Source organism: Anas acuta, chromosome 7 (assembly GCF_963932015.1).
Source record: "Anas acuta chromosome 7, bAnaAcu1.1, whole genome shotgun sequence".
In the NCBI taxonomy this organism is placed as follows: Eukaryota; Metazoa; Chordata; class Aves; order Anseriformes; family Anatidae; genus Anas; species Anas acuta.
Genome location: NC_088985.1, coordinates 20415246 through 20487334, shown reverse-complemented (window position 1 = coordinate 20487334; position 72089 = coordinate 20415246). Strand labels below are relative to the sequence as shown.

General features: G+C 43.3%; 1 long non-coding RNA gene across 1 annotated transcript; it reads left to right on the top strand.

Annotated features, from left to right (window-relative positions):
* The first annotated feature begins 25013 nt into the window (after nt 1-25013).
* Nucleotides 25014-34462, top strand: LOC137859686 (uncharacterized). Its single transcript, XR_011098470.1, has 2 exons — nt 25014-25286; nt 33257-34462. It is a non-coding gene; the product is annotated as an uncharacterized lncRNA (long non-coding RNA).
* Nucleotides 34463-72089: the final 37627 nt, after the last annotated feature.

Sequence of the window (72089 nt, the reverse complement as noted above, 5' to 3'; positions counted from 1 at the left end):
GCTGTCCTTCGGGGCAAGAATGTGCTTGGAGGTTGGCTGCCATGCAGAGGTTGTGCTGGGATCCCTGGAGCTGTGCAAAGGGATGGATCCTGCTCTGTGAACATGGCAAGTAGTCAAAGGAGGGGGAAACTTTTTTCATGAAGAAGCCATGGTGTGTTTTTTATTGCTCCACAACAACAATGACCAATTGAAAGAAAAGCAGTCTTTTGTTAGTAAGAAAATGAGATGCATTTGCCCATTTAAACACATATGAGATTAGACAAATGTGCATTCCATTAAGAAAAGTTTTCTTTGAGGAAAATACCTCGTGTTAGCAGAGAAAAAAATAGCTCAAGGAAGTAACTTCTAGTATTACACTGTGTCGCCCGAGTATTCTAGGTGACGGAGTGCCAAAAGCTAGATTTCATTCATTAGAAACCATGCACAGTTCGACTGAAGTCTCTGAATGAGCAAGGATCTGGCTTTTGAGTCTTATGGAAAATTCAGCATGGGATGTCAAAAATATTTATGTTCTAAAGTGATATAAATAAAGACAAATTTGGGATTGCTAAAGCAGTGTGTGAAAAGATTCAAATTATTTCATTTTGCCTTTTTAATTTATATATTTTTAAATAAAAGGACTTTCAAAAAGAAAAATTAATCTTTCCCTGAAGTGGTATCATTTTAAAAAGATGTTTCCATACTTTTGAAATGTTTCATTTTGGAGTTTCTACCTTAAACAAAATGCTAAAATCATCTTCTAGATATTTTCCATGTTGAAGGAAATACATTTCTTAGCTAACAATTCTTTCATTAAAGAATATGAAGCATACTCTGAAAGTGTACTTGATGAAAGATGGGCTTATTTCACTGCACACTGGAAAACAGTCAGTTCTGGCAAGGGCAGTGTGAAGGTTTTCAAGGGCTCAGGAATTCACAACGATTAGACACTTAAGCTAAGATGCTTCCCAAAAGGGATTTGGAGTATGGCGCTCTCAGCTATGTTTGGTCATAAATATTACTCCGATTTTAATACCATGTGTGGTAAGCAATCTTAGACTTCGGTGAAACTCAGAAAGACTGTCTTGTGTGCCTAAAAGAGATCTTTACTGCCAAATACGATGTCTTAAAAATGTATTTGAGAATAGCTCTAGCTTGGATTTAGCTGAGTGTATTGGGATACAGCTTGCCCAACAAAATAAAGATGTATTCCATCAGGAGATTTGAGACTGGTCCGTTTTTTGTTTGCATGTGTACATTTCTTTGGGTGGAAAAGTAATATATATAGCAAAGGTGAAAAAACAGAAAAACAGAAGTTGCCAGAACAAATCTTTCAGCTAAATTCGTTTTGGTGAATGATATCCAAACTCAGTATTTTTTGTTTATATATATATATATATATATTTTTTTTTTTTTAAAGCTATACACACACATACATATATTGCTTTCAGATACAAAGTGCTCTTTGTTAGGAAACTTTCTGATTTAACCCTGATCTTAGACAGAGGTCTTTTATCTACACAGTACCCAGTAATGGAATAATCCAATTAAAAGCATTTCAGATACAGGTAATTTTAGGAAAAGCACAGAGCTATTCCAGGGCAGGACTCCTATCTCACCATTTAATTATATTTTCTTTCTCTACAGAAATACAGCTATCTGCAAGTGTAATGAAGTGCTTGCTGTGAGGAAGGGACGCTCACTGGTTCATTAGCAAAGCAAATGATTTGCCTTTGGCATTGGTTAACCCTAAGGGCCATATGCCACTCTCAAGTACAGCGACAGGAAAAAAAAAAAAAAACAGGAGGCAGTCTGGATTTACAGTGCTTGGAGTGCGAGAAAACTTTGGTCCTTACCCTTCAGTGGGAAAGTAAATACAATATTGCTGCTTTCCATCCATCATGTCAGGTAGCTAGATGGCCTGACTAGATTACAGAGGCCACACTAACAGTTATGTATATTAGATCAAATTGAAAAATGCCCATTAAAATGGGATTCCTGGAATTTAGCTGGAAAACAAAATATTTCTTCTCCAAACTCATTATACTTACAGAAAAAAAAAATAAAATGGGGTGAGTAAATGAGAAAGCCTTAAGGGACCCTCCTATCTGTTTTAAGATTGAAACCATATAAATATAGTTGGGTGTTTGATTTCTTTCATGGATTTGTCACAATTGTTTGGATATTTCTGTCTTAATTTTGGGAAAACTTGTAAATGTTAAACCTTTCAAAACTACACATTTTTATCATCTTCTCATGTAGAGTATATACAGAACATAATGTTTATCCCAGATCTGGAAGATGGAATAGATCTTCCAGTGCTGGCTTCTTGGTGGGAGAGACATTCTTGTCCTGATAATTTGTTGATTTTTCATTCAAAATGCTCCACACATGGCCCCGATTTTGACACTGCTCAGGAACAGCTGAGCACTTGCCTGCTTTTCAGCCAGCTCACTTTCCTTGGCTGAGGACTGGAGGCCCAAAATTTCGGGGATGCACCACTCACAACAGCCGACCCCTCTCCTTCACACCAGGGCAAATGGGCTGCCAAATTGCAGACGGAAGACAAGGGGATGAAACAGGCCTTGGACAGACCTGCAGGCCCTTGGCTCACTTGCACCAAGTGTGACTCAGAAGAGCAAGGGGCACCAATCACCAAGTTTGGCAGTGGCTTTCAGGACTTTTCAGAGCACCACACAGGGTGTGCAGCAGTCATAGCTTCTCAAACTGGATCAGGATTTTTGCTTGTTTCCTCAAAAGTTTCCAACATCCATGTTTTAAATTCTTGAGAGGCATCCCACCATCAGTCTCCCAGTTCTCACCTGAGGCTTCCTAAATTCTCAAGTTTTCCTTCCCTCTGTTCAAGCTTCATATCCATCTACATATCTGTTTGCACAGCAGCCCCCCAAAATGCAGAGGATTTCACCAAACTGAATTTATCTAGAAGTCAGGCCAAACAAAAGGGATTGCTAAGTCCATGCAGGGCTTTCTGTACCAAATCAGGGAAGTATGAATCTTTCTGCTCTATTTCTGCAATGTTAGGTTTATATTTCAGTATCGCTCTGCATGTGAAACCAGCATGGAAACATCTCACTGTGAACACAGGCAAGGAAAAGTTGGTTGTCAGCAGAGAGTGGAAAGGAGCCAAGGAGGTGAAGATACGTGGTGGTGGAAAGAACACCAAGTCATTTTTAGTCATTGGTTTTGAAGGTCAGAAGTCACTTCTAGGTCATCTGGGCACTGTAAAAAAGAACACCAGTACGCGGTTGGCACTGAAAATCTCACCCTCTTTTTTGAAGTTTTCTACTAATATATTTTTCTTGATTTAGGCTTCCCCTCTGTATGCTCTTGCATATATCCCCTTGTGTAAGGTTTCCCTTTCATTCCCATGTGCATTTTCCCTGTCTTCATTCTTGTCCACATACACACAGCAGGTGGGCAGAGATTTATCATCCAGTGTGATTTTTAAAGGTACACAGGGAAGAATTCCAATATTATTAAGCTTTCTCACATTAAACAGTCTAATTTATTGCTAATATGTTACGGTTTTCTCTTGGACTCACAGTCCTTTTGCATGTTGTGTTTGAATCCCTTTACTGCCAGCGCAGTAAAACTTTGACTACATCTAAAAGCATTCCTAATAAATAATCTAGAACTCCACTTATTTCCTATTAAAAAGGTCTCTGTTTGTAAAATTCTTTTCTTCTTTAATGGATTTTTTCTTGCATTCAGCATTTCCATCATTTGTAACTGGATCCAGTGCAAAACCTTGAGGAATAAATTTTAATCCCACTGTATAAGCTGAGAGCAATTTAAGTGTCATCTGAAGGGCTACTCCAGATTTGCACAAGTGTAACTCTGAGCAAGGCCCATTGAAAAAGCAAACTGAAGATCTGAATTTGCAAAATAATGCTTCACAAGAACTACAAAGCTGCAAACAGACAATTCAGGTGCAGTTTGCAATGCAGTTAAAGACAGTGTTTCCTAAGGGCATGCCAGTGACTTAATCAAGGATCTAAAACAGCCCAAATACTGAGATATATTTGGGTGGTCAAATATACTTGCTTCTCCAGCCCATTCCTAGAGGTTTCCAGCTTCTTGTGCAAGAGGAAAGCAGGAGCTGTGGGTCCTTGCCACCTTGCAGCACCCACAAGGGCAGGTGGAGCCCTGAAGAAGCTCCCATACAACAGAGCCAGATATCTCAGCTGTGCTGAGTTTTAGTTCCTCATCCCCTCCAGACCCCAGGGGCTGAATTACTGGGAAGTGAAAAACAGAAAGGTCCCTCCTCACTCATTCCTCTTGTGTCCTTATTTTCCTTTGGGACAAAGCCCTCGATAAGTGTGCAGATGTATGTACAGCCACCTAGGAGCAGAAATGCAGGAAAACCCACCTCCCTTCCCCACAGCTGCCTGACCCTGCCCTCTGAGCCCCCCTCGGTTGGATCCACTGGTTCTGCATCTGTCACCAGGTGGTTTCTGCAGTCAGTACAAACATCTCAGAGGCAGTACAAACATTTCAAAGTTTTGCTTTGTCTTGTGCCAAAATACTCATTTTCTGCATTCAGGAAAGCAAATGAAGAATAACGAAGAAGAGCTACCTGAAGAATAGATACTTGTACCAGCAACATCATACTACAGGAATGCAAACATGCTTTAATCCCCAAATCATACAGGTCTTCTTTCTGCTGTTGTTGCCACCCTGTTTGAAAGAGGATATCTAAACCCTGTTGTTTGCAATTTCCCCAAATTCTAACAATTCTGAAAACTTTCATTTAAAATTTTAAATTATTGTAGCAAGAGCACATGCCCTCCCAGTGAAAATCCTAGGCTTTGGGCAAATCCAGAGTTTCTTAAAATTACATCTCACAAAGATTCAAAAGCAATATACTTGAAATCAGTACAAATGTACATGTATGTGTGGGGAGAGGAGGGTGAGCAAGTGTCTGAAGTGATTGACAAAGGAAGATTGCATCCAGATGATTAACTTCACCAAACAGCCAAGATTGGATCCAAACTCCCAAGAGTTTGACTTCATGATTTTTCTAACTTAACTTATTTGGAGGTAATGTAAGAGACATATCTGTAGTTACAGATAGCTCGATAATAAAGCAAATTTCAGAAGATTGCTGAAGTGTGTTATTAATGATGGCCTGTTCCCTACCTCTACAAATGGCTCTGCAGACAAGTCTCATGAAGGAGGAGGAGCACGGCAGTGTGGCGGTACCTGTCACCAGCCTTTGTAAGCAATACAAAGAAGAGAAATTAAAGCAGTTTGTTACAGTCCAAGCTCTCAGAGGAAAGACTTCTCACAGACACTGTCTGTTTACCATCCTTAAGCAGTGCACAGCAGTCTCTGGTGCATGCAGTCCCGCTGTCTGCAGGCGCTCAGGAGATATGTGGCAGACCTTCAGAACCTCGCAGCATCTTATGGAACAGCACTGCAAACTGCAGCGTGCACAGCTGCCAGTATCTCCTCTTCTGGTACCTTTTACATTCATATTTTCAAGCCTTTCTGCGGCAATGCAAGGTCTATAAAATACCTCAGGGGAAGAAAAAGCTAGTTGAATTCCCTGTAGAACCACATTATTTTGGGACCTTGGACTTTACACAGTTTCAGTGACTGCAGGATCAGGCGATAGACCCTCTGCAGGTGGGTCAGTACGGTGTGGTGGCCTCTCTTGGTTCTGGTATTGAAGAATGACTGTCCAGTTGCTTGTGGCTCAGTGTGTCCCTGCAGAGGCTCTCAGGGCATGTGCTAACCTCACCCTCCCGAGCTATGAAGCCCCAAAACATCACCTCCCCTTCAGAGCATATGTGGCAGGAGACAGGCATGCTTTAGGTATTATTGGCCACATGAGACATCTGTGTATTTCCAGTTCTACCCCACATCTATGCATCCCTCTTTTTTGCTTACTAGACTGAATAGGAATATTTATGGCTCCTGGAGATTATTGTTGGCTTTCTCTCTTGCCATCTATCTATGTGGGGTGAATAAATCCCAGGTCTTGTCTCAAAGGAAAGGATATCTGTTCATCATTTTACAGTGAATGCAAATCTTCTTCCTTTTAAAGTCTCTCTTAACCACATATTCTCCAGCTTTGGCTAGCTCAGGGCCACGAGCCCAGTGCACATTTGGATAATGTTAATCTCTGTGGATCTTCTGTGCAAGCCATTTCCTTATGCATGTTCAGCAATAGAGACACTAGTGATGAGTTGGTGATTGCATTAGCAAACACTGTATTTTCAAGCTCCTATGGGGCTAAGAAGACTCTGATAGACCAGGAGAAAAACAGGTCCAAATAAGCATCTCCTAGGCCATTATCCTGGCTCACAAGCAGTTGGGTCTATGTTCTTTCCTTTCATTTGCTTGGACCATGACAGCTTTTAGGACTGTTGTTAAGGTGAGATCCCTCAGACAACTAGGCTCAAAGTACGATCACAACTACAGTTACAGGTGCTGGCCCAAGCCACAGCTCCAGCAGCACCAGCGTTACTGCCAGATAACAGGTACAAGGTTTTCCTGGCAGCCAAGAAGAGAACAGGATTTAACAGAAAGCAAGATACAGATAATTGCTTTTCTCTGCCAGATATCACCATCCACCCTGATCTGCAGCCAGCGCAGCTTCTGAGGCTGCTTCTTAAATAGCTCCTCCAAACCAACCTCCCGCTGCCAGTCTTTTGTGCTGAGTCTGACTCGTTTGGAAAGAAATAACTTGGAGGGGAGCCTGCTGAGTAGCTTTGCAGGCGGACCTGAGTGCTGGCACCCTGCAAGGTGGCGGCAAGCAGAAGCCTCTGCTGTGTCCCAGCTGCCTGCAGTGCATACATCTGTCTGCAGCATGCACAGCTGTCTGCTGGGAGCACAGCTGTCTGCAGGAGCACAGCTGTCCACAGGGCATGCAGCTCTCCACATGGCACACAGCTGTCTGCGTGGTGCGCAGCCTGCAGGTTGTCCTGATGCGCACATGGCACGCAGCCCTCGGCATGGCGCACCGCTTTTGCAGGGCACACATCTGGTACAGACTGAACATCTGGCACGGGTTGTACAGCCGTCTCATCCAAGCTTGGGGTGCACATCTGGATCAGGGCACACAGCTGTCTGCAGCTGCAGAATCCCAGTAACCTCATTCCTCCCTAAGCAGATTCACCTTAATGCAGTTTAATTGAGCCTATCCAAATTCACGCCTTCCTTTAGATGGGGTCGACTTTTTGGGGGTTCCCAGTAGCTGAGCCACCAGGCACACAGCCCTGGAGCCGGGCAAGGTGTGTGGAATGTGCTTGCTGAGGGATGCCAGACATTTCAGCTGGCATCAGCCACTGCATAGCCCATAGTTGCAGACTGCCAAAACCTTGGCAGAAGCCTCAGTTACCTTCCCATGACATCATGCAGGTCAAAAACTTGAAAGGACAGACCCTGAGAACAGGAACTGGATGTGATAAACTAATGTGACATGTGTCAGCAAGGCTTTAGATAAAGCTGGTCCTGCCCTGGGCAGGAGAAAAGATTAGATGATCTGTCAAAGTCCCTCTCAGCACTGCGAGAAAGAAAAGAAATCCTCACACGAAGTACAGAATGTAACTTGTTATATATGGCTATGAACAAAATGTTTAATAATACTGAATAATTAATGATACCACTGCCAGTTGGCTCAGTGACTCACTGGAGATGGGTGAGATGCCAAATCCTTTTCCACCCTCCCTGCTTTCCCACCTTCCCCGCACGTGTGACAGTAATTCGCAGTGCAATGGAGGCTGCCTGGCCGGTGAGAGCACGACAGCCTTTATGGGGTCTGGTTTGAGTTTTCTCAGGACCAAAGCATCCCAGTATGGATAGTCATCTGATGAAGAGAGCAGCTGCACTCTGCATTCGGGCGAGCAGTAATCCCGTGGCACAGCACACCTTCTGCAGGCTTGTTAACTTCAGACCTCTGCTCTCCACATAATGAACTGCTCTTTATAGACTGGCAGCTGGGTTACCTGCTCCGTAGGTGGCAGCACCTCCCAGGTGTGCAGGGGACCCAAGGCAGGAAAGCTGGAAAGGTGCTGCAACTCAGAGCAGGCAGGAGAGCAGGGCCAGGGAGCAGGGAGGGAGGATGGGACAGGCAGCAGGGGTCCAGGCTGATGGGGAAGATGGGTCCCAGGAGATGGCGATGCAGGACATGATGCTGGTGCCTGTTCCAGCTGGTGGCACACCAGGTTGGGACCAAATGTCATCAACAGGATTTAATCCCTTCCAGTTGCTAAATCCACTTGCAGAGGAAATAGGAAGCACTGCTCTGCCCTAGGCATACAGAAAACCATCTCCTGCTTTCTGTGTTGCGTTGGCAGTCGTGCGCCAAATCCCCCCCAGTGTGGGCTTGCAGAGGGGCCAAGCTGTGGGAATGACAAAGAGGGGACAGGAACAGTGGCTGCAGCTGGGCATGTGGCAGGGCTGGTCTGCGATGGAAGCTGCTAAACCTAGGGCCCAGCAAAGGCAGGAGTTCAGGAGAAGGGTGTTGTTCTGCTCCTGAAACTGCTGAGTAAACAGACTTTCTGCTGGATCAGGGAAGCACAGTTTGTCCAAAGTATCCCAGGCTTAGATTTAATGGTTTGCATCCATTGCCTACTTCATTTACATATTGCAGCAATTGACTCAGATCCAGGTGAAATTCAAAACTGCAGGCCAGTATTATTTTGTTCCTCGGGGTTTCCTTGGCAATCACATGACATTTAATAAAATAGCTGGAGGTGAAATAATCCTATCATAATCCTAGAATAGTCCCAGCAGCTCCATAATGCCGGAATGCAGATCTATTCCAGGGGATATTTCCTTTGCAGTAGGCAAGGCACTGGTACCTAGAGGGTGGAGGAGACGTGATGAAAAGGGCTTGGCATTTGATGTGAAGGCTTAGAGAGTGTTCAGCTCTGCTGTGGCTGAGCTCATTCTTGATTGAGGACAAGAGGGTAAAAGCAGCCAAGAAAAGATTTGTTTTTGAAAGTGATGGTTTCCAGCCCTCCTTACAGGTGCCACAAGTGTCCGGGTCTATCCTTCCTGTCCCTAGCGTAGCGTCTGAATTTCAAGTGAGCACTTGTTCTCTTAAAAGTTTGAAGATTTCCAGCATCACCTCCTGAGTGACTTTCAGCTGCTGTTTAGTGCTGGTGGAGCAGAGACAAGCTTCTTAAGGAGTTGTGCTGTGATGCATTAGAGGAACAAAATTCCCCTCAAAATGGTCAAGTTGACCAAATCCTTCCTGGAAGTGTAAATATATCTCACTTTCTCCCTTGCCTCACACTGCTGGTGGAGTAAGGAACTTATTGAATGCCCCCTGCACTGTGCAATGTTAGATAAGACAACAGCAGGAGGGTCTTTTCCTTTTGCCCCCATCGTGGGCAAGCCCACACCACCAGATAGAGCCATCCCACAGTGATCTGTTATTGTCCCTGCCAGAGATTATTAGGAGTATTCAGATCTGTGTTAGTACATGCAAACATTAATGAGAGACACCTGAAAACACTGAACCTCTGTCCTATGGGGACTGTGGGTATTCTAGCTTCTGCTTTAATCTTGAGACAAAAATGAAAGAAAGAAAAAAAAGAACAAAGTGGAAAGACAAGTCACAAGAATTAACATTTTTGTTGGATGGGAAGTCTCCAGAGATGTCATCTGAAACCTCACATATGTTAATTTTCTACAGATAAGGAAATGCTGAATGCTTTGATGTGACAAAGCCTCTAGTAGAAGTAAGATTTGGTGTTTTAAAGGGGTGATGTGAAAATGGGGTAGGAGCACAGTTCTGGTGCTCAGCTCCACTTTGCTGCTACCAGAGGCACGTGTACTGTACCCCCAGTATTTGTTTAAACACACTAAGCCCAGTTTTAAAGTAGATTTATTTTCTGAATTTGTTACATTTGGAATGCCTGATCTTGAACACATTCTTTCCCATTTCTAGTGAAAATACATTTATGCTTATTAGCTCTTGTACCAGCACTGCTCTTTGGCTCTTCCTCCTTTGCAGTTTCTGCCCACCAGCATCCAGTGCTTGTGGAGGGAACAACCACCCTGCCTTTTCACCTCTGTGTTGTTAACCTATGCAAACCAAGCAGCCTACTTTAGCTCTCTCTCACAGTAGACTCTCCAAGTTCCTAAGCATCTTTGTAGCTTATATGGAAATAGCATTTCTCATTTCTCTCTCCTCAAGCATCCGCTTTCCTCTTTCAGTATTGTAGTGGTGACCAAGACATCCCATATCTGAGAGCTGCAGGGCTGCATGGGTTCTTGGTGATGGGCTGTCCTCTCAAGGTGTAATTCTTGAGCCCAATGCCTATGCAAACAAATCTGTGTGAGGTGTTTTTGTCCCATTTCACTTGTTCTAGTCCTTAAGATCATCTGCTTCTTCCTGCATATCCTATAATTGCACGAAAACTGACACTTTCCTGTGTATGCATTCAATTAAATCTGTTTCATAAGAAGTTTTTAATGGGGTATGTTTCTTATTGTTTTGTTTGTTGACTCAGTTTTCATAATTGTTCTTTTTTTTTTTTTTTTTTTTTTTTTTTAGCTCTTTTTTGTTTTGACAGTATCCTGCCACTGTTCTGGATTAGTCTTTTGGGGTTGATGTCTGCTCTTGGAAAAGCTGTGTATATCTGATGTAATACCACACAAACACAAAACGTGTCTTCAGGTTAGAGCTGGAATAACAGACAGCATCACTGAAATGGTTCTCAGTGTACTGAGTCTGGAATCTGGCCTAGTGATTCCACTGAGATAACCTCTTTGAGCAAAAGAAGCAGGACCTTACCCAAAATGTAGATAGCGTTGCACAATAATTTGTTGAAGGCAATGTTGAAGGGGATGTTCCTTCTTCAGTTTAAAGCCAGTGTGAGGCTGCTAGCAAGTTAGACTGAAGATCTGGGATCCTGTTTCTGTCCTAGTCCCTCTGACCAACCATGCAATGGACTAGCCATCAATTTTTCCATGAGTTATTTAAAACCTTCCGAGGACTGGGGCCATGAGTTCAGCTTTTCAACAGATCTGCAGAAATAGCCTCTTGCCTGGTAGGATCTGCAAGAATGGGAATAACCTGCGGGTTCAGGTTATGGGGAAGGGCAGCTAAAAGGGCCGTGTGCTCTTCCCACCAGATTTCCAGCTCTCTGCTGATGCTGCAGGTCTTGTGATACGGAGGAAGCCAAGAGCTGCACGGGCTCCCCATGGCTGCATCCAGCCTCGAGATAGATGTAGTCGCTTCTGAAAAAATCTCACTGAGTGTTTGGATGTATTTTTAGGCTCTAAGTATTTCTGGCACTTCAGTCCCTTTTCATTTCATCAGCATTTGCAACTGTAAGAGGGAAACAATTTCATTTCTCTGCCAGGGTGGTTGCTAGGATTAGTGCATTCGTGAGCGCAAAGGGCTGAGATATCGTAGCAGGAAAAGTAATAGAAGTCCCTGAGACGTGCATCTCTGTGCAGCGAGCATGGGAATTTGCCAGCATTGTGGCAGGGCTGATTGTTTGAATTAAGCCTCAACATATTTTCAGGAAGAAAACTGTAAACAGAGAATACAAATGTAACCATTGTTATTTGCAACTCAGCTTTCAAGACTCTTGCCAGATTATAAATCTTGACTGCATGTACCTCTGCCGTTTCTCAGGTCTGAATCAAAAATATTTACCAGGGAAATAATGTTTGTAGCAATGATCTCAGAGCAGTGCAACTCATTAGCTGGTAATATGCCTGCAGGCAGTACGAAAGATTCGATCCATCTGGAATTAAATAGCAAGGGATAGCTGGAAGCTGTATTCAATACCGATGGTGGGAAAAGCCTTAAAACTCCTTGATTGCAACACATGAAAGCTGTGAGCCATCAATAACCAAAAAAATATGATGTGCCAACTATAGCAAAAGTAATGGCAGGGTAATGCCATTATTTGAGGTCATTCCACCTTCATCTTGTCAAAAAGGGATAGTGGAAGGGCATGACACAAACCAGATCTCTAGCCTATCCCTCCCTTGTCAGTAGGACCTAATTGGCATTAAATGCTGAATGTGTCTGGCTTTAATATAACTCCTCTGCTCAATTACTTCATCCACTCAAGCAATGGAAAGCTGCCCATTTCAAGTTTATAGGGGATAGCTTGCCTAAGTGCTTCAGACATCAGAGGCCCAAATGACCTAATTGATATTTTATTAATAAATTCTCCAAACACTTCTAACTTGTGCCAAACAGGGGAGGCAAAAGCATGTCGGATTAGAAGGGAAGGGGCTCTCTTCTACTTAATACATCTCTTTGAAGCTGCTTAGAAGTGAGGGCAAATGCTGGAAACCTGCTTCCATCCCTGTCAGCAGGGTCATTGGGAAATACACAAAGCACAATAGGGGAAGGAAGGGTGAATATTTTATGCTGCACCTCTGATTGGTGAGCCCATTTTAGGGCAAGTAGGTAGCTGAGCTCCACTGCCTGTTTGCTCTATGGTTTCTCCACTAGCAGAGGAGAGAAGGAAAGGTGGCATCACCTTGTAGAAAATTAAGCATTTGAGGTACACCTCAAGTTCATAGCAACTTATATTGAGAAGCAGAGGCCAAATGCCAAGAGGAGGGATTTCCTTTTGGATTCAAATTTGATGGTCAGCTCTGGCAACATGCATGATGAAACCATTACTGTAGTATGACCACTACTGGCTGTTGTCCCCCACTCTGTCTGGGAACTCCTTTATCACATAAGGCTCGCCAAGCAGGACATCTGTCTCCAGTGGGTCTGGGTGTGGTAGGACGGGACTGTCACACCATGGAGCTGCCATTGTGCCTTGCCTACCTGGTTAATACAAATAGGGATGGAACAGGGTTTGACCCCATTAGTTGCCAGGTGTTGCTGCAGCTCCTGAAATGGTGGGGCACTGACCCCAGCCAAAAGTCTGCAGTCTGCATTAATAAATGAAACATTTTAGCAGCTCTGACAGATTGATAGGCTCATAAAAAGCAAGATGGAAAGGGACCTCAAAGCACCATCTAGTTCAGTGTTTCTCTGGTCTGCAAGGCATCAGGAGACTGTTTGTGAAAGCAATGCAAAAAGCCTGTTGTAAAACTGTACCCACCCACCCCATATGCTCTCGCGTGTGCCAAAACCTAGTGGGGGAAACTAAACACAGCAAATGAGTGCTCAGCGCTCAGCTTCATTTTCAGCCAGTTATAAATGAAAAACACAGTGGAAAGCTACACGGGAGGACCTGTAGATTCCTCTCAGATGGCTTGTGTAACCTTTCATTGAAAAATATCCAGAGGCATTCATCCATTCTCTCCTCGTGCTTGCCAGAGATGTGAGCTCTAACCATTCATGACAGAAGTCTGTCCAACCTGTTTTTTTCTGGTGTTGCCTTCTTATTTTTTATACCTGTCTCCACATTTTTCATGTAGTGTTATTTGACCTATTAGATGTGTAAATGGAGCCCTCAGTTACTGCAATTTTTCATGGTCTTTCATCTTGACCCTTGTGCACTGTCAGGCAGTTCTCTGTTGCTGAAGCACTAGCAAGTTCATGCTCATTTGTAAGCCTGATAAGAGTATCTTCCCGGATCAACCAAAACCTCTGTCGAGCTGTGTGTGCATCTGCAGCAAGCAAGTCCAGGAACAAGAGGGAAAAGGAAACTAAGGAAGCTGTAGGCAGGAGAGGTTAAACAAACTCCATCCTTCTGCAGCAATACTAATAGCATACTATTGCTTTTTGGAACCTAGTGAGATAAACTTACTGACTTCTTGTTGCGATGTATGTTTTTATATTCTACCTTTTATATTGCACATATGAGTTCTGGTCCAATGTCAGGTGCAGACAACAGACAGGGTCCCCAGTCTTTAAGGAATTTAAGCACGAGTATGAACGGCCATTTCCCTGGAACAATTCTCCACCAAGGGTGTAAGGAAAAGCAAGAACATGTAAATGTTTCAGCTGTTGGCCATAGCTCACCTGAAAAAAGCCCAAATCTGGAATAATTTTTAAATTAGATTAGACAAGGCTTGCTTGATTTTAAAAAGGACATGTAAAGACATATAGTAGCAGTATCTGATAATATCTGCCATAAAGACAGTACTATTATTATGTGTTATTCTCTGAAATGATTTTTTTTTCATCTCTCTCTGGTATGCAGAACCACCAGCCATGGGGTACCACATGGTGATGACAACCTGCAGGCAAGGTCTCCTGCCAGTGCTAGAGCATTTCTTGAATGGTATCTGAGGTAAGTTAAATTAAGCATGCATTGCAGTAGCCTGATTTTGGAATTCTGATTCGAGTGAGGAATGTACACATGCTAAGAAAGGAATACAAATGTTATCTGTCTTTTGGGTTTTCCGAGTCACGTTTTTAAAATTATGACATATTAAATTGTACTTTATTTCACTTGATTTTACTTCCAGTACTACATAAATAACACAATGTATGTATCACAGAGTGCATAAATTGTCCATGTGTGCATAGCCAGCTGTCAGCTGTCTTTGGAGGGATTTTTCGGATTGCATGGAAACAGTGCCTGTGATGCCGAGGCGGGAGTAGACACAGCTGGTTGAGTGTTAGCACTAATAAACCTTCCCAGAACCTCTGCATAGTGCAGTGATGTAGTGATAACCAGCTGGGATCCTGCAGAGTCAGCCCTGTACTGGAGCTAATAAGTGCTGGTGGGCTCTGGCCAGCCCTGTGCAGAGCCACCTGGCAGGCAGTGTACCCTGATCCCAAGAGAAGCCCCAAGCATATACATTTTATCCTTCTGCTATGCAGGTATCCAAGCCTCCTTCCTTTTTCAGTAACTAATTTGCTGAGCAAATTTCCAGGTGAGTGGTGAGATCTAAAACGGTTGTTTCTAAACAAATCTGGGCTGGTAAAATATTCAGAAGAAGGACACTAAAGTATAAAGTATCGCTGCTTTGGTCTGGTTTTGTGTTCTGTTCTGTTGGGAATGACGGGACTGTGGCATCCCAAGATGAAAATACCTTCTGGATTGGAAGGCAACATTTAGCTCAAGAAACACATAATCATGGCAGCCAAACCTATTAGTACAGCTCCTTGCATGCTGGAAGGTTTCTCTGGCCACTTCATGTTGCTGAGAACCTACTAGTATTTTCACAAAGTTCCCTGGCCACGTTTAGGTTTCTCAGGTTTTTAAACGTGTCCAAGCTCTGCACAATTTCAGTCCTTTAGTTTGAGTCCACACGTTTGTTTTGGATATTGGATCTGAGATAAAGATCTTACACTCATTTTCAGTGCATCCCCCTGCTTTTCACACAGGGTGTAGAAGAAGCCAGCAGTTGAGTTGTGGGGTCAGAGCGTTAGAGAGAGACTTCGTGTGGTGCTGCAAACAATGCAGTTGGAGCCATCATATCCATTCACCCTCCCAGGAGCTTTGTCCTTGCATCATGTGCTCTGGTGACTAAGTTTACTATAAAGTCAGAGTTAATGTGGTCCTGGAGACTTTCATGGCTGCATCTTTTTGAGTCTGGGTCATACTTATATGGGACCTTTCTGGGGCTAACACCAGCTCTAAGACACAAGGTGATTGCTGTGGTCCAAAGGCATGAAGCAATTCTGGAGTTTGTTGCTGGTAGAGACCAGTTAAATGAATCTAATGGGACTTTAGTTTGTCTCATTAGAAAATTGGTATGTGTGCACCAATAAAAGCAGGTATAATAAACTGTGCAGCATGTCACAGCCTTTTCTGGTTTAAGGATAAAGAAATGGACCAGCTGATTGATCTGAGCTCTCCATCTATCATGCATGTCTATAAATAAGCAAAGGAGATTTAAGTCACAGGTCTCTGGGACTTCCCATTCTTGTAGGCATCACTTCTTTTCCAACCCCTTTCAAATCCTGCCTGTCCTGAGACAAGGGGATTTCTGAACCAGCCATTAAGTTAGAATTGGCAATGTCTTTCTCAGTATTTTAATGCAACATTCTGCTTTGGAACTCTGGATCTGTTATTTGAGGACAAAAGCAATAACAGAAAACAAGGCATTCCTGAGAGGCAATGCAATTTGTATGTGGCATCCTTATGTTACCCTCCTTATGTAGCACGGAGCTCTTTACAGACCCCTCTTTGATCCAAGATGAACTTTAGCCCTTTGGAGTTCAGAGGTTACATAAAAAAACTTTCTTCATGGCTTTTAACGTCAGCAAGTGGAGATTTAAGCCCTAATAGTGACAAACTCCCATTGTTTTCTGCACACTAGGATTTAGATGGGATTAAATTGAAGGAGGTGTAGAGCAGGTCTCTGCAGCTTGCTGCTAGTAATGGTGTTTCTCCTGGGATCTTTAGGCTTTCAGAAAGAAAGTTGGTGCCTAGTCCTAGTCTTCATGCATGTCCTGACTGAAACTGCCTTATCCAAATACATTTTGGTGAAACTAGTTAAGAGGAATCCCTGCTTATTCCATCTGCTTCAATTTTTCTATATTGATGTTGGCTGATGGTGTTTGGAGACATGTAACAAACCATCAGTGCCCAGCGAACTTCCCTTTGCTTGGTTCCCTGTGGATAGCCTTACAGGAAAAGAAAGTGCAAACATTTTGCTCAAGGTATCATTACTAAATTCAACTTGTAATACTACCAATTCAAACCCAGATGAGTAGATGCTGTATGTTTCCAATGAGCCTCAGCCTCTAATAAAGAAAAATATCAGAAAATGACAGCATATGCTGCCAGAAAGTATTTTTTCCTCTGGAGGAAAGGGAGAGAATGAAAGAGCTCAACTGTCAGTGCAAAACATTTTGCTTGGAGAGCTTTTGGACAGCTTCCCTAGCCACAGTGGGCAAATTCTTATGCATGTCTCATCTGCACTCTGTACTTATAAGTGCTATTAATGTACTAACATGATCAAGTCTTTTGTAAAAAATCGTGATAACACACTTCAGTCCATCAGCCTGGAAGTGAAAGCTCGATCTACCACGAAATGTGTGAGTGCAGAGCCCTGAACTGTAGAATCTGCTGTTTGCCTCTGATATGCTGCTCTGCCACTGCCAGGGCGCAGACCCCACCTGGGCAGCGTGGCCTCCATGGAGGGCCTCCTCAGAGCAACTTGAAAGCAAGGCAGCTTGGAACGGAAAAGGCCAGGGTCACGGTGGAGCATAGATCACTCCCCAGGAGCAGCCACACAGCATGCGAGACACTTGGCACTTCCTGGAGGCCTCTGAGCCCCGAGGTTTCCTGCATTAACCAGCTGGCTGCCGGATGGCTGGGGTGGGCACTGCGGATCAGCAGTGGGGTTGTTTGATGGTTGCAGCCAGCAGGGTTGCAGGAGAGCACCTGCAGGGCTGTGCGAAACACACGTCAGCCTCAGTGGCTATTAAAATGTTCAGGAAAGATCTCATGAATAAGACATGAGCTGGAAGGGGAAGAATCAGCCCACCATCCCGCCAAAGTGAAGAGGGGAGGACCTGTTCCCAGAAGACGGGGTGTTTCCCCATTCACAGACTGTCCTAAGGCAGATGCAGAGGCCACAGCCTGGCTTGGCAGTGGGACCTGTGGTGCATCTGCTCTCTGCTGCTTTGGAGGGCCGGCCAACACATCTGCTGCTTCACACTTCACTTCCCTCAGAGATCTTGGACAAACATCTCCTCTACTCCAGGGAATTGCTGCTCTTGTGTCTCTCTTGCTGCTCATGGCTGCGGCCGCGGGGGTTTCGCTGTGTGTCAGGGCCTGGTCAGGATGGCCACACACCAGGGACTTCTCCCATGCCTTAGCTGGCTTAGGGGTTTCCCCGGCACACGGAGGGGAACAGCTGTCACTTCCCAGGGCTCAGCACTCTGAGGAAAGGAAATGCTTCCAAATGCTCTTTTTGTGTCCCCAGTGGGACAGCCCGTTCCCTGAGGGGCAGCAAAGGACGGGGACGATGCCCGGCACGGGGCCAGCTGCAGGCAGGAGCAGGCCATCTCCTGGGGCAGTGCCTGGCTGCCACTGGCAGGTGACAGCTGGGGCCATGAAGTGCCACCAGTGCCCCATGCCTTGCAGAGGACCAGCTGCTGGCAGGACGGGGCCCTTCAGCAGGCAGCCAGTAACAGGCAGGAGCTGGACCTGGGACAGAGCAGGACCCTGGTGGTCTGCATGAACCGAGGCTTGCAGCGCCCAGCGGGTCTGCAGTTGTCACTGGGTGCAGTAGGAGAGGAAGGTGCTGCACTGTGGTGTGGCAAAATGAAATGTTTTTTCTCTCAATAAACTTAATTATGTTTGGCTTTACTTTGGGAGCAATTTTCTGGAAGAAAACAAGTGTCTGAGTGTCTTTGCAGAAAGGGCTTTTTGCCATTAGTGGTGCAGAAGTTGTATCCTGTAAAGGATTGAATTGCGGGACACCAGCTCTTAGCACTACTGCAGCACCCTTTGTGGATGCAGCTGGGTGTAAACCCTGCTGGCCGAGCCAAGGAGCAAGCTGTTCAGCCTCCTCAGCTCTGCTATCCAAACTACTGCCATCCAAACCCACAAACCATAGCTAACCCATAGCTACCCCACCTATGGTTTTGGACAGATGTTCCTGACCTTACTATCCTGTTTTGCAGCTTGGCATTCCTCAGTTTCAGGCAATATCAGTGAGTCTGGGAAGGGATCCATTCACTTAACTTATCCAGCGTATAAATTTGCTGCTCTGAGTGAAATCACTTAGTAGTGGGAAACACATGAAGAGGATACATAAGGTTTAATGTAGCAGACTTAAGAAAAAGAGATTACCATACGTATCTTTTTTCAGTCCAGATTTCTAAGCTATTGCAAATTTTTTACATTAATTCACTTTTTTTTTTTTTTCCTGTTCAAATGGAACATGTGGCTTTTTATTCAGTAACATTAATGAGTGCATCACAGATCACGGTGATCCCTGAAACTCTTTTCTCTCTATAGTCTTTCAGTCTCTTCACATACACCCACACCCATCCTCACTGTGTCCTTTTCCCCTGCGAATGCTGTGACCCTGATTGATGGTGTGGTCTATGTCCCTCATAGTTTTCCTGTGCATAAGAGGAGAGTGAGAATGCTGCAGAGATTCCAGACCTTGCTGGGGGTTCAAGGCAAAAGGCCTCTTTTGTCCTGAACAAAAACTTGGCAGCTGCACAAGCACTCTTATGTCGGTGGTCTCTTCTGGTTAGGGTGAGGGAGTCCCGTACAGCCTTCACATGCTGCCAGCCCCGGCTGCTTTGGAGGGAGCAGTGGGGGGGCTCCCTGCTGGAGGACACCAGGTGCGTGGTCCTGGACCACCAGGAAGCAGTGGTGAGCTGCAGGTTGGACCAGAGTCAATCTGTGATGTTCAGAAGCAGGAGGGAAGGAGATAAGGAGGAAAAAAGGCTGGTGAAACCGTCCAATAGCTACACACTTGTTTTTGCATTGGAGGACAGTGATGCTACAGCACAAATCCTTGCTGTGCTGCAGGGTGGCTGGCTGACTGCTAGGGGGGCAGCCAGCACACAGCATCTTCAGGAGATCACCCTGTGCTGGGTAACTTTGTCTCTTTTTCATCAGGAGAGCATTGCTTGATAACTACCCAGTTCTGGGCATCAGTTTGGCAATAAAAACAGGTATGGCAATGGCTCAGGTATGGCAGATGCCCTTGCAGCATCTGCTTACTTGGCTTATACAACCCTCTCCTTGGGGTGAGCGAGGAGACACTTCTTGCTCTCATCTAGAAGTACTCCAAAGAAAAAACAGAGCAGGGACGGGGTCTTTGGAAGTAGCCACAGACCCTCTTGGGAAGAGCCACATCTGCTGCTGGGAGGTGTGTCTGCCACTCCAGCTCCATGTCCAGGTGCCCATTGGGGTGGCCAGCAGGTCTGGGAGGCCACCAGCCTGCCCATGACAAGAGCTTGGGGGCACAAGGAGGACTGGACCAGCTGTATGAGCCCTGGGCTTAATAGTCAAGGCTTGGTTGGCAGTAAGTTGTCACCAATTCGGCAGCTGGATGCTGAAGTGCCTCTGAACACCTGTGACCCAGATGAAAACTGAAAGGATGAGGTTTGGGCATGGGTTGCTTACTGCAGAGTTGCCAGCTCCCAAGTCTTGTAACACTGTGGTGATGGTGTTTTGTTTTTTGTTTTAAATCTCAGCTGCCAGAGTTAGAGTACCATTGAGAATAGCAGTTTACATTTCTTAGTTTAGTTTCCAAGAGAAGCCAGGTTTACAGGATCAGTATACCTATCCATCTGTCTTTCAATCCCTCCCCAGTGGCCCCCAGACCTTCTAGCAGACTGGAAAGAAAGGCCGAAGTTTCAAAGGTATTACGTTTTTATGAACCCTGCAACACTGGGCAAGGGAGGGAAGGAGCAGGATCTTGTTAAAGCCCTCCTGAGGGAAGGAGAAGCAGGACTGGGCTGTCAGCTGTGCCTTGTGTTGGCAGCTGCCTGTGCATGCTGTCAGCTCTGTCTGTCTGTCTGTCTGTCCGTGGTGTTCCTGCCTGGACAGCTGAGGCACCAGCATCACTTCTACTATCTGTAGTGCAGCTTTAGCCTGCCTGCAGTTCTTGAATGTTGCACACATAACCTGGAAAACAAGAAGCCTGAGAGCCCCTGGTTTCAGAATGCCAGCTGTGGAATATGCCCTGGTTAGAAACACTTTAAAAACATGGATCTCTGAATGCTTTTCATTTAACTCAGCTTTGCATTTTCCCACATCTGCCACCTCTTCATCTGGTAACTCATGGCTCAGAACCTCTGTATTGACATCTCAACATCTGTGTTGTACTTCCCATCACAAAACCTCTTCTGAGCTGTGCAGAGCTGCTGCTTATTTTTCTGGTGATGAACAATGAGATTAAGTGACCTGCTACTGCTGCCTCTGCCATGCCCCAGGCTCCCACACAGTGACATGTCAGACACACTGGTAAAGTCAGCTGTGGATAAACAAGGCATTTACTTACCATGTATATAAGAACAGCAGAAAAACTGAATGCATACAATCTTTTGAATTATATTGTAGATTCTTGTGAATAAAAGCTACCTTTTGTTTTGATTCTGCAACACGCTGAACAGTGGGAACTTGATCTCAGTTGGGGTCCATATGCTTAGTATTCCACCACCCTATTAACAATTAATAAATGAATAGCAAATGATTGTACCTGTTCTCAAGGGGTTACTACAATGTCTGTTATTTTTGGATTCAATTCATGAATAACAGATTAGGAACACAGCTTTTCTTCTTGCAGCAAAGAAAAAAAAAAGAAAAAAAAAAGACACTGATAAAGTTAGTGAAATCTTATTGGTGTCACATTCCTCTGATATCTCTTTACTTGAAAAGAGAAAAAGAGCATCTCCACCATTTTGTCTCTTCTAATTGAGTTGTATTTATGGAGAAAAATTTTGTGAGGTATTTCTATTTATCTGAAAGAAAATATCATCCAAACACTTTCTCTAACAACTGACTGGATCATTTATGCAACCTTTTTACTTTTAATAAAATACCTGTGTTTCTATAAAAAAATATTTTATGAAGTGATTAAGCTCCTACATAAAAATTGTATTTGCATTTCGTTGCTTGGGCACTGATTGGTCATCTCCACGCAGCGTTTATTCCTCTCTGTGTTAGCAGGCTCTCGGGTTTCACAATTACAAGGACACAGCCCTGCTACAAAAGCCCATGCTTGGAACAGAGGGACAGAAGGGGATCCACAGAGTTTCCCTGTTGCACAGCTCAGAAAAAGGATGTTCCTTCCTTTGTGCATCCTTGGCAAGAAATACCTGGGAGCAAAGAAGTATCACCATTTCCAGGAGGGGCAGTCAGCCCTTGATAGCTTGCAAAGGCTTAGAAGACGTTTGGGAAGATCTATCAGCCTATGAGACCTGGCTTCACCCTGAGCAAATGGTGCCTGACTAACTAGTTTCCTGAGTAAATGGTTTTCTAGACAATGGCAAGGTGAGCTGGATTTATACAATAAAAGGCAAGGTGAACTGAATTTTTACAGTAGTGCTGTGTGGAGAAGGATCTGTTTAACTGAGAAAGGTGGCAGTGAGGAGAACAGTGAAAGGGCAGCAGTGAACGAGCAAAAGTTAACAGCCAGGTCTCGGTTCCAGCATGGCCCTGGAGAGCCAGGGGACTTGCCTGGCTTCTTGGGAGCATACCTCCTTCTCTGCCCCCTCTCCTCTTGTTTAATACCAAGCACAATATTTATCAGCTAGCAATGCAAGAGAGTCAATGAACTGGTCCCAAGGGATTAATATAGCTACAGACTCACTAAAATGCCTAATTACCATGCTGAGGTATGTGAGACTGCAATAACTCATTCAGTTATAGCTCGCTTTTCATACTTCAGGATGAAAATCCCCCCTGTGGATATAAGTTATTAGTTGTTCATATTAATACGCACCCCAGGGCATCTGGGAGGCTGGGTCCTAAGGATGAAGAAACTCATTGACTCACCAGATTCTGCCACTGTCTGTGGACATGCTAAAGCTTGTAGTCAGAGGCAAATCTCTGTAAAATCCAAGTATTGATTTTCAGATGTGTCTTTTAAATGTTAATAGCCTCCCTTCAAAGCTGTTGCATTTTTTTTTAATTTATTTTTTTTTACTGTCCGGTTAAAATATTTTGTGCTATCCCATGCCTGTTTCATCTGCAACGTGTGTGCCCACATGCATTTTCTAAGGGCAGGGTCCGCAGCTCACCTTGCAGCCCCATCACCACATGCCCTGGGCAGCCTGCACAGAGGGGTAGCCCTGGCACAAAGGATGCTAAAACCAAAATCTGCCCACAGTGTGTCTGTTTCCAGGCTCATGACCCCAGATCCAGACACCAGCTGCACTTCTGCAGCTGAACTTCCACCAGGATCCCAGCCCCTAGTTTGGCAACTGCTGCTGCAGTTCATCGAAAGTTTGTCAAAACCCATCCAATTCCACAAACCCCGCGGTTCCAACAAATCAGCATTTTTCTACAGAAACCTGTTCTCCTGGAAACGTCCCAACCCAGTCCTACAGAGAGCCATTATTTCTGAAGCACTTTTGTAAACATTTATTGCAGGGTTTTTCTTAATGACAATAGCCACAGACTCTGGCAGAGCTTAGTTTGGCAGTTTGAAAGTCTCACTCTTTCTTGTGCTTTGGCCAGAGAGGGAAAAGGAAAAAAAAAAAAAGTGTGTCTTTCAACACCACCGCTGTGGTTTGGCTGCAGGATGTTCTGCAAACACAGTTTCCTGGAGAGGTCCATGCCTGACACAGCAAGATCGTGGCACTCAGGGCATTGCTCCTAGATAGTGGCAAAGATACTCAACATTAGTGTATCATCATCCTCTTACAAATCTTCACCATAAAGGACAGTTTAGCAGTGCCCAGGGAATTTCAAGGAGTTGGGAAGAAACTCAGCTTGAGGTGCCTCCATGGGTTTCCTTTGGTCTTTGCTACAGAAAGGATGTCCGCCTTCCTTTGCCCTTTCCTTGCGGATACTTTCCATGCTGAAACTTTGTTTTTGCTTTGTGCTATCTTTATGTTCAAAACTCTCCCTCAGCTCCCTCAGGTTTGGATGACCCCGCTCTGTGCTCCTGAGCTCACCTCAGTACCTAGGACACCGCTGGGGTCTGCCTGCCCTCTATACTTTATCCCTGCTGAAGATCACCCCACACCTGCACGCTGCTCATCCATCTGGCTGTACGCTCCCAGATTCCACCTCTGAGCATCTTGAAAGCCATTTATTCAGTCCCTTTGGGCTGCTAGAGGCTTTCCCCTACAAATGAAGGGCTGATGGTGCATTTGATTTCTTCCTACTGCCAGATCACACTCTGAGCAGCAGACCATTGTTGCAGAAGAAAAGTATGCAGGAGTTTTACAACCTTGCTGCTCTTTGAGCGTAATGGTTTAGTGAGTGTAACATATAACTGAGAGGAAAAGCAGCCAGAACACTTCCAGAGCCTTTTACAGATGAGCTAGTTACAGCTTGTCCTTGTACTGCTGCGTAGGGGTCAGGCAAGATGGAAAAAAGCCTCATCTCTGCAGGGGTCCCTGTGCAAGTGCTGAATTTGCTGCTGATCCACGCCAGCCTGAGTGGTGACATTGCTCTGCAGAGTGAGACAAAGTGCTACAACCCAGCCATGTACTTAAAGCTCACTTCGGGCCTCCTTAATAAGTGCAGTCACATTTAATGTAGACACCGAAGTGAAACTAAGCAACATGTTTGTGTGGTTAGGGCAGCAAATGGAGAAAGTAACAATGATTTGCATCAGGTGCCTCTAACCTGTCCATTTTTTCTGTTTCTTGCAGTATCTGTAACACTGTTTGAATTACAGCCCAGAACACACTTTCCTCTAAACCTACTTCAGAGGTAGTAGAAACCACACAGAGCAAAACTGCATAACCCTCTTTCTTCCTTAAATCATTTCATATTTCACAGGTCCTAGAGAATGCTTTGCAGTTCAAGAGAACGGTCGCTCTGGGACACCACACATCCCATTTTAAATAATAGCCCAAGTGTTGCCTGGAGGAATATTAGTAACATTTGCCAATTTTAAAAGGCTTGTAAAAGAATTTCCCATTATAGGATTTCACAAAGCAGCTATTTCAGTATCATTTATGCCTTGTTATGTTTCAACATCTCTCTAAGTTTATATGTAATTTCTAAAATAGGAAAACACTTGCTCTAGTAGAGGCTTTCCAATATTCTATCTAGAAAAGATTTTACTCCAAGTGAGAATACCATGGTGTTTCTGGTACCTACGTTTGGATTGAGCTCTCTGGTCCTACAGAATCATTAGCATCCTCCATAGGGTACCATGACAGCTGCCTGCACTGTTCTCCTTCCCTGTTCTGCAGGCTTTTTGCAGGCTGCCCCAGCAGCCCACCTGGCTGCCTGAGCACTGTACCGGGGGTGTGGGGAGCTGCACAGATGGGGAGCAAAAAGGAATGGCCCAAGGTGTATTTGCTGATGCACAACTGGGTCTGCAGCAAGTGTGAACATCAGGGCTCAGCATATGGCAGCAGTGGGTGTGAGACAGCAGAAATCCTGATGACAATGCTGATGTCCTCCCTGCAGAGGCTGGCACAATGCTTTGGGTCACTAACTCTTAACACCTGTGTGAAACATGTTTTTAAATACTTCTGGAGAAGGCTTCACCTGTTGCTTTCTGCTACCACTTGCTAGGGCAGAGGGTGCTGCAGGCCTGAGTCCTCCTTGGCCTGAAAAGGAATTTGAATTTAGGGGTCTCAACTTCTCCTCTGTGCACCTCCTAGTTACATAAATGGGGGGAGAAGGATGTAACCTGAATTGAATGTAACCTGACTGAATGTCAGTAACCTGAATTTTTGGAGTGTGAACTTCTTTGTGAGCAGCCTTCTTCAAGCATGCCTTGTCTTTTCTGGGATTCAAGAGACTGGTGTCCAGTTTGACTGCCCTCCTTGGTATGAGGTAAGTGCCCAATGGATCAGACTCTGGGAATTTAGGCTTTGTTGAGAAGTAGAAATATTGGCATTGAGGGAATATAAAGCTAAGGAGTGAAACTTTCATGTGGTTCATATGGTTGCTGAAATGAGAGTGGTTTTCTGGTCAGCAAAACTGGACCTATGCACCTTGGATTATGCTTTGACCTTGAAGGGCTTGGTGGCACTCCCAGGAAAGGCTCCCTCACTGGGCTCATGGGAGGTCACAGTTTGGAGGACATTATGCTGTGCTGCTGGGTGAGAGCTCCTGACCCTTCATCTTACTTTCTGGGACTTGTGTGGGGTACATGAGAGCTCTGGCTCCCTCCAGACAAACAGTACAAAGGGTCAAGGACATCCATCCCGCCTTTACTGTATGAGAGCTAGCCCAATGCAACATGCCCATGCCTCAGCTCTTCCAGTTCCCAGCCACAGCATAACCCCACCTCCCTGGAGATGCAAGCTAAGGCACCAGCCAAACTGCCTGGGCTACTGTGGTACAAGCACACTCTGTGCTGATGTCTGGGGCTTGTAAACTTCAGTGCAGAGGCAGGGCACAAAGCCGCTGATAGTAACATCTTAAACCACTTCAGGGAGCCTTCCCAGAGCTCGTTTGTCAGAGCCTGAGGTCTTCAGCTGAAGAAGAGCAGAAGGCATCGACGCTGCATGAGAACACTGGAGATATTTTAAAGTGTAACCACAAAGTGCAAGACAGGAACCGCAGCTGCTTTTATATACACAAACCTCGGGGGAATCTTCCTGATTTCCCTAAAGTCCCAGGCATTTGAACCCTGAGAGACAGTTGTGCATGTATGGGTTGTCCCCTCTTGAGTGCTTTCACCCTGAAACAGGCATAAGGCACTGCTAGATCCAGCAGTCCTCAAAATGCTGGGAGAAAAAAAAAGGCGAAGATGAACATAAGGGATGTGGAGGACAAGGAGAGGAGTGACTTTCATTGAACGTGCTGGGGAATGTCACTTCACAATGAACAAGTACATAAAAGCAAATTGAGAGCATGGCAGCAGTCAGTGCTAGAGCAAGCTGGAATGGCAGGCAGGATAGGTGGCAGCAGGGAGTTTGGTGGGCTGGGTAATAGCATGTGCACGATCCTGGCAGCAGCTGTGCCTTGGTTCCCTGCACCATGAGATGGAGAACAACATTTCCTTATCTCACAGTACTATTGTAAGTTTTAATTCATATCCATAAATCACTGTGAGAGCTCATGTAGTAGTATCAATTTACTGTGGAGCTGAACATGATACAATCATTTTCTTGATAAGGCAGAAGATAAATATTTTTCCAAGTGAGAACCCCAATTAAGCACCATTCTGAAGAGAACATAGCCTAAGCAGCCTAATATTGAAACAGGGTGTTAGCTAACCACAAAAGAGCTTTCCATGTCCAGAGCTGGATCTCCAACTTGTGAACTTACAGCCTAGAGGCATAATGGCTTTCTATCAAATCTGCCATGTGTTAGAATAAAATACCAGTGACTGTAATCCTAGGGAAGAATCCAAAGACTGCAATAGACCTAAAGGAGAAGGAAGTGGGCAGCAGAGCTCTCTGCATTTCGGAAATGTTTACTTGACAAATATTTAGCGAGCTTGGAGGTATTTTTGAGAAAAAAAAATGTCATGGGTTCATGTTGATGAATGTTTTGCTACTGATTAAATCTGAGCCTGTATAAACTGTGTGGTGACAAAGAAACCTGAGACTGTAATGAGGAAACAGTTGGGTAGGATGTGAGAGATTGAAACCACAGATATTGCCATCCCCAGGAGAAATGCTTTATTCTAAGGACTGGAAATTAGTTTGGGACTATTGGATTCCATTCAAGGAATAAGTCCTATTATGTACAATATCTCCTAATCTTTATCCCAGAAATTGCCTTGAAAAGCCAAATCTTGTATCACAGTAATTAAAGGAAAACATATGTGAAACAAGATGCCTATTTCTTGTCTGGACTCTCGTTAACCAGTCCACCATAAAACACCACTGTGGCTCCAATCAGTGTAGATCAACATCCCTCTACACATCCCCAGATAGAGAGTGGCTTTGAGCATTTTATAGACACAGGATTTCCAGGGCACTCAATTTTGGTTGTCCAATCTGGCCTCATTCTTCAATATTCATTTACTTGTGCAGCAGTCCCATTAATTTCACGGGGACAATGAATTCAAGCAAGTCCTCAAATTGTTGTTGAACCATCATGCTTGGCATTTACCTTTTAATATAGAGTTGTGGTTTTTTTGTTGTTGTTTTGTGTGTATGTTTTTTAATGTATAGTTATTTTTTTTAACATGGAGTCAAAAGTTTTGATAAATGCTAATCTAAACATAAGTACCCTAGCTCTGAATTGGATCCTTAATAAAGCAACACTCGATGTGCAATATTTTTGGACTTCAGGCTGCTAATATAATAGGTTCACCTGGTCATCAAAGCTGGTTAAGTTTTGTAAAGTTAGGCCTAATTTTATTCAAAAAGAACAAATAACTTTCTGCAATATGTTTGTCTTTATGGGGTAAAAGTCTGCCATACCTTAGGTAATTTCTGTTTGCCATTAATAAACATTTTATTGCAACACACTTAAGCCATGTTGTATATCTGTGCTCAGCAATATCGATACTCAAAGGTCAGAGCTGAGTGAAATGGCCTAGATCCCATGAAAATACAAATCAGATCTGCGGTAAACCGAAGTCTGAGTTTCACATGTGCACAGATACACTTGGTCATTGGAGTTTTTTTTGAATATTTCCTTTCAGAGACTTTCCTTGTAGCTCTGGTGGATGTTGCAAAATTCTGTTCTTTGTAAGTAAAAGTTAATTATGCTAGTGCCATGTCTGTTCTGTTTGTGAGAGGTAGGGCTGTGATGGGTGCAGGGGCAGCAGGTGGGGTTTGGCCAGGGCACATCCCCACTGGGCCTTGAGGAGCACCAGGCAACCTCTCCACCTCCACGGGACTGTGGTGAGGGGTCAGTCACTGGCAAAACTCCCATCACCCCTTTTGCCGGAGTTGGAAAACCCATAAGGAGAAGAAATCAATAGTTAGAGCCATTTCTAATGATGCCTCGACCTTTTCCTGTTAGGATTTCAAGCCACAGGAAAGGAGTGAATGATGCAGGTTAAAATAGTAGCATAGCTGGGAAAGTTGTGTTCAGTGGGTAGCTTTTCAGACTCTGACCCTTCCTGCTCATGTTCAGATATTTCTCTCCTCATCACATCTGATATTATGAGCCTGGAATCGGAGATTACATTATAGAGTGGGAACATTGCTGTAGTTAATGTAGAAACATGCTCATTGTTTTCATAGTTAGTTTTCCCAAAATGCTGTAAAACCTCCAAGTTTGTACTGAGTAAACTACAAGGTTTGTCTGGGTAATTATTATGCCTTATGGAGAATGTGAATTTGATCCAAATCTGGTGGGTTTATTTGATTTGGTTTGTTTTATTTTTTATTTTTTTTGGCAAACATGGATGAGATATGCACCTAACTCCTTCAAACTATGATGTGAAATCAACATGTTTTTTTTCATATTCTTTTTAATTCACCTTAGTTCATTATCTGGAAAAGCTGTGATTCCATATCCAGGGTAAAGTCTGAAATTTAAAAATAGACAAGTTCCTGAAAAGGAATGAGAAGAGTTCAGCAGAACCAGACTCTCTCTGTAAGGCAGGACATTTGCAGGCAGTTGGTGTTAGGAGGAAGGGGTTGGATGCAGGTGCTGTGCCATGACTGCTGACCCTGAATCACCCCTCGGTCCCTTGCTAACCATGTGTGCTGCCTGTACTTAGTGCTCTCCCACTGCTCTCCTTTGAGTCTGTGGAGCAGTTTGGTCCAGGAGCAAAGCTTTAATTGCTAGCATTTAAGTGCTTTAAAATCCACCTGTGCATTTTAGAAACCTTTTCGGGGTGGGGGGGAGGGAAGGAATTAAATGGTTTTAACACCTTTAAAACCATTATAGGACTGAGAGGATAGACTGAGAGACTGGTAAATATTGCTCTGGGTTAATGGACTCAGGCCCAGAACTGTAACAACTGCTTTTTTGATTTATAGATGAAAACAAAGTATTTTTAGAATAGTATAAGAAATAAAGTGTTTCTATTTTTTTTGTTTGTTTGTTTCATGGCGTGCCATTTGAAATGTTCCCTGAACTAAAGTTTCATTCCGAAGCTTTATTTCTCCCCGTTTTCAAATAAATTTAGATGAAAGTGGAAACAAACTATAGTGATCATGAAGAAACAGTAGTTCTGTCTGGAAAAAAAAAAAATGAAACAGCTGGACTTTATCAAAGTATTCTTCTCTCCTCTGTCTTTTTTTTTTTTTGGCAGATATTTTTATTCTATGACCATGACAATATTGGTGCAGATTTAACCAGAGGCACCAACCTTCTTCACAATGCTCTTGTTCCACTGTAGCTCCAATGACATTCTTAGCTCTGCTTCCTGGGGTCATTTGGCCAGGAGGCTCCTCTGCCCCCTCTTTTAGCCAGGAGCAGATTTTAATACTCAGACTTCTCTCAAGGCATGTAGCTGGGGAAATTGTCTTCAAATTTGGTAGGGCCTGGGGCAAAACTGGGAATGGAAACTAGGGATAATGTGATTAAGGGTCTGCAGAGACAGAGCAATCCCTCAAACAAACTGGGGCTTCATGTTCAAACTACATAAAATCTGTCTCAAGTAGATTGCTTCTAAAGTAATTATGCTGGGAAACAAGCTAGAATAAGGCTTGCAGGAACAATCTGCAGCCACTATGTGAACAGCTTCTCTTCCTGACCAGCCCCGAGACAGGTAACTCATGTGACTACTTATCTTCATTGAGTACCTAGACAAGACTAAGCATCTTTGCCCTTTCCCTGCTCTGGAAGATATCCAGGGAAAGGACCCCAGCAGAAAACCTCCAGCAGTCATTGATCACACAGCCAGAGTCCAGCAGAGACTGAAGAATTAGGGTTAGGATGATAAGAGCTATGCTTTGTTCAACTGCTGCCTCAGCTACATGCAGCCAATATTCTGCCTCCTCCCAGCATCCTCCTCTCAGCCTTCAACCCTGTTGATTTTGGTTAAAAATAAATAAATAAAAATTGAAAAGTTTGATCTGTGCTAAGGTTTTTCCATCTCTCTGGTCAGGAAAGGTGTTGATCAAATATACTTCATCTGTAGCAGGTGCAAGAGATTTAGCTGACAGGAGATGTGGAAACTATAGCTATCCAGCTACATATGCGGCTGCAAGAAAAACTACAAGCCTTGTGTAGCCAAAATCTGCCAGGAGCAATCCAGACCTGTGCTGGGTGCTGCCTGGAGGGTGCTGAGCTCCCTGCTCTCCCACAGGTGATTCTCAGCTTCCAGTACCTCCCAAGAAGAGGCACAGAAAGGGTGCTGCAGCTCTGAAACCCAACTCATTCTGCTTGTGCCCCCCTCTATTTAGTTAGGAAAGTGGTAAACATTGTGGAGATTAACCTTGTAACCTCAGCTAATTCATGTTAAGTTAGTAAAATGGAGCAGAATCTAGGAACAATCAGCATTTGTGGCTTTCTGGGCCTTTTAAGCTTATTTCTTTGCAATGCAAACCTCCCTCTCCAATGATTTGTTCGGCTTTAAGTCCCCTGAATTCCAAGCTTTTATGTTATTACAAGCTTCCCTTTACTGACCGTGTCTGTGCCAGCAGGTGCATGAACTGGGAGGCCCATGGCAATGTGCATTTTATTACTTCCAAACAGACTTTTTTTTTTTCTGGTTCTTAGCAATTCTGGAGCTATTACTTGATATGTGGCTATTAAGGTTATGAGAGGAGAGGTACATCAGTTCTTAGCCTGTAACTACTATTATCAAAAAGGCTACTGAATAATGGGTATTTGAAATGTGCGTGCCAGCTGGGAAAGCTGCACATGTGGACAAATACCAGCTAAGGAATAAAGTGACATAATTTCTGTTAAGAACAAGCAAGGTACCTTAACCAAGATATGCGTTTGCAGCAGAAACACCCAGTCTAACATCAGTGCAGGAGATGGGGGCTGTCACTTGGCAAGGAGCGTGCTTCTCTCCATCAGCTGCGAGGCTGGTGATGTGGTTGTGCTCCGAGAAGCTGCCTGCCGCTTCTGCCTGGTTTTGGTTATATGGTATGATTTATCCCTGGCAGGAAATGTACATGAGGTGATGGCTGTAATCAGTCAAACAGGGCCTCTGAGAGAGGGAAGGCAAGCTCTGGTAGCTTCATGAAAAAAAGATGACTCAGTTGGGATGCCATTCAACTGCGTGTACACAGCCCTGCTCAGAACTATTTCTGGTTTTATTTAAGTGTTCCAAGAGCAGTGGAAGTCCATTTACAGGAAATCAAATATCAGACAATGGGGACCTACCTCAGCAGGAAAAAGCACAGGCTTTTATTTACAAGGAACTAATTCTTCCAAGCAAGGGTGAGTGCCAGAGGCAGTGACAGACCCCCTTTCCCTTCCCAAATGGCTGCTAAAAGGGACAGACGTTGCACCCTGTCAAAATGTTTACATATGGCCTCCCCGACAGCCAAACCTGCTGTTGCTGAGAGCCAGAAGTGAGCAATAAATAACACCACTGACTTTCACCTTGCTGTAAAAGCTTTCATCTTAGCAGGCAGGAAACCTTTTCTAACACACTTCACACCTTGGAAAAAAAAAATCCTTTTGCATTAGGATGTGGGAACTGAAGTGGCCTTCAAGAGAGGTGTTGATGCACAAGGGGACCTAGTCCAAAGACCATTAATTTGCATCCTCACTCTGTCAAAGGATGAGCCTTCAGGAGCAAAGATGCTTTCATACCATGCTCAGCCTTCACTTCTCCTTTCTGGGAAGAGAAGGCTTTCAGGAGGAAGACTGAGATTTAAGGGATCATGGTGGGAAAAATAGATTTCAATTTTCATGTCTTAGTCCTTGCAAGCTGCTAAAATTTGACTGTTGTAGATATAGACTTGCTGACACTCCCATGGCTTTTGTAGTCTGTCAGTGCTCTTAGCAGGCTGAGATGTTAGGGTTATTTGCTGCAGGCTCTTGTCTTCTGCCAGCTCTTCAAATAAAAGCGTTCCCACACCCACTTGTTCTTCTTAGTACCTCTGCAAGGCTCTCCTGCCTGCAGGCTTTTATAGCCTGTGGTCTGTTTATGGGTTTAGCTTTATAGCTGGCCTAATTAGCTGTGGTGATAAGGATAATTAGGTAATTAGGATAATTTGGATAGCACAGTATGAAGCTTTTCAAACCTTTTTTTTTCTGGAGAGCTTTGTCTGCCACAGCATAGTCAGTTACACTTATCTAATCTCATGGAAAACAAAAAGCCCATATATCTCTGAGTGATTGATGGGGGAGAGTTAACATCCAAGCTGAAGTATGAGCTGAGAGTAAGTAACCTTGAAATGCAATCTGTGAGGGCAGAGCTGTAGCACTGAACTCGCACAGCCACAGCTGATGCACAAGCAACATGATAGCTTCCTCTTATCCTGCAGGTTGCCACATCAGGACTTGGATTCTCTTTCTAATCTGCTAGCTTTTGACAGACAGTGATGAACCACCAGGAAAAGAAAAAAAAAAAAAAAAAGGACCCCCCAAAAAAGAAATTCTCTATCCCTTGATATCTTCAAATACAAACTGGATGCTTTCCTGAAAGATACACTCCAGCCAAATATAACTTGTAAGCCACACCAGGAATGACGAGAAACTCTATCATTCCTTGGAGAGGCTGAGACTATAAGGTCTCAAGCCTCTCTTTTCTGAAAGTCTGTGAATCAATGAACTTTCTCTTATGGTTGTTTTTTTCTGCCATTTCCTTTTCTCTGTATTTTCTAACCTAGCTGTTGTGAGAAGTAGGAGCAGCAGTGGGGTCATAATTGCAAAGAGAGGAACTTAGGTACAAAAACTTGGAAACCTTTCTCTCCTCATAATTGGAATTGTTGACCATCATGCAGGAAGTAAATACCTCATTTTTTATTTTTTTCAAGGGTTGAAGTATTGTCCAAAGCTCACAGAGGACCAAAAGCAAGATATAAACTGGGAATAAACAGGGATTTTGAAAAGAACCAAACAGGGGAAGTGGACATTAAAAGCCTGGCTGAATTTCCCACATTTGTTGGAAGAGAATATTGAACAACCACAGGAACCTAGGCTGAGGTGGAAGAAGATATAGGACCTATAAAACATAGTTAATGTCCATGGAAAAAGAAATGTGAAGGCAAGTGACTGATGAAGTTTCTTGGGTATTAATAGAGAGGATGATTCAGCATGGAGAAGAGCAGCCAGGCTGAGCTGTTATTTGCTGCTCTGAGCTGCCTCCAGGAATTTTCCTCTTTGTCACCATGCTGAAAATTATGAAAAAGCTGACCAAGGGAGTGAACTGAAGGGAAGCAACCTTCACAACCAGAACATCACGTGTGCACTCCCAGGGACAGGGCACAGACACAGGTGTAGATGCAGATCTCCTCTTTCCTGTGCTGCGATGTGGAGCCCACCTCTAGAGACAGGAGGGTGTGGAAGGATCCCAGCTGTGAGGTGGGACTGTGCAGCCCCTCAAACGTGGCCAGCTGGCCAGGGCTCAGTCCTGATGGCTGAGCTGCAGAGCAGGTATGAAGCTGAAGTGCTGTGAAGCCGCACAAGCGCCTGCTATTCTGTAATGCTGGGCCTGCCTGAGGGCATGGAGAGCAAAATGCTTTCCTAACAAATTGCTTCACTGAGGTTTTAAACTGGAGACCGGCAAGGATCCAATATACGTAGAGAAAACATGCCAAATACAAGCTGAATTATAAGAAACAAGGGGCTGGATCTCCTCTAATCTGCAGTATATTAGATCTGAGGGGGCCACGCAGCACTGATGTGGTAGAAGTCTCTTGACTTCTCCACAAGGACTAGTCTGATCCATGCATCATTCCTGGAGGAGAAAAAGCTGCACTCCCTCTTGCTGCTGCAAAACAGATGAATCCAGGATTTCCTGGTCAGGAAGGACCAGGCATTCTCCAAGACAAGCAGAAATCCGTGGGCATGCCTAAAAGCCAAATCAGTGGTGAGCTTTCCCCAGTTGTCTCCTGGGTTCTTTAAGTTTGTTGTTCTGTATGAAAATACACTGCAATTAACTGGACTGACTGCCCAAACATCTACTGGCTGTTGGAGCGCTTGCAGACTTTCCCAAATAAAAGCCATGATCTGCTTCTGAATCGTTCAGTGATTTGCACTGTATTTATGAACTCAGATGAATGCCTCTAGTCTATCCTTTCCATTAAGTCACTCTTGGCTTTTATACATAGCTGAGTCTTGCAACAGACCTTACTCTTAATCAGCATTGACTGGAGCTGCTCAGGATATTTTAGCTGAAGTGAATTTTCCCTCAAAAGATGTCATTTTGAGTCCTTTTCTTTTTTTCACTATCAGTAGTGATGGTGACTTTTCTCACCAATATTTCTAACACTTCTTTTTCCACAGGAAAAGAAAAAAAAAAATCAATAATCTTTCCTGTCTGAGTTATTTGCTGACATTCCTGTGTCATTCAATCTTCTAACTGGCATGTCATAACCTATTGTAGAAGTGTTGCGGCAGTTGATACGTTCTGGGATGAAAATGAAGGATGTGTGTGGGGAGATGAAGCAAATGGGAAAGTGGACACAAGCACACAGTCCCTTCACCAAGTGAGATGATACATGACATAATGGACAGCATAGAATGTGATAGTTATAATACCTGCTATAATAGCCGTGGGAAAAATAAATTTTTATTTTTAAATTTTATTTTATTCTTAAACAAATAAGGGCAGCTGTTACTCGGCAATGATTGAAACTTCCTGTCTTCTCTGGTTTATGTCTTCTACCAGTGTTAGTATATTTTAGCATTTGGAACAAAAAGTGCTCATAAACTGCGTGAGCAGCTATTGTTTAAAATATTTTAAAATGATTCCCAGTGAAGACTAGAATGGCTGTGTCTCAAGAAATGATGTAAAAATAATAAAAGTAACATAAGAATAAATATATAGGAGAACATTCAATTTTTTCCTTAAAAGGGGATTTATCTTTTTTTTTTTTCCTGAATGCATAGCTCACTGAAAAAAACAGTAAGTCTTTTTTTTTTTTTTTTTTTTCTCCCCACTCTAGTCTAAGTGAAAAAAGATTTTCAAAGATTTTCAAATTTGGAAATGATGAGAAAACTAATAACTGTACCTATCTATAGAAGTGCCATGGAAATGCAATGTTTTGTTGGCACTTGATGACTGCTGTCCTGTGTATAGATTCAAAGGAGTGTTGTGGCTTCCAGGCTGAAGTAGTCCAAGGCTGTTCTTCTTGAATTTTTCTTTCACCAGTAATAGCCAGCACCTAGTCTTCCTTCAGTCATTAAGGCTCATCATTAACCTTCTTTCTTTAGGACTGAGTGTTCCTTTCAAAATGTATGTTGTCAATACCCACTGCTAGTTTAGGTACTACTGTTATCTCCATAAATGTCTGCTCTCTTTCTCAGTTCTCTCCCTCAGTGATATTGTCTGGAAATAAATTCCACTATGCAAAAATAAAATTCAAAGGGAAAGCATGTCCTTTTACTGGCTTTGAATTTGTTTTTACTGAATTGCCTCTTTTTTTTTTTATTAATGTGACCAAGGGGATCCACATTTCCCAATCTCCCTTCCCTGACACTTTCATTGCTCATACAGTTTTATCATCTATTTTCTATTTCTCCTTTTCCTGGGGGAAAAAATAATAATAATAAGTTTAACAGTCTCTTCTCACAGACTTCACTTCTAGTTCCTTCATTATTTTCATTAGAATTATCCAAAGTCTGAGCATGGAAGATGTTTTTTTGAGACAAGTAAGCAGGAATGCTCATTAGAACTGGCTGGAAATTTGCATTGTTTTCAGCAGAATGATGAAAATGATTCAGGCTACAACAACTTATGGTGAAAGACACATTCCATTTTTTTAATCTAGAACTACTGAAAAAAAGAATCAATAGAGCTATATTTTATCATTTAAAAATGAATGTGTCCAGTTTTATGGGTTCAAAATGATGCTTATTTCATATAGTGAATACATTATATTTATGCCTGCAATCAAAAAAAAAAAAAATTTCCAGATGACCAAAGAGTAGTTCTTAGGGAACCTATGGGAAGACCTTTGTAAACAATTCTTTCAGGATAAAAGTTATGCATTCAAATTATTTGCCTATTTGAGTATGGAAAAAATGCTCAGTATGAACACTCATCTCTCCCCTCTGCCCACACTACAGTATCCAGGAAAGGTAGTACTGTTGATTTTATGTAACAGCATATTATAGACCTTATTTTCTATTCCATCCCTTGTACAGACTCGTGTATTGCTTGCCTTTTGATCTTAGCTACATATTCCTGCCTTTCCATCTATTGTAATTCTGAAGGGTGTGTCAGCTTAGCAAGAAAAAGTGATCACGCTTCCAGCACCCCAGAGAATTACTCCTCTGCTGAAGCATGCTTGGGATGTTGGGTCAGTCTAACTGTTGGCTGCACGCTTCTGCATGTGCGAGTCTCAAGGAAATTTCATTCTGAGATGCCACAAGTGTTTGTCACTGGTCTTTACTGTTTGAAGTGAGTCACAGGCCAAGGGCTTGCAGGTGGTGAAGACAGCTGTGTGCTACTTTGGTCCCTCAGTCTTGCAGGCTGCACCTCCTGCCCTGCTGTTTGCCAGTGAGGGGCAATGTCTCCCAGCCCAAGCACCTCCCTGAGGAACTGTGGTGCAAGAAGATGGCAGCGAAGGGCTCTAAGCAGACCCTAATCTCAGGTCTGTGGCATGGATCTGAGGTTTCTCTTCAGCCTGTGAGGACCAGCTGGAGGAAAGCTGTCCTGGCAGCACCTGGGCAGTAAGCACAAGGCTCTTTTAAACCCAGGAAAATGTTGCTTTGCCAGTTTTCATCTAGTTAATTGACTCTGCCATTTCACATCTCAGCAAGATAAACAAATACATTGATATTGAAACAGCCAATCTTGCAGTAATTAAATGTTATTAACTTGTTAAGAAATACTGAGAGATCTTGGTGTGATGGATATTTCAGATAAAGCAGCTAGTGTTTTGGCAAATGCATCTTGGAAACCAAGGCCATAAAGTTGTGAAGTGCCCAGCACTGAGATTGCCTGCTAGTTTTGGACAGAGGTAATTTTGTCCAGAGCACCACAGCATCTGACCCAAATGGGGTACTTGAGGAGTTCAGAAAACCCTTGCCAAGCTGTTCTGCTTGAGCTGTCAGATCAGTGGGGATCTCCAGGTGTTATTAATGCTGAAAGCTTTTTGCTTGGACTAGCATGGAGAGATAGGGATGTCTCCCGGGAAGTTAAAAGGCCGCTTTGCACATAATAAAAGATTCTTTAATACCATCCCATGGAGATTCATCTTGTTTCTAATCTATCAAAACTAATTTGTGCCTCAGGGGCCTTTGGCCTATTGCCCAAGTTGCCTTGCCCATCTCTCAAAAAAAAAAAAAAAAAAGGCAAGGGAAGTTTGGCAGCATCATCATTTCATGAATGAAGCAGTTTGATGTAAACAATGCTGTAAGTTTAATGGGGTCCATATTTACAAGCATTAGTCCCACTCTGACCCTGTACTCTAGACTCCTGCTGACCTGGGGGTTAGGCTTGTCTGAAGATAACATGAGTTTCTACACCAGTCCCCGGATTTGTTCAAGATTGTGTTGACTTTCGGCCTGTCTGCCTAAAATATACATGGGGAAGGACAGATTGCTTTCTGCACCAAGTGCTGTCTAAAGGAAGTGTCTGCTGAGTTTTTGGTTCTGGGCCAAGTTTCCTGCTGTCTAGCATTAGGGCTTTGGCAAGGCAGTCTGGGCCCTGTCACAAAGAGAATCTATAAAAATGTTTTTTTCTTGTCATCGCACATAATTAAGGACAACATTTTAATCAGGCTGCTCCCACTTAATTGCAGTGCTTTGCGTTAGCTACCCTGGACCTGCTGTTTTAAGTAGAACCGCTGTATTTGTCAGATGGGGTCAGGCTGGGAAGACGAAACCTCATCTGAGATATGGAGAAGTCAATTATTTTATAAGGATGGAATGTGCTCATGTCATGGTTTGTTACAAAATAACCATGGTTAAATGCAGGAGGGATTGATTGCTGTGGTACTGGAAGCAGTCATCTTTAAACTCTGGTAGCTTGCTGTGGTTTAAGAGGCCACATGGAGAGATGAAGATTTCCGGATCAACTCTTGTGACTGGACAGGCAATTTTGATTGATGATTTGATTTTTATTTAAATAATAAACAGAACAATGAAGAGAAGTTGTACATCAAAAACATCCCAGAACACTCAAGACCTGTTTTTACTTAAGAAATAGACCAAAAAAGAACTCAACCAGGAAGCCATGAATGGTCATCTTTGGATGAATCACAGCTCTGAGTTCTCTAAAACCTTTTTGCCAAAGGTTGCTTTTTTGTTTTGTTTTTGTGTTTGGTTGTTGTTGTTTGTTTTGTGTTTTTTTTTTTTTTTTTTTGCTTGTTTGTTTTCATCAAACTTTGGACACCACCATTTTTAGACCCTGTTAGATCAAGACATAGGAGGGCAGAACATTTTCCAGCATCATGAAGGCCTTTAAAACCTATTTGGTTTATAGCTGGAAGAATCCCACAGAAGAACTCGAACTATTTGACTCATGAAAGTCAAACTACATTGCTAGGCTGCAACGATATCCACAACTTTAAGTGGTGCAGAGAAGCTAGCGGGCAGACCTGATACCTGAGGTCCCTCTGCAATGATCCACTCACTCTGTGATGCATTTTGCTCCAGCTTCAGCTTGTAAAGTGAATGTCGAAGCAGGAATATACAGGACATCTGTAAGAAGTGTACTGGCCTCCTGCATTTTGGAAGCTCCCAGGAAGGAGCCATAGAAGCATATGGATGCAGGTTGGCCTCACACATCTGTTTGGCCAGGATGGGGCACTGGGCCTCTGCAAGTGCCTCTGCAAGCCAGCTGAATCAGTTGCTCTGCTCTGTAGCTTGTTTCATGTAAAGCTGATCACTCAAAGCTCGTGCTTCAAAGGATGCAGTCCTCTGTCAGAGATGTTGGCGCTAGTGATTGCTGAATGATAGCTGAGATGTTTGCCAAGCTCTTTTAATAACACCAGTCAGTTGTTTATGATATGTTTAAGCTAACTCAGGCTTCCCATCAGGAAACACAGAGAACTGCTGGCATCCAGACATAAGGTGGACTAAGGCCAAAGTTGCCTTCTTTGTTCAAGTGTATTGACATTTTGCAGTCTATTAACAGCATTTGATGGCTGTTACTGCTCTTACTTTTGGCTGACAGAAGCAGATACAGGGAATTGTACCACTCCAAGCTGCAGGAAGGGCATGAACTGCAGATTGCAATGAGCACCTTAGGAATGTTCTTGGAGCCACATTTCCCATTTTACCCACGGCAGAGCCAGTGAGTCTGATTCAGCTGTGTTGGGGGAGATCCTGAAGGTGCAGCACAGACAGGCTAAGAATCTGGTACACCAGCTTTATGTCCTATCACTAATCAACTAGTTTTTCTTCTCCCTGACATTGGTAAAATCATGCCTGGCTGCTGCACACAGCAGGGATTTCTGGGTGCCCAGAGCTGGAGAGAAACATTGGTGCTGCAAAGCAGTCAGGAGGGAGAATAGGTAAGCACATGTGTTATACATATCTTGCACATATGTTGTATTCCTTTGTCCTTCCACCATGCAATCATCCAACCTGACACAGAGGGGAATGCTGTCTGGGGCAGGTGCAGGACCAGACACCAGGGCCTGCAATCCACTTGTCTTCACACCCACCTTTTCTTAGGCGAAACTTGTGGGCCAAACCCAATACACAGGTAGGTCAATTTTTTAAAAATGGCATTAATAAACATGTGACAAGAGATATGTCCTCTCATCTAGAGTTGTTGTCTTTGAATGTGCATTCCTGCCCCTCTTCTAATGGCATCCCATGATGGGCTGTGCTGCGGCACATGGAGTGTGGAGGACTGGCTCTCGCTGTGATCTTCCCATGGTTGCTACTCAAGCCTCAGCATTTTTTTTAAGGAGGTGGGGAAGTGATGCTAAGTTGGCCTGCATGTTTTCCAGCTTATCTGACAGTCCCCAGGCTACAGACCTGTTTTGCTAGGTTTGCAGGAAGGCCGATCATGTGAGCCTGCTCAGGAGAGGCAGAACACATCTGATGTGATTGGGAGCAACAAGTGTTTCAGAAATGCACTACCCTGGGGTTCCTGGTGGTCACTGCAAGTTATTAAAACTCAGGCCTGCTGGTAGTGTTTGTTTCTTGTCAATGATTTTGGCCATCGCCTGCTGGAAGACTCTTTCCAAGCTCTTAAGCCAACCACATATACTCACTGGAGAGGGATAAATAATCGTATTGGACACAAACAGGAGACAGGAGAGTCATCAGTGGAAATCCCCTTTTGGCAACTGTTCCACCTGTGGACAAATGCTGAAAATGAACTGCGCACAGGGAATATCGCTACTGCCAGCAATGGGCTCCACTGGACACAGTGTACTGGACTGTATTTCAAGGGTGTCTGTAAACACCACCCTCCTAGCAAGTCAGGTTCCTGGGAGGATTGGCACGAACTTATATCTAGGCAACAAGAGAAAGATCAGCTGAGGAGAAGGTTGTCTTCTCATTCCAGGAGACCAGTCAGGCTTTTTGGAAGGTGACCAGGCTCAGACCATGAGTATTCACAATCTTACATTCTCCTAATCCTTTACAATGTAAAGTGACCTGGTGCATGCATTTATCTTTGTAAGGAAACACAATGGAAAGACTTGCATGAGCTGTCATGGCATCTCATTAACAATTAATATAACTCCTGGGCTATGGTCAGGGTCAGTAAGTTTCTATGTTACTTCAGGTACATCCTCAGAAGGACCCAACTTAGATAAAATCTTTAGATCTTAGTGGAAGCAACCTGCAGAAAGTATGGATGTATATCTGAAATCCCAGGCACCCAAGTCATGGTCACAAGGGATATCTGATGCCCTGGCTGGCTGTTACAGACTAGTGATCTGTTGCTGAGCATTTCTCACTGCCTTGGAGTTCTCAGACTCAGCTCGTGATAAGCTATTATGAAAGTACACAGCTCTGATTATAATGGGCGTAGAGCAGCGACAAAAACAAAGACCAGCAGACCTGGCTAAAAAACGTGCTAATCTCAGCCAATCACCAGCACGCTGGGATGGGAATCCTGAGGCCTGGATTCTCTTTTTGCCTCTACTTGTACATATGCTGTAATCTTTGTGATGTCATTGCACTTCTCGATTTCTCAGTTCCCCCTGTACCTTTGTCTTCTCTGTGATGGTAAGTGAGCTTTTCCAGCAAGGACTGGATTGCATTCAGGGCCTTTAGGTGCTACTGCAATACAAAAACACAGCAATATTGGAACTCCTTGGAGGCTTTGTTCTTGCTCCATTTGCAGGCAGTCACACCTCATCAAAGAGATGTGGATAATGTTTGAATAATGTGACACATCTTACACACTTCCTTTTGAGCAGGGTGTTTAAGATACCCAGTATATGTATTTAATGAGATGTTAATGTACTGTTCTCATACTTTATGGCTCTTGGCAAAGGTGCTTGCACTGTCACTCACAGGAGATGCGTTATGTGCAAATCACAGCAAGCAGGATTGAGACCTGGGTGCCCTCTTTGCTAGCAGAAGTCTCTGAGATGCTCAGAAGGTCACTTCTGCATTTCATAACTTCTTGACTAAGAAAAGCTTCTTCGGGGCAGCATCAACTCCAGACCCTGGAAGCTGCTATCTGTAGACATAAAGGGTAAAACCAGACATGGTCTGGTGAGAGACAGCTGCTCCAGCATACCACTCTTCTGCACATCACTTGCATTGTGGTCAGAGGTACTTTTTGCCATCCAGTAAACTGCAGGCAAAAATGACATCTCTGGAGAGAAGCATGTAGCTAACACCAGTGAAGCGTGCTCCTGATTTGTGTGAACTGTGTACAGTACAAGGCACTTGTCTGCTGACACTGTGTCACCATGGTCTCCTGGCAACATCAGAAGGCATATCTTCATGTAATTTGTCCTATATTGCTGATAGTTCCTGGAAATTCTTCTGTTTGATAAAAAACATGCTTTTGAGGCAAAAGGATTAGTTTTTTACCTGTTGGTCCCAGGAAGGCCTTAATGGTTGTGATGAATATTGCAAAACGAACATGCTGCTGAGCACAGAGAGCTCAGAGAATCAGCACGGGTCAGCATGTTTCACATTGCCATCTAATTCTTCAAGCCAGCAGCTGATTTCTTGGCTCTGAAAAGCTCTCAGGTTATTCAATATATAACTATCTCTTCAGATTTGTTTTTCTAATGGCAAGTCAAAATATGGTTTCAATTTCATCAGAAAAAAGTTCTATTTGTACAAGTGTTTGCAGTGGAGTTTTATGGTCTGTTCCCAGTTGGATCAGACCATTACATTGCATTCTGCTGAAGTTCGTGCCGTGAGTGCTGCAGCCAATGCTGATGGGCAGAGTGCACCTTATGTTCAGCACATCGCTATTCTTTTTTCTTCTTCATTACCACTGAGGGAAATAATTGGGAAGAAGCCAAGAAGACTCCTTAAGGCATGTTTCCAAGTCAGGACCTGGGATGTGGCCAGGTAGCTTTCAGTAACGTGATGGGGAGCCAGTTTCCCACAAACCATTTCAGGAACGCACCCTTCATCTTCACAGTCCAGTTTCATCATGAGTAGTGAGGATCCACGTGCACACACACCCTCACAGAGAACAAAGCAGAGGAACACATGGCAAAGCAATCAAATATGAAATATGGACAGTCTTGAATTTCATTTTGTTCCAATGTTTTGGACTATTCTCCTCAGAGAATTCATTTGGTTAAATGCATACAGTCGTGTTACTTACTGTCATGGCCATAGTCAATCCGTGACCAACATAGTGGTCCCTGATGTCATTTTTTTTCTTCCTTCTTTCTCTCTCTTTTTTTTTTTGTTTTGTTTTCTTTCAGATTTTTGTTTCTGATTGTTTTTCTGCTAGTCATGAGGATGATTTTTTATTTACCCACCAGCTTGTGAGATAGGAATTTGCATTACAGTGCATCAATTACTCCTGCCACTTTTCCAGACTTCTTATCAGCAATAACTAAAATAAATAAAAGGAGTTAAGCACAGTGACAGAACCACTACATGTGCAAATGTTATTTTTGCACAGACACTTGTAAACAAGAACAGTGGTATTTCCCTAAACTACCTATTTTGTTAGAAAGTAGCTGCCAAAAATAGACTAAAATCCCATTCCATACTCAGATTGCAAGCACTAACTTGCCCATCTCTCCTCAGCAGAATGTCAACACAGAGCTATGGAGTAGAGCATAAAGCTGTTTTGAAATTCGGCAGGTTAGTTCGCTGGCACGCACACACAAGAAAAAGACACTTTAAATCCTATCAGCATCTCACTCATGGAAATCGGAACATCCACATCTCAGTTGGCTGACTAAACAGAAAAAAATATGTTTTCAAATTATGTTGAAGTGTTTATGATTATTTTTAATTTTCCCACTAAAATGTGTAAAAATTATTCCTGTTGAAAAATATTTTCTTTCACTTTGTTCCCTTGATTTTTTTCTTTAAAAAGAAATTCATATTTAAAGGGACCAGTAACAGTTTTTAAAAGTAAAAACCTGTATTTTATATTTTTACTGAAAAAAAAAGCAAAATATTAATCTTAAAATTTTCTTTTCCAAAATTTAGTTAATATAAATTTATACAAGTTTTAGTTAGCATAAATATACATTTTTCAGCAGAAGTTGTTTTGCATAAGATGATATGCTTTGCTCAGCATCCATAATACAGGGGAAGCAGAGAAGTATTTTGAGCACCTGAAGGTTTTGGTATTCAAAATCCTTTTTAATATAAAGTTTCTCTAACAGTTTTGTTTGTTTGTTTGCTTCCTTGCTTGTTTTCCCTAGGTCCTCCAGTTCAGTGAAGCCATCAAAAATGAATTTAACCATGACTTAAGCACAACTCTACTCACAAATCTAACCCATTGCTGTGTCTAAATAAACAGAAAGCTCAGCAGCAGAGTTTTGGTATCCGTGCTTCTCCAAGCCACAGCTCTCACTAAAATATATTACTCCCTATATAAACGACATCAGTTAGAATTTTTTAACCTCAGTTAAAATGTAAAAACAAAGCAGGAATCTCTCCTCCAGCCCTTACCCCATTAGATTTATGGTCAAAAATACGATGTGTCTCTCAACAGGGGGAGGTCACAGAATGGTCTGAGCTAATATTGGAGCCTGTGAAAAAATGCATTGTTGTTTGGTTAACCAGTGTCACACAATTAGGCAATGCTCAAAAATCAATTAGTCATACACTATAGCCAAAATGGCATGTTTTTCTAACTGTGCTATATTTTATTGCATATTGAAGCTCTGATACTAGTTTTAACCAAGATGTTTTTAACTCCTGTGTGACTTCAAAATGATGCTTTGTTAGGAAAAAAAAAAAAAAAAAAAGGTCTTTCAAATCTGGAAATGATAGAGTTCCTAAAACACCCAGAACAGCTTTAGAACAATTACTTTTGTCTGCCCTGATCTGTTTTTCCAAAAGCTTTTAGGTCAGTTTGTCTTTCTTCCTTTTCTTCTTCTTCATTTTTTTTATTTTTTTTAATTTAGCTAAGATGCAGCTGTGAAAACTGGATTCTTCTTTTGAACTCCTGTATTTACGTTTGCTTCTGGCAGCCCCGAGGAAATGTGATTGTTTTAAAGCTTGCTGCAGAGTTTAAAAGGCCTTAATATGGGACTCCAAATGTAACATGTTACACGGTGCAGTGGATTTTAAGATCTGTACTGCCTACATTGCAGTCAGTGGTGGTCAGGTGAAGCTGGGGTATATTTGCAGCTTGGATGTGCTGGTGATTTCTGGTAATTAAGGCAGCTAATAAAAAGATTAGTGAGTGCAAGAGTTCTGAGCCAGATGAGACTTTCCCCAAGGTCAGGACCATTTGTGCACAAGTCAGTGCTTCTGATCTGTCTGGAAGAAGAACATACAAGGCCTTGGTAGTTGCAGTATTTATATCATTAACCTATGTTTTAAGATACATGGGAGCCAAGATCATTTGATCAAGATAGATGAATTTTCATGCTGGCTGCCGTAAGGCACAAAATGGGTCTCCTGGCACAAGTAATTCTTACTGAAGAGTTGCTATTGCCACAAGGCAAACTGGTCACACTTGAGGCATGAATGCTAGCAGCCCAGGGACAGAAGCAGTTAGTGTCAGCCTGCCAGCTCACAAAGCCTGGCTGCCTGGGGGACTGGAGACAGGCAGTATGGCTGTGTGTATCAGGAGGGGAAGTGAATTAACCTCAGCTACAAGTCAAACCCTCAAACCTACAGCAAGTACTAGTCTCAAATCTAATCTCTTTCTTAGTAAAAGAAAGATGTAAATTGAGTTTTAATCCGCTAGTTAATGCAAATCAGCATCAATCCATTTAAGCACTATCACCATACCAAAATGAGCCAACTTTGCTGATGAGCTAAAGGTCTCAGGTTTGCTCCTGACAAATACTCCGGCACAGTTCTTAATATTATATGTATAAGTAGTCCTATTAAAATCAGTGAGACTACTCATCTAGCAGGAATGTCCCTTTGATACATTGCCGGGTCAAGAAATCAAGTGATATATGGTTGGTGACTGGTTATATGTTCCAGCCAACACAGATGGTGTTATGGGCAAACTCCTACTGTATTTTGATCACAGATGCTTTGATCCTGCTTCAACTGTAGTGGATAATCAGTACCACTTGGCTCTATGTGTCCAGGTTCAGGGTCTGCTCTGCAGTGAGGTGGTGGGAAACACTGCTGCAGAGTCTACAGCTGCTGCCTGCAGGAAGAGAGCCCCTGGGTTGAATTGTCAAAAAGCTGTGGGCTGGTAACACAAGCAAAGTAATGTAGGAGTGTTACTGTAGAAAATGTTACAGAGATCAATATCTTTGCTGTACCACTCATTTAACTAAATGACTGTATCCAGGTCAGCTTCCTCTTCTGGTTTGCTTCTAGGAGGAAGAAATTACATGACAATCTCTCTTTCCTTTTATTGTTTCTCTTTGAGTGTACAAGGGGAAAAAAAATACTTGATGGCTGAGACATAAACTGCTATTGTGTTGCACCCAACAGCAAGAGACTCCTCACTACAGATTCTGGCTTTTGTGGTTCTAATCGTAAGCGGTCCCATGAACATGTTGATGATATCTTTCTGAAGTCCAACATTAGCTCCTCGGATTCAGCTCCATGAGCTAATGAGAAAGTGATATTAACCATGTCACCGGCAAGGGCATGGTGGTCTGGCACTTAAATACAATTTTTCTGTATGTTGATGTAAATTGATGAAATAAATCCAGTGAGGACTTCTCAAGCTTTACACTGGCTAACTTAATTAGCTATGTGAATAAGAAGAGTTTTTCTGGGTGAAATATCCATACAACAGGTTTCTTTCTACCAGCGTTCAAAGTGCTTCTTTTTCTATGTTTTGGTGTTGTGAGTGGGAAAAGAACATGATTGTGTCAGGATCAATTTCAAGCCTCCTCAGTACAGTACGTGCCTGGTTCAGCTGAGCTGACTGTCACTGAAGAGGAATGTGTGTGGGCCATGGACTGTTTTCATCAGCAATATTTGCTGATCACTGTGATGCTTACAGTGGCAGGAGATCACAGCACTGCTTTTGGGGATATGTCAAGGAGCATTTGGGAGGTAACTGTCCAGAACGGCATGCTCTGCTGTGTGAAAGGGCAGGGGAGGAAACTGAGTTACTACCAGCCCCCTTTAGGAAAAGAACAAGCAGATTTTGATAAGGCAAGAGCAATACAGTAGTCAGTGTCTCAGAGAGGGAGGCATGAAGTTTCAGTCCTCTTCTACTATGCTGAGCTCTCTATGCCACAGAGAGGAGGGCTCTCTGTGAGAGCATCACTCTGGCATGGCAAGGTCTTCACCTACCAGGATTCAGGGTGCATCATCTCAGAGGTTAAAATACAATTCCTCTCTCTAATGTTGATGGTACAATGAAAGCAAATCCAGAGTTAACCTCAATACTTGAGAACATGAAATAGAAAAGTCTGTGGCAGATTTTTATTTTTTTTAACATGATCACTCTTAAAAGACTTTTTTCTTGGTTTAAAATTTCCTCTGAAATGAGAAAGAACCATCTGAAAAGATTAGACTGCATCTTTCTGCACAGTGTGGCTTCACTGCATACCTGGCTGTACCTGTTAAGAGAGCTGCATACAGACAGCAGCAGCGAGGTGCACCACAACCCACACCTGGGAAGCAATGTTCTGGCTCAGACAGCCGCCTCAGAAAATGCAGTTTCCTTTGCAAATGGTGGCTGTGCAGAGGTCATGGGTATCCCAATCCTCCCTCAGGAGTAGAGTGACTGAAACTTCACCTTCTGGGCAAGGGGCCTGTTTGATCTCTTGTTTCTACATTATTTCCACTCTTCCCCTTCCAGAGGAACTGCTGTCCTGATGAAGAGAGCCCTCCCTCCTGGCACACAGCACAGACCCTTGGTGAGTGTTCCTCTGCACACGTGTTTTCAGATAGCAAGTTTGCCAAAGAGAAATGCATACTCCCTCCCTGTTACTCCTATGTGGTAAACTGGGGGTTTTGACAGCTGTACTGCATGTTTCTGTCATTTACAGGAAGGAGGGATCAACAGAACACAGAAGTCCCTATCTCAGACATACCACTTCTCTTACCCTTAAAATATACAAAACAGTCACCTTAAACTAGACATAAACCAGAACTGGATGCCTAAGATTTGGGTTTTTGCTGTCCTCTAGAGACTGGGTCTTTGGTTCAGGCTTGTATGATAGCATGGTTTGACCTGGAGTCATGACACCCAAGGAGTATGCATCCCAGCCCTGGCCAAGCTTTGCTGTCTCTCTCTGTGTCAGTGTCTGGGAAATGAGCCGTAGTTTTTTTGTTGTTGTTGCTGTTTGTTTTTTTCTGATTTTTTTTTTTTTTTTTTTTTTTTTTTGTCTTCCAGTGCCTCCTTACTGGTTCTTTATATTCTCTTCTCTTCTTAATATGCTGTTAAGTCCTCAACAAGACATTCACAAGATCCTGGGACATTTCTGCTGACTGATCTAGGATACAACAGAGAAAATGAACTTTATTGGTATTCTGCTTTAACTGTCAGTTGCTTAATTCTTCCCACTGAATCTAAATGGGCATGCTGAGAAAACTCCAAATAGTTTCTTTTCCTCCTGCAGCGTCTCCCCTTCAGACACATGGAGATGCCAGTCTTGCCACTCTGCAGATCATCCTTTCTCTCTCACATTTTGGCCAAAACAGAACACATAATTCTTTTGATATATCCCTACATAAATCAGTCTCTCTAGCTACTCCATCATTTTGCCGTGCTGCATGGAGTTCCTTCCAATTTGTTCTCACTACTGTTACTGAGCTGTCCAGAACTGAATGCAATATTAATATTCCACACACTGTATATAATGCTTGTCAGGCAAAGATTAGGAGCCTTATGAAGATTGATTATTTAAACCTCCCAATGCCACCAGTGATCATGGAGTCAGTGCCTATTACTACCTCAAATCTGAAAAATTCCACTCATCTACTTATCAAGGTCAATTCTTGGTTTTGATGGTTGAGTGAAATATTAGCTTTCCTTATCCTTGCTACAGTAAAGGGTAAGCCAGTAGACTTTGGCATCCAGCCACAAAATGTCTCGTATCATAACAGCATTATGGTATTTGTATGCTACTAATGGAGCTGCCAGCCCGGGTTCAGTGTGAGCACTGCCTGTTCACTGCACAGGAGGGCTCAGCACTTCCCTGTGCAGAGGAGCAGCCAGGTGAGCAGATCTTGTCCGCTCTTGTTAAATGTTGATGGGAAAGCTGGGTCTTCAATCCCTGTTCCTCTCTGGGACTGGAAGCTAAGTCAGTCCTTTACTCACCAAGAGGGAAGTGGGACATTTCACACAGCCTGTTTGAGGTCTGCAGTCATTTTTCTGTCTGCATCAGAAGCTCAGGAAAGGTCCTCTCTCTTTCCAGGCCCTCTTTCTTTTTTGTCTTTTGTTTACCAAACAAACAAAATACTTTTGAATAGTATTTTTGTTTTGTTTGTGTGTGTGTTGTTTTTTTTTCTGTTTATTTTTTTTTTTAAATATATCTTTTTCCACTTCTGCAGAAGTTTTAGTGACATAAGCCTGTCCTACATGTAGGCTTACTCAGATAAAGCTGTGACTCCATCACACACTGTATAGTTCACCACACATTTCTAGCAAAAGATCAGCATTGTCTAAAGCTTTTTTGTTCCTTGGTCATTGGCAGATGAACATGATTTTTCAGCCTTGATTGTGGTTGGGAATTTCTCCTGCTGTCTTGCCTATAGATTTAGATTAGGCACTGTCATAAATTGCAGAATAATTGCTGTCATGCAATCTATTAAGCTGGTGAATCCCACTGAGAATCAGCGGGATCAAGTCTGATCCAGTGCTTGAGTTTTTCAGACACTGTAGTGTAGAAAGGGAAATGACAGGACAAGTGTAGATAATTTTCTGGAAATGAACAGAAAAAAATTAGATTTGCCATGACAATGTAAGCAAAAAGCAGCTTAACCTCCCCCTTCCTTTCCTCAGCTTCTTTGTAGCTGATAGGTGAAAATAATGAAAGATAAAGTAGCGTGAAGTCCATATCTTCATTACTAATGTCCACTTGCTGACACTTAAGACAGAAACCTGTAATACTTACTGTTCCAGAGTAATGCTGTATTTATAGACCATATGTATTTATATATTGTATGTATATATGTAACTTCGTTTGAGTTCAGATGCTCATGAATTAAAATGTCAACACATGCACTTATTTGCCTCATTTCAACTGGACATGCAAGCACACCTGAAACAAGCCAGACAAATGTTTGGAGCCTCTCCATCTGAACTCACTGTGAACCATGTGGCAAGCACCTTCATGGAATAGATGGAGCCGTTTGTGTAGCTGCAGAAATGTGATGATGGATATCTGCATTAAACTCATGGTGGAGCCACTGATCAAAGTGGCAGAGGGCCATTAATTAGGAGGTTAGCTCAGTGGCGTGTGCCCTGAGATTCTAATGGTGTGAGATACTTCCTGCACTGTGGGAACAGGGCTGTTCTGAAATAAGTCCAAGTCCAAAATCAAGCTTCTGTTCTGAAGGAAGTAATAAGTGATAAGGATGAGATAGGAGACTGAAATTATGGGCTGCTAACAACCCTCAAAGGCTTCTTGATATAGCTTGTGGAGTTATCATGGGCCAGATACTCATGCCAACAAGTTTCCTGAAGAAAATATATCTGTTCAACACACACCGATGAGGGAGCACTGCAGAATTGCCATGGAAAACCAATCCATATGGAGTGCCTTCTGATAGTTTTTAAAGTTAAAGGAAATAGTCCTGTGGATTAATTGTGCATAGTCCATCACCCCACTCTGAAAGGTCACCCAGCTCTGCTAAGCTTATGAAAAGGAGTAAACCAAATGGGTTACTGTTCCTAAACTTGAAACTCTTAATGTGGAGGAGGAAATCCCCAGTTAACCTTTGGTCTGTTTGCAGACACCAGTATTCATAATTCTATCATTAATTTGCAGCTTTAGTTACTTCTTCATAGCTTCTTCTAGCAAGTTTGTATGAATATTAGAAGGTAATTTTGGTTTATGCAGCCTGTGTATTTTTTTTTTTTTAGTTTGTGGTTTTTTTTTGTTTTTTTTTTTTTTTCAGAGATGAATGGTGTTGCTAATATAGTTCAGATACACAAGTGGCACGAAGAGAAATTGCTGACAGAGCTTCATCATCAGTAAGTTGCAAAGGAGATATCAACACTAACTAGACTTTTTCAGCACAGTTCTAATGCTATGAGGACTAAGAAACATTTCACCTAAGGAAAAAAATATACCCAGGGGCTGATCTGGGGCTTTATTTTCAACCACATTCTCCCACAGTTACACCAATGGCAATAATCTATTGTTGTGTACAATGCTGGCATTTTTCAGATGACTCAGTCTGTACACTATCTGTACCAGCCAAGGAGTTTGACATTTTCACATAGTTCCTGCCAAAATGCAGCTGCTTACCTCCATACAACATTTTGCAGGCAAGACAGCATTTACATATGTTGCCCTTTAGGTATAAACTGGGGTATTAAAGAGCAATAGCAGCTAGAAAATGTATCAACAACAGTGTGAAGAGATCTGCCTTCAGGATATTATTTCTGTACATAGAGCAATAGTGTTTGGAATATTGTGCAATCCATGACTGAGAAACTCTCACCTCACTGGTTAGTTTTTGATGTCTTAATGAGGCATGAAGACAGCAAATCCCTTGGTGGTTAGCAGGAGACATTGATTCATTTCACGGGTCTCAAGAGGGCAAAGACCAAACTTAATAACCTGAGAAGTGAACGTTCTGAGAAGTCTGATGTGGAGCTGGGCCTCCTATCCAAGCTCCTGACGCTTACTCAGCTGAAAGTTGTTCACTTTGTGGAAACTTCTGAGAAGGCCAAAAATAACAGAATTCTGTTCCTCTTTGGAAATCCTTATGCCCTACCCCCTTCATTTCCATTCAGGAATTCAAGATGCTAAGTCAAGGGCCCTACCTAACCTCTGCTCCTTCCCTTTCCGCTTTTGACTCAATACAAAGATATCAGTGGAGGTGAATTATATGCACTGCATTCAGGCAGTCTAATGTGTTTCACTGTAGAAAAGGCTGATTCCATGAACAGTATAGCCACATGCACCACTCTTTGTTTAGCTTCAGTTGCTGTCACAGGCCACTGGCTCTCTCCTCCCCATGGTCAGTGGTACACAATTTCTGGGTCATTGAGAACTACTGCTTCCATCAACTCATCACCCCTTTCCAGAAACAGTAGTAGGCAAAAACTAGATTAGAGCTTTTATAGTCAATATCAACAGTCAGCTTCAACAAAATAACTGAAAGATTCAGCAGGAAATAGCAATTATTTGCTGAATAAAAGATAACTGAAAGGTTTTAATATGAGAAAACTCGTAGGAAAAGCAATAAAACCCAGGGAGTTAGATGGAACATGGGCCATGTGAATCTAAGCATGTGAATCTAAACAGCTTAAGCTAAGATTGTCAAAGTGACTAGAGATTTTCTGGTGCAAAGCTCTTACAGAAAGGTTTGAAAATCAGAAACTAGCCATTATTTGATGTCTAAACTTTCTCCTACTCCTCACATTTTGTTTGTTTGTTTGTTTTAGGTGGTGACTTCAGATTTTCTTTACCAAACTGGATCACTTTTATTTGCTACGCAGTACTGTGATGTAGGTAGGAATTAGTCAGATGCATAGAAAACATAAGGAAGCTAGAAAAGAAACAAAGATTTTTATGAAGAGCAGCCTTGAAAACTGTTTAGGATTACGCCTATAGTGCTTCAATGAAATCTGGGGGCAGTGGAATGATTGACATTAAAGGGACAGAAAAATACAATGTCCTTCTCATGAGAAAAATGTAATTTCAGCACTAAGGACAAACAAACAAACTGGGACAAACAGATGAAATAAAACTTAACCGAGTTTATTTTTTAAAGAAAATCATGGGTTTAGAAATGTTGAAAAGCTGCCTTAGTTTTAGGTTTGACCTTATTCTTGGCATATCCTTTTCCCACAAGTGCCTGCAGTGCCCCATGGATCATGGTGTCTTGTGGATGCCTCTTGCCACCCCTTGCCCTGAAAGACTATCTGGGCCATGTGAGAGGCTGCCAGGCAGAGTTGCGCAGCACATCCCTGCAAGGCTCCTACAGTACATTGCAGACACTAGCCATAATGTCAAGTCCTAACAAAATGTGAACCTTCTGCACTTTGTTTTGTGTCTTCTGTGGAAAATTCCACTGGAAATGATCCATTTCAATGGAAATGGATGTTTATAATGTTGAAACAGACCCATTTTTGATAACAGAAAGTGTGGGGGTGGAGGGATGCTCTGCTCAAAATATTTCAACTAACTCTACTTAGCGGAAGATCAATTAATCTCAGTCTAAAAACAATGGATTTACTATATTTGTTATTAAATAGAGTTTCAGGACCTAACCCCACTAATGAATGAGGAATAAAGATTAGCTTTCTTTTATTTTTTTCATCCAAAACTAACAAGCAAACAACTTTGAAAACAATGAGATATACTGATGACTGCCTTGATTTTTTCATTGCTTTCTTTCAAAACTGTGTGTTGTCAGTTAATTAAATGACCTACATTGGAAGAATTCAGCATAGCTTTTTAAATGCTTCAAGGTGATCATGATGTTCCAGGTTGATCCACGTTAATTTTTTCAGTGTGTCTTGCTTTTCTGAAAAATGCACAAATGTTAATGCAGCTCTAATGATTACCATTTAATACAATGTGTAATTTACCTAAGAAAACAGAGCTTATCAACTTTTAATAAGAGTCTGCTTTCACTGGAACAAAAGATCTTAAGTCACACCTGGAAATAAGATTCCTAAATCTCTTATAACTCAAAAAATCTTGCCTTTCTGCATGTATTTCCTGCAAGGCAGGCTGATGATTGCACGTACCCTATTAGAAATGAATGGCTGATCAGAGCAGGCACAGCTGCAGCAATGGCATATTAATTCCTCCCGAAAGACCTGAGTACCAGATATACTACTCCTGATCATATCAGGCCACACAGTCCAGGGGTTGTTTATCCCTGCCTGGTGACTGACTGAGCAAATGATGTGAAATGATCCATCCCCACAGCTCTGACCTCATAATACTGTGAGAGTCCAAAAGAAGATGGAGTTCACTGAGACATCTCGTCCAAATTTATTTCAGATTTGGTGGAGCATAAGGTCTTCTGTTTAGGATTTTATCATCTAATCTGTTCTCTAACATGCTGTGTTAAAAACAAACACTCATCATCTGTTTCCAGACACAGAAACAGTCCTATATTCCCTCTACCTTCATACAATGCATTCCAGCCACAAACATTGTTTTTTCTCCATCCCTGATGTCCTGTTTAGGATGAAGAATGACTCTCTGTTTGGCCTGGGTATGGTTATTTACAAGTGTTTGTAAAATGTCTACGACCAAGGAGGAAAGGGGAGAAAAAAGGCCAAAGGGATTGAAGGTGGGAAAGGACCATTAGCAATTGTTTGTTTTATTTAAAGTAAAAGTTCATTCTGGTGCTGTTTTAAAAAAATAAACCCGTGTATTTTATTGCCTGCCCTTGGGTCCAGCATGGTGTATTTTGGCCAGAGAGCTGCAGTGAAAGGTGGGATTTCTTCCACTGATATCTTGCAGGACCTCTCTGGAGTTATTTGCTGGACAAGGCCTGCAAGGCCCAGCATGGCCCAGACACCCAGGGGGTTTGGCTTTCCTGTTTGATTTGAGTTCCCTTTGTGAAATCTGTAAATGATGGGCACTGGTGCATATGCCAGGCCCAGATGGTACTGTGCCAGTTGTTGTTACCAAGAGGAGCCTGCTCAAAGACCTCTCCTAGGGGAGCGCATGGACCCCTGGCCTGGTCCTTCCCCTGCAGTCTGCAATGAGAAGGAACAAGGCAAAATGGAGGCCACCTAAGGCCTGTGCCAGGGCCAGCCTCGGCCTGGCTGCACGGCTGTGGTTGTGGCCTTGCAGCACACCCACCTAGATGAGGGCACAAGAGCCAGCCTGAAAGCTCATGTCCTTCTTTCCTCGCTGCCACACCAACAATGTCCTCACAAGCAAAAATCCCTCTCGAAACACTTCATCCTCAAAACTTTCCTGGCTTTCCTGCAGAAATCTTGCTACCACATCTCACTGTTGTATAGAAATATGTGGGGCATTTCTGTATCATTATTCCTTTTATTCCTTTGGACAGAGGGCTCATAATCAAAAGCAGCACATAGACTTTAATGAGGGGAAAAAAAAAATAATAGCACATCACTAATATTGCCATGGAAAGTTGTAGCTGTTCAAGAATGACAAGCTGCAGCATGGGCAGAGCCATGCCTGTTATAAACCTGCTGCAGTATGACCAAGAAGCTGCTGCTAGGCTTCCAGTACCCATATTGGACAAACACACTTAACATGAAAGACAAAACCAAAATGCTAAGTGTTTTGTGTGTGTGGTCTAATCAAGGAGTGCTATTTTCTGAGTTATTTAATTTGGAGAGAGGAAAATGTATTGTGGGCCAGTTTATTTTATTTTATAATTCACTACTCAATAAAGAAATAAAATGCTTTAGAGGCCCCAATTAGCTTGTAGCAGTATCACTTGGAGACTGCAGTGTGCAAGCCCTGGAAGTAAAATGTTTCCACTCCAGCAACAAGGAAAGGTTGATGTCTGTGAGGAGCACCTAAGCTGTGGCTGCTGTGAGGGACCCTAGGGGCTGTGCATGGCCTTTATTCTCATTTTTTACTAAATACTCTATGGAGCATCTTAGTTTGGGCTTCCTACATCACATGTTTAATCAACAAGCGGTGCTTGATAAGGAAGCAGATGGTTGATAATATTCACATCTTGTTTAGGATTAACGGGGTTGCTGCAGTACTGTGGATCTGTGCAGAGCATCCATCCTCTGTGGTGGACAAAGGCTACCTTTAGCCATAAAAAGTGAAAACTCTGGTTGTTCATCTCCAAGGTAGTGGTTTGGCATATGCTCAGGGAGTAATGGGTCACAGGACTGATGAGGAAACTGAGTCTAAGGATGATAACATTTCCTTTGGCTGAAGCCAATGTGCAGAGGACATAAGTCCTGTTTTTGTTGCTGCTTGGCCATTAACTGGGTTGTTAGTGAATCAACATTTTGCTTCTGGTATTACAACTCCAAATTCCTCTATGGATATTTTTATGGATATAAAAATGCATTTGGAGGTTTTGTGGTAATGCTTCATTATTGCACCATAGCACCACTGTGAACAGCATTGTGGGGACTGAAAGAACTGGGAATGAAGAATTAGGGAGGCAAAGGAAACATCCATCATGTTCTTGGAACTCCTGCAGGATTGCAGTATCCCCAGGAGAGCTTGAGGCAGTGCTGGTGCTCTCTAGCAGACAGCTTCAGCTGGTCCCTTCCCTTGCGTCTGCCATTGGCAGCACCAGCCAGAGGCACCAATCTGTATCTGGTAGAAAGGCTGGGTATGGGAATTCAGCGTTTATAAGCAAGCTGAGTTGTTGCCAGGGCTGAAGAGCAAGGTTTGACTCTGAAATGAGGAAATTCAAACATTTATAGATGTTCTGTACAAATACTTACAGATGCTCCTACAGGGCATGGCATCAAAGTGTTAGCCCAGATACCAGTTATTTGTATTATAGCTACAGCATTATTAATGGTGTAGCTATAGCCAAATCTAATATACAGTGAAATTGTTGGGATGCAGTATTCACTGGTGCTCAAAGCTTGGCTTTGTAGGCCTGGGCACTGCTGGTGCCCCAGCAGTGCTGCAAGAAAAGTGTAGTGCTGTTGAATTTGGGAGAGTGAAGGAGCAGGGAAGATGAAGCACCTTGAGCTGGAGTTCAGCCACAGTGCTATGCTGAGCATTTCTGCACTTGCAGAAGTTGCCATGGTATTTTAATAACTGTGGGTGATTAAATGGCCCACCTGGAAAACAGCAGCACTGGTACAGCTGGGTTCATGCCACAAACATCATTGGCTACAATTTTCTAGTGAGGCAGCTTTCTTTTAAAAATCAGGGGGGAATCTTTTTTTTTTTTTTTTTTTTTTTTTTTTTTTATACTAGCATAGTCACACATTTTGGCAGATCTGTCATTCTGTGTACATTTTCCTGGTTGAAATGTACTGTGTCTCCAGTTTGAAATATTCTTCATTTACAGCAGGGGATCAACACAGGTGTGCAGAAAAAAAAAAAAAAAAAAAGTGCACTTCTGCAGGACACATCCCTATCTCTCTCCTTAAACTTATCCCTATCTCTCTCCTTAAACTTATCAGAGAAGTCCTTCTCTGCACTTCTCCTGTATCTGCCATGCAGCTCCAATGGAGCCAGAATCATAGAATCATAGAATCATAGAATATCCTGAGTTGGAAGGGACCCTTAAGGATCATCAAGTCCAACTCTTGACACCGCACAGGTCTACCCAAAAGTTCAGACCATGTGACTAAGTGCACAGTCCAATCTCTTCTTAAATTCAGACAGGCTCGGTGCAGTGACCACTTCCCTGGGGAGCCTGTTCCAGTGTGCAACCACCCTCTCCGTGAAGAACCCCCTCCTGATGTCAAGCTAAATTTCCCCTGCCTCAGCTTAACCCCGTTCCCGCGGGTCCTGTCACTGGTGTTAATGGAGAAAAGGTCTCCTGCCTCTCGACACCCCCTTACGAGGAAGTTGTAGACTGTGATGAGGTCTCCCCTCAGCCTCCTCTTCTCCAGGCTGAACAGGCCCAGTGCCCTCAGCCGTTCCTCGTACATCTTCCCCTCCAGGCCTTTCACCATCTTCGTAGCCCTCCTCTGGACACTCTCCGACAGTTTCATGTCCTTTTTATACTGTGGTGCCCAGAACTGCACACAGTACTCGAGGTGAGGCCGCACCAGCGCAGAGTAGAGCGGGAACCATTAATTGCTGTTCAGCAGAAGCATGTTGTGCTCAACTGTGTTCACAATGGCACTGAAAAAGTGACTGTTCCCACTCTTCACTTGGCCTTTGCAGTTTCATGGAAGAAATCTTCAAAAAGTTCTGTGCCAGTACCCAAAGCCAGTTGATACCTCCTGGTAAATGTGGTTTCTCTGATTTATTTCAACATATTTCTTGTTCAGGCTAGTACAGACTGTACTGGAGAATCCAGTTTCAAAATGCTGCCTTTGCAACTGTTACATAGCTGTTTTGTAGTCCTTTCCTCTAATTCTTCTTGCCCTTTGATAGGGTCTATTAAGAGACTCGGGAAACAATAAATAGAAATGTTGTTTAAGTTTATCTTAGAAGAATATGGGATGTTGGCTCAGGGAACTTTGCTGATTATCTTGGCTAGCCTTGGACATTTCCTTTGGCATATCTATAATTGCTTTAAGAAACATGTTCATGCTGAGCCAACTTCTAATACTGTAGATTCAACTACTTGATTTCAGATAGATGGCCAAGTTCTGCCCCCTGCCTTGCTGGGATTGCCCCAGCATAACAAAAGTGTAATTTGTCCCACAGCTCTCAGGTATTTAATTTCTTCATTATAACTTACTTATTGCTTTCAGGATATTTGTGTCTTGGATGAAATTTTAAACTTCTGGGAGAAGTAGTTAATAGGAGGGAGAGGGAGAAAAGGAAACTACACAATACATCTAATAAATATGTGACATCTAATTTAAAAATCTGTTGTTTTCTTTCAACAAAAGGGGAAGAAAGCAATGCAGTCATATTCCCTCATTCCCCAGGATATTGTCACAAGTCCTGGATCCACTGAAATTTATAGGGAGATGTAATTAATTAACGTCAAATATCAGATTAGTTCATGGATCCAGTATATCTCCATTCTGTTGTGGATGTAAAAAAGCCTTTGATTAATGATCACAACTTCATCCAGGTATATGAGGGTTTTTTCTTAGTAGAGACTGCTCTTTTTGTGATTCTATATCATCAGCACACAAAGTGACATCAAAGTCAGTGCCTGGTATTCATTACTGGTACTGCAGATGAGGCCTGCAGGCTTCAACCTTGTCCCTGTTAAGTCACTTGCAGTTTAATCATGGACTTCAGCAGCACTTAGTTTCATCCTAGCTGTTCTTGACAAACCTTTTTAAACAACAACAACAAAAGCCTACATGGCCAAAGGCTACTGCATGTTCTGAAGAACTGTGGAGTTAGGCAGAAGGCAGTGTTTTGTCTTCAACATCAACCTGAAGCCCAGAGTTGGAGGAAAGGAACAGGTGAGCCTGCTCACATAGGGAGGGCAGATGTGGCTGCAAGGGATTGTCACCATGTCACCATAAGTTATCACTGCAGCTCTTCAGACTTCTGGCTGTAGGTCATAGTATATTTTCTCTGATGGGAAAAAAAAAAAAAAAAAAAAAAAAAAAAAAAGAGAGAGAGAGAGAGAGAGACCTCCCGGCTCCAGCAGGTCTGCTCCACTAATGATTAGTTTGGTTCAGGAACACGGGTCATTTCACTGATCGAGGCTGTGAGGTGGCCCTACCTAAGCAATCCTGAGAAAGCCTAGCCACAGGCAAGGCTCAGAACCTTTTACATCAGAAGATGGAGCCTTAGGTTTTGTAGTCACACCATCAGGAAGGCAGGCCTTGCATGCAGCAGATGCGGTTCAGTAAAATGATGCAGCTTTGGCAGTCAGTAGTCCAGACACATACAGAAATCTCAAGCTGGTTTCCTTGTTGAGCTAGTTTCATTTGTTGAGTAAAATTACAGAGATGGTTTTCACGGGGTTTCCACTCTTTAAACAGAATGAATTTCCATTGCCACCAGGGGAGCCCAGACGTGCTCTTCCAGACTAGTGGGAATGAGACAGGGACCTGTGCACAGGTTATCTTACATGCTGATGCTGATAAAGACGCCTTTAAAATGAGCTCTGTGGGCCTGATTCCCTTCCAATTTCAGGCAATATAAATTGGGATAGATTCTATGGAAACCATAGACTGTTTCTGTAGAATAGAGGAGAAGGGAGGTCCCTACTTCAATTCCCTTTTAAATATTGCATCGAGATTCCAGTGCAATATGGTACAGAGAAGGGACACTTCATTAGGAAGCCCTTTATTTGGTTAATTGCATCTCTGAAATAATACATTCCTTATGTGGAAAACCATACTGTGATCCACTGTCAAGCATGTGGAACAGGTTCGCCTTCTGGGTCCAAATGAAATAGCTTAATAGGCTGTTACAGACAGACCTGTGAAAGTAGGTGGGTTTTTTTTGTTCAAGCTGCAGTACTGTGAAGGGCAATGACTCAGTCCCAACGGTACTTCTCAAAATGAGGGCTAATGCATAACTGTGGGCTTTAGTTTCCTTGCACTGACACTGCTTTTGCTCTGCAGTTGCTCCATTCACTTCCACCAAGCCTTTAAGCAAACCAACATTTAAGACTGAACACCAGTCTCCTGACTGCTATTAGGAAGGAACTTTGTAATTGTCTGCTGGGTGTAAATCAGCCTAGTGCTGGGAGAGCAGTCTGATTAGCTAAATCTGAAGTCCATTTCTGTCATTACGCTCTGGCTTGCTGTGATCAATTCTCCTGCTTCAAAGCCTGACAGCAGCAAAGGGTTTCAGAAAGCTACTGGCAGAGCTAAGGGACTCTGGCAAGCCTTTGCGATGAGAGTGTAATTCTGCAACTATGCTTTGGGAAGGATTTGCAGGAACATTCTGTTCTGACTTTTGGAGCAACCTAGTGCGCAAACCCATTCATAAATTGTTTCCCATCTTCCACCCCTCTTGCAGGCCCCCACCAATCACTTAAATCTATGTAATTTGTAAGGATATAAATTTTAAAAATAAAACCTAGCATATGAACAGCTTCCAGCATGTGTCAGGAAGAGATAAGTCACCCAAAACTGTGATGGCCCACTAGGGTGCCTTAAGTGGAGTCAAACTCCTGTCTACACAGTCCTTATTAGGATCTTTCTCTCCTTTTCCCTCTCTCTCACTTCCTTTTGGCATTTGCTGTCTGAACTGAGCAGCACCTGAGCTGGTGTCTTAAACCTCACCAGTCCTTGTGGAGTTCAACTCAAGTTCAAATGTTCTAATTAAGATGTGCCCTTCCTTTTTATCATTAGATAGCTGCAAACAGATGACTGGAGCTTCCTGACTGGGAAAGATTGGTCAATGGCCTTATATCCAAGGGGTGAAACATCCCTGCCGGGAAACAAATCTTGAGTCAAGTGGTCTATGTAAGGAGATCTATTAAGTCAGAGCAGTAGCAGCTGCATAAAGGCTTTGACTCTTCTTGCCATGGTCTTGTGGGAAAAGATTCTGTCCTCCAGAGTCAGTATCTGGGTCTTACACTCCCTGTTCAGACCTGATTCATCTTTGCCTCCAAGCACCCAGGATGGTGAGAGAACATTAACTGTTTCTTGTCTTTTCTTGGAGTGAGATTTGCTCTTCCTAATGGAATAGTGCTGGGAACTGAAGGCAAAGGAACTTTGTGAACAACTGACTTTATGCTATGGCTTCCAAAAAAAAAAAAAAAAAAGAGCTAAAAAGAGCTGTGGTCATCTCAAAATGAAAAATATGTATATTTTCAGAAATTTGCTGACCCCCAGTCAAGCTGCACTTTCTCTGCCCAGAAGAAATGATTCATTTAATTATTTGGCACTTTTCTCTCTTTAAAGAAATGAAACACCAGTCTCTGCTGTCCCAAGTTTGCTTTAGAATGGGGAATGAAACTTATTCCCTTGAAAAACAAAAGCCAAACATTTTGAAACCTTCTCAGTTCATTTTTTTTAGCCAAAACTCTGTAGTACTGCCACTGGCAGTGCTTGACCTAGCAGAACATTTTTCAGGAAATCATGACTGCAGCTGGTTAGATCTGAACCTTTGATCCATTCAGCATCTACTTCAGATTAAGCTTGTGCTGCTCTTACTTCCTCATTGCTTCCTTTTTTTCTGAGGAAATATGAATACAAACATGTCTGATAGATGGGCAAATTCTAGCCAAAGCCCTCCTCAGACTTCAAGCTACTTAGGGGAGAAAGAGATCTGGTGTCAGTAGAAAGCACAGAGGAGCTGTTTTCCATCAAACTCAAGAGGTGTTTGAATAGCTCTAATCTCAGGCCTGAATTTCCTGTTTGCCCCTTAACCCATGCAATACAATCCCCACCATGGCTAATGTACCAAGGCTGCTCAGAGGTCTCTCAAGCTCCATGGCTGTACTGCTACAAAGTCTGTAGGAAGAAACCCACCTTCATCTGCTATCACTGTAAACATTTCATTGCCACTTCTGAATGAGGGGAAGAGCAGTCCTGCTGATCACCTCCCTTTCACAAGGGATTCCTGTACACTTTGCAAACCTGATTAATTCCTCCCCTGTCAGCTCACGTGCTTAGACATTTGCTTGGCTCTGGCTCCGTGAGTAGACCATGCTGGTGGAAGCTAAGGATAATATCAAAAGCAACAGACCAGCTCCCCTCTGCCTCTCAGCTCCTTCTTCCTTTCTTACACCAATGTAAGAGTTGCAACAACAAACAAAAAAATCATCAAATCATTATTGCTTTCTTAATCCAGAGCATGGCAGACTGGCTGTGTTTTCCTCAGGAATAGGGCTGCCGAAAAGCACTGTGGAGGAGCAGTTGCCCATGAAGGTTTCCCTTCTAGTCGTTGATGCAACCCATCACTAAAGAACCCAAGGCTCATTTGTCTGTACATACAGCCTGCAAATATTTTTACTGCAGTAGTAACATTGTTGAGGCTGTGATGAAAGGATATAGGCCAGTCAAGGTTTGTAAGGAGAGATAACATCTTTTATTAGAGTAGCTAATACTGTCGGAAAAAAGCAGACACGCTTTTGGAAGCAATATTATCCTTTATTATCTCACTGTTCCCCCTCCTCTGTGACTCCCTACCATCCTTCATCCAAAACAATAAATACTTATAAAGTGGAAGGAAACTTGACCCGCTGGGGCAGGTAAGAGACAAAGGCTTGTGTCTGACTCCTGATCCCCATACCTCTCCCACTGGTATCGGCAAGAAATCTCCCAATGCTCAGGGGCATTACATGGCCCCCGTCTGCCCTGCTGTTCTGTGCCAGAAACAACAGTGAGCAAACCGGCTCGCAGTGGCGTCAGTAACGAGCATTTCTGATGCTGGTCCCTTGTCTGGCCTCTTTGTGCCCCTCTGTCAGCACCTCTTGGGTCATTGAGAACCCATTGGCAGCTGGAAATTGTTGGCTAGTAATGTGCTTAGCATGCAGCATAGGGCTGTTAGAGGAAGTATCAGGAAAATCTTTCTAGGCCATGGTTTTTGACACAACAGAAAAGATTTGTCTGGGGTCATTGCAGGATCTCCTTTGCCAAATGGATTCAAGAGATTAGAGGGACATTTGTCAAAAATGACTATACTGATGATTACCTTGCTCTGCCTAGGGGTGGGAAGATGGACCAAGTGAAGGTACTGCCAGCTTTCTTTATGGCAGCCCATTTTCATTTCGGGGCAGTGCATCTCCAAGCCACCTCTTTGCAGGCCAGTTGCAGCTCTGAGGTTTTGCTTTGCCCACCAGGGTGGGAACCAAGGAGCTGATCTCAGTTCCCTGTGAGTTTGGGCCTGCCTGCTTTCCACCTGGCTGTCCTGTAGGGAAAAGAAATGGGTGGTGCTGATGGAGCAGCCTCATGTAATCTGTTAAGATATTTTTTTGGGCTTCCTATGATCGTCACACAAGTGAGGTATCTTTAGTTTGGGCAATGTAGCCCAGACCCCTCTTGAATAGAGAGGAATAGAGAAGAAGTCTGTTCCACTGGTGATGATCCCCTCTCTCCTGATGAATTACTGGCAGCTTTTTAGCAGCAGATCCCAATGCAGCACCTTGTCCTAGATGGCAATGGGAGGAACAGGGAGGGGAGGATCATAATGTTCAACAACACTTTTCAACACCACCCAAAGAGTATGATAGAGACCAAGCCTTGACTAATTTGCTTGGACTGTGATAGACACCTACAGGGTGTTAATCTGTGCAATCTGTGGTGGCAGTGGAATGGGAGTGCATGTGGCAGAAATTAAAACCAATATAAGGATTTTGAGAGTGGGGAACACCTTTGTCTCATGCCGACAGGGACGAAGGGGTTGTCAAACCTACTCAGGGCAGACTTTCAAATGCCTGAATGACTGTGTGTCATGATCTCAATGTTATTTCATACCTCAGTAACCACACCCATGCTCTCAGTTTTGCCCAGGACAGTAATGACCCCTGAACTCAAATCAGTGAATTTTGCCCCATTTCAGGAGCTGGGAAAAGTAGATATACATGCAGACAGGCCACCCAGCTCTTGTTTGTAAATGAAGATAGCCATGATAAGAAGGTTTTCCTTCTCTAGAGAGTATCTTGAACTGGCTGAAAACCTTTAAGCAGATGAATTTCTGGTTTGTTCAAAGAAAGAACTTTTTGGGAAGGAGGTAGAGATGGAGGCAGGGAGAAAGTGACAGAGAGGTTGTGAAAACATGTCAATTTAAACAGAAACTTGTTTTCAGTAGTGTCAGAGTTTCTTTTTAGCTCCTTTGTTCTGATTCATATCAGCTTTTTGATTATATTACAAATCTAGATTAATTTCATACTAGTGTTTTAGGTTATGTTGGTGTTATTTAAGCTGTACAATGTTTTAGGAAACAAAACAAAAAAAGTAGCTACCTGCCCTCCCTTGGGATGTTATTGCTACTCTGAGTTCTTTCACTTACTGCTTTTAGTTCCTTTCAGGTTAACCCAAATGTCCAGCTTTCCAGGGCAATTGAACAGCTTGTTTCCCTGCCAGCAGGCACTGTTAGGATTGTAGAACTCAGGTCCAATCTGGTCCTTCAGTTGATAACTTTCATAGTGCAGAAGGAGATGGATTTCACTAGAATCTGACAGCTTATCCTGCAGGTCCCTGGGGGTGAGCAGATGCTGCTTGTGAAGGGCTTTTGAATAAGAAGCTAACCCACAAGACAAAAGTAAACAAATGAAGAGGGGACAAATTCAAAACGGATCAAAGGAAACGCTTTTCCATCAAATGTGTGAACAAGCTACAAACCAAATTTCCCATAATACTGTTAAACAATAAATAAATGGATAAATAAATAAAATTAGCAAGATCATAAAAGGAATAAATTTATTTATAGATAACAAGCATATCCACAATTGTAAATAATGCCTGGCAATATTATTTTAAAGGGTCATTAAAACCTCTGGTTTTAGGACTGAGACTAACCTTTAATAAAATATGTACAGACACTTTACTTATCTCCTGCTTTGGAGGGTATATTTTCCAAAAACACTTGTGCCTGCTAGCTATTGTCAGAAAAGGAGGAGCCACATTGCATGGACTTTCTTTTACAGTGCTGTCTTGTTTGTACTCCTCCTCCCTAAATCTGAGCAGACATTGAGATAAAATATTTGGCAGTATTGAAAAAGGAATGGGTAAATCTGTAGATAACAAAAATATCCCATATCTCATTGAAAAGGAAATCAAAACCTTTGCTTACAGGGTTGTGATTCTGCACTAGATAAATCAAGATGTTCATATATATATGTTATTGTGCAGCAGAAGACTCCCTAAAAAGCTCACAGATGGTCTATATATAGTCAGAGAAACTGTAACAGGACCAATTTAAGATTAGGACATGGCTGGCTGAAGGGGGATTTCATTTTTTTGCATGACATTGCCCAAACATCAGAGAACGTAAAGGAAACATTAATTTGTTTCCATGGGCTTTGGCCCATAAAAACTTGTGACCAGAATCACCTGAAGGATGTTCCAGCCTATTCTCCTTGCCAATGCTGCACGTCCCCTCTCACAGAGCTGTTGGGGTGACAGGCCTTACATTATTTTACATTATCTCTGATGTCATCTGGTTGGTCTAATTGGAGCTGACTGGATCTCTGATCTATTAGGACTACACATCTCTGTCTTCACACCTCTCTTGGCCACAGTAGCTGCTAAAAAGAGCCCTAGGGACAACTGACATTCTTGACTGCCAGCCCAAACATCTCAGCTGGAAGGAAGACTATTTCCCAAATGACATCCCCTCCCCCATGAAGGTTTTTGGCAGTCACCCTGCTGCCATCTCTAGTCAAGAACATCTGGCCGTAGGATCAGACAGCAGAAGAGCCCTCTGACCCCTGATCCTGGCTGCCCTCTCCCTACCCCTAACAGGGGGGCTGCCATTGTCTACTGAATTGCCTGATGGCCTCAGGATGATTCCCAGGACTGTCCTCCCACCTGGTGCTGGCTGGATACAAGTCAGGGGCTAAGTGAGGCACAGAGCCACCCACAAGGCAGCCTCCCCTCCAGGATGCTCTGGGATCCTCTCCACGCATGTTGGCAGGACCTGAATCCCACTGCCCATGTTGCATAGTGCCACATGCCAGGTGGTCCCCAGGGCCCTTGTCCTTGCCAAAGCATTGTCAGCCACTTAGTATTTTGTAGTGCAAAGGTGAGACTGGGCTGAAGTCTGCCCTTAGTGGTGTTGGTGAAAATGCAGGACAACTACACTGAAGTCACTGCAGTCCATTTGTGTGTGACCAGGAAGGTGGTTTGCACGCCTGCGTTTGTGTCCTTGCCACAGAGAAGTTTCTGGTTTTGCATCCCCACCCAGAAAAACAAGAGACAAGAGAATTAATGTCATTTTCCAGGTGGCTCATGAAAAGCAAAATTCCCTCATCCAGCTCAGCTTGTTATCCGCTTGTTATACAAGCTGCATTTAAACAATTATATTTAAATAACCCCCCAAAAATAAAAAATAAAAATCTGCTCTCAGAGTCCTAGCCACAAAGTTTTCTCCAGAGCCCTTCCCATTGTGTTTTGGAGGCCCTACACCTCCCCCTCCTCCTCGCCTTCGTTAACTGGAGTCCATCTGCTGCGTCCAGCCTGCCGCAGCTCAGGGAATCTCACGTCACTCCTGTCTCGGCTAGAGATGAGCCTGAGCTGCAGATTTTTGGACAGGGATGCCTGTGTTTGTTTCCCAGTGCAGGAGGAGGGGGTGAGTCCTCTCAACTTTGCCCCAGTTCCTTAAAAACAAAAGGCTAGCAGTTGAAGGGTGGCTGTGGCTGCAGGCCTGGTGATACCTATCTTGGCTACCTCCTCCTCACCCCACTCTGCACGGTCTTGTGCTCCCACTGGGCCCCATCCTGGCTCTCCGTGGTGATGGGTTGCTGTGTCACACATGGGTAGCTGTGGCATCACTGCTGCAACGCTTCCATCACCAAGGGGCAGCTCACAGGCAAGTCAGCTGCTCTCCTCCACCCCTCCCAGGGCTGCAAACACAGGGCAGCCTCTCTGCTGTTTGTCCTGCCCGTGCTGCATGGGAAATGAAGAGACGGACAGACTGGCAGCCCTCCAGGACAGGGAAGGTGAGGGACCATCGGGCAGGGAGGACAGATTGATCACCCAAGGTCCCAGCTCCAGGGGTGGAGGTAGGCCGGGGGGTGAACACCTGCCCTTGTGTCCTCAGAGACTGCATACATGGGGCATGGCGTGTCCCCCCCGAGTTCTTGTTTGGGGAGTCCACCCTTCTGCCTGCTCTGCTAGTCCCGGCTCTGCAGGAGGGCATGAAACAGAGGCCGAAAGCAATGCAAAGAGGGAACAAGTCTGAGAAATTGCTGTGAAGCAGATGTCTGGGAATCATTACGAGAACACTCTCAATCTTCCTGGAGCAGCTGAAAGCTTTACTGCCAACAGCGCTTGGCTGCCAGTCTCCCATTGCTGTATAAATGATGATAATGCTCTTCGCTACTCCTTCTCCACACGTTTTCCTCCTCCCCCTGGGGGTGGGCTCTCTTTGGCAAGCACAAGGCTCTTGTTATATGTGTGGAGTTGTTGGCAGCGAGGACTGGGACTGAACACAAGAGGGAGAGGGGGTAAGGTCCCTCTTAAAGCTAATAACCACCAGAGATGGGCCCCCGCTGCTGCATTTTGTGCTCATTACACAGCTACTCCGGGTGCCTTTAATAGGCAGCACTTGCCTGTTCACAAGCACTGAGCTTTGATAGGGGTTGAAGGGTCAGAAGCATACATTGCTTGTAGGAAAAAAGCAGTGAGCCCCTCTCCTTGCAGTAGCACTGACCAGAGCCCAGGACTCAGTCACTAGTACAAAAGTCCAAGGGGCAGCTGCCCTCTGCCATGGTCCATCACTCGTCTTTGCAGGCAGCACTGTCCTGCAGCCCTGTGGTACCCAGGGTCTGTCTCAGCTTTCTGCAGTGTCCCTACTCTGGGGCTTAAACCTTTTGCTGTTGGTGGCAATTAGCAGTTGCTCAAGGATCTACAGCTGCAGTTCCAAAGAGCCCACTCTGCACTGCTTCTCTGCTGACGAAGGGCTATCTACTCAGCACTGAGAGAGATTCCCAACTGCACACTCAGCAATAGGAACACAAAACGGCAGTGTTCCTGTACTTGCCTACTGTATGAGAACAGCTTTTCCACATACAGAATTTCAGCCTGCACTGCTTATGTTTCAGGCCAGAAACCTGACAAACAATAGCAACAAATAACCAAATACCCCAGCCTTGTGCCTGGCAGACCTATCCCGGTCCAAATGAACCAGGAGTTCATGGATGGCACCTGTGAAGGTATGTCCTGTGTCTGGACAAGGCATAGAGAGCCGTGTGAACCTTCCTTTGTAGAGGGCAGGGAGTTATTCTGACTCCCAACTATAAACTCAAGATATGGATGTTCCAAGTTTGCTGTATTCTTGGATTAAAAAGCCCCAGCCTTCTCCAGAAACTTTTAATGCTCGTACACAGGTCTGTTGAGCACATGTGATAGCTCTAATTTCAGCCCTGCTAAATACACAGACAGGCAATGTCAGAGCTACTGAGCAGGAACCCAGGAGGGCCACTGACCTCACCAAGTAGCAAGATAACAGAGAGCCAGCCCAAGGGCAGGCCCTGACACCCCTTCCCTCAGTAGTCCCCTCCCTGGGTCCCCAGCAGGGCCTTCCACATGGCTTTTCCTCTATTAGCCATGCAGGCCTGGCAACTGGGCCCCTGGCTCCCTGTGGGACGCAGGATTGTTGGATTCCAGTAGACTCTGGCATGAGTAAAAGGCAAGTGAGTGATCGCTCCTTTGACTTACTCAGAAATGAGAAGCAGGCACAAGCAGGCCCACACCAGCCAAGAAACATTTCTCTGTAAATCTCCCTGTGCCTTTTTGGTGGGATTAGTAACAGCACAGAACTGTTTTGCAACACAAATGCCCACGTATTTGTTTGGCCACTTTCAAGCACTGGAAATAAGCAGGAGGCTTCATTACCCACAGAGAAAAGCGGACTAAATGCAATTACTGCACTTCTTTTAGATCAAAATGGTGTTTTGCAGCAAACAGATAAACCCCATGCCAAAATATTTCCTAAAGAAATCTTTATTATGGCGAGGCCCAGTTCTCAAATGCCTTTCATGATCTTTGTGTTACAAAGTTGTGGATTGACTTATCCAGAAGGACTTGCACTCTAGAACTGCACTGCTTCCCTTTTGTTGTGTTGTTATAAAACCTCAGGTTTCCTAAATCTCCTTAATAAAAGTTCTCAAATGGCTGATAGGAGAAAATGGGAGAAACCAGCCAAGTGCAGCATTCCAGGTCCAGCTCCCCCTTCACACAGGGAAAGAGTTAGAGGCCCAGGTTAAAGGTCTCATTTAAGCCACCCGAGTCTGCCAAATACAAAGCTGCTTGGCCAAAGATCTACCACACCCTGTGCTCCTTTCTCCCCACGCTCATGCTCTCCCCCTGCCAAGCCCATCTTTGCAGGGTGCTGACTAGGTACTCAGCAGGGGATCTTTGTTCTCAAGGCTAAAAAAAATTATTTTCTTATGAAGCCATGGGAGCATCTCAGTTCTGGAAATTCCATGAATTCAACTCACACTGAGATTTGCAGTTAAGGAAGGACCAAAGATTAATGGTGGAGGTGCTGATTTACGCACTATTCCTGTGTTTTTCTCATAGAAAAAAAAATCAACCAAATAAATAAATAAATAAAAAGAGACATTCCATGGGAAATTTTTTCATTAATGATAAATGGTTGACAAGTTTGGCCAAAAGTTAAAACACTGTTGGTCTGACAAGTTAACATGAAGCTTCATGGGATCAGCAGCCAGAATTCTTCATGCTGCTCCTCTCCTTCATGGGCATAGGTCCGACATAGGGCCAGACTACACTTCTGTTTGGTGTGTGGTATGGGATCATGGATCACCTGCTTCACTGACCCCTCTGTCACCTGTGGTTGGCGGGCCATATGAAATATCTTTAAAAGTAAGTTATGGATGGATGGGTGGTGATCATTTGACTGAAATAAATAAATAAATAATCGTTTCAGAACTGGTCTGTAATCCACCCCTGCTGTCATACACCAGCCTGGTAGGCCTCATATAGGCACTGTCCCCACGCTCTCTGCTGACCTGTTTCTCTAGTACTTATTTACTCTCTGTACCTTCTCCTGGTGTCCTCTCCTCACTTTACCAAGAAAATTGAGATCAACAACTGATCCCATTTACATTCCTTCATCTCCCAGACAGCCATCCTTTCTACCCAAGTCTCTGAACCTCCATCTGTTCGCTCATCCCATGTGAAAGTCTGTCCCCTAACCCATTCTCTTCCTCTCTTCTTCCAACTCCAGTCCTGCCCACACCTCATTATTTTCATCTGTTACGGGTGGAATTTAATTTTGTAGCAGTGCTGAGAACAACTGGGGATTCAATCTGCACAAAAGATACCCCACAAAATCAAGTGCTGTGTTAGGAAAAAAGTTGGAGTTCATTTCTGAAGAGTGAAGGCCTTGATATCACAGATGTGTCAAAGGAAAAGTAGGTGGGTCATAAGCAGTGGTGATGCCACATCCATCATTTTGCCTTCACATTAAAATCCTCAGCTTTGGCTGGAGCATGGAGTGGCACAGTACAGCCCAGGAGTGGGAAATAATCTGTTTTTAGATGTCTATGTTTTCCTATTGTTTGTCAAAACTCATTTCCCTTCTCTGGCTGCCTGGACCTAAATAAAGCACACTTAAAAATACAGACAATGCATATTACACATGTTGGAGCTACATTAGATCATCCCACGTGGCTCTGCTGCAGAAGCAGGGAGGCTGTCTGTATTCTCGGGGGTCACCTCCAGTTCTCGCTCCTCCTGCTGGACTGCCTTTCATTTCGCCCACAGAGATGTGCAGAGCTGCACAGCCACATGGGCGCCAGAGAAAAGCAGATAAATACACACAAAGAACAGGAAAGGAGAAAGAAAGCCAGGGGAATACATCAGTGGGTTGAGCTGCCTGACAAACCTTCTGGGGACTTCACATCTTTTGTTTCAAGTAGGGGCTTTCTTTTGAATGACAATGTCTAAGCTGGTTATCTAATACACAGGTGTGAAACCCTAAGCAAGAACATATAAGGTATAAAAGACAGCTCCTGTGTCCCCCAGGACTGAAGTAACAGCTGCTTTTGCAGGACTCCTTGTGACCATTTAAGTCATAGGGCTTTTCTGCTAAGAAACAGTGAAGAAAATTCTGCTTTGTTGGGTGAAGGGAATGTTGGAGAGGCGTTATATATATATATATATCCAGCACCCTTTCATGCTCCCCAGTAGTACTCAATGACTTGTCTTCCACAACATGTAAAAAATTCATCACCAGGAGTGCAGCCCTGGGCAGAAAGGAGGCAGCCACCAAAACAGCAGAGAGGAAACAGGGAGATTTTGCCTGTGGACACCTGGCAAATGATTCCTTGTGTTGCAGGGCGAAGCTGCCTTCAGCAGCCATGGGAGAAAATTGAGGTTTTAGACGTTTGCATGCTTTAGATTTCCTGGTGGTTGTGAAAAGTCAGGTTTGGCTTGATTTTTCATCAAATGGTGTCAAATTTTTTGACAAATTGAAAAAATATATATTACAAGATGTTTTAAGGTATACTTTTGGTATTTTGTAATGAAATTGAGCTTCTCCAAGATGAAAAACCCTTTCATAGTATTTTTTGTTTGTTTTGAAAACACCAAAAATCATGAGGCTTATTAGGAGTGACTTTTCTGAGTGACCAATTCTGTGAAAATTTTCTTGAAATATTGGTACTACTGAGAATATATATTTTGTTTCAGGCAGAAACTAACCAAAAACTTTTCCATTGCGAGGTTTATGAGTGAAACCAGTGAGAAAGCTAAATAGCCTCTAAGACTTAAATGGACATTGCGAAAGAAATACGGTATTTCCAAGCTGACACTTCTTACATTAGAACAGCTGCTACAGCCCTCAA